This window comes from Pelobates fuscus, chromosome 2 (assembly GCF_036172605.1).
Source record: "Pelobates fuscus isolate aPelFus1 chromosome 2, aPelFus1.pri, whole genome shotgun sequence".
In the NCBI taxonomy this organism is placed as follows: domain Eukaryota; kingdom Metazoa; phylum Chordata; class Amphibia; order Anura; family Pelobatidae; genus Pelobates; species Pelobates fuscus.
Genome location: NC_086318.1, coordinates 225,048,068 through 225,109,015, shown reverse-complemented (window position 1 = coordinate 225,109,015; position 60,948 = coordinate 225,048,068). Strand labels below are relative to the sequence as shown.

Here is a 60,948-nt window from a genome sequence, read left to right as displayed (position 1 = left end):
AGTGAAATGTGTCTTACATGACTGCTTATTTAACTTTTGTTGCTTTGCAAATGGCTTAAAAGAACACCGTGGTAATTTTCCTCTTAAATACCCATAAGAACCTGCAAGCATCCAATTAAATTGAAAAATTTGGAAGAAACATGAAATAAAAAGTACACCCTTAACATGTTTATTCCTCACACTAAAGAGGCATAAAATGAACAAAGTGTTTTGAAGTGACATTATTAAAAATCTTTATTTTGTTTGGTCAGTACAGGCAAGGTAATATTGGAGTCACAGAGTCATATGCATTAAACAAGATACAGCAGTTTTCAAAACTGAGTAACTATTTGCACAAGTCTCAAACATTCAGCCATCTATTGAAGAAAAAATAAGAAGTATGTACAGATGTGTTGTCCAAGAGGGGGAAACTGCAATTAACACTGAAACTACCAAGGGACTTTTCTAAAAGTCCAACATTTTGAGATAAAACTACATTACTGGGTAAACTTTGGCAGCCAAACCTTCACAATACCATGACACGTTGTTGATTAGGTCAAAGGATGATGAAAAAGAGGGTAAGAATGCCCTTACACAGCAAAAAGTTTTATATATTAACAGTTGTACAGACATCATTAATATTAAGAGTTTTAGAAGTTTTGTCTTTCATTAACTTACATAAAAATAACTGAAGTCTAAACAAACGTCAATTTAAATTTCAAATTAACTTTTAAAATGTCCAAATTGGCAGAGGTATTACATTAAGCGACAAGAACAAAAACCCTCAGAAAGGTGAAATTTGTGACAAAATATGCACTATTTCTGGACAGTATGCTCTGAAATTAAACGGTGTATAAAAAAAAAACGTAAAGAAAAATTCTTCAAAATTTAGGGATTATTTTTTTACAAAATAGAACCCTGTACATTTACACTGGAGTCCAAACCATTTTGAATGCGACGTGAGCTCACAGTTCTTTTTCCTTTTCCACTGACTGGTTTCTCTTCCTGAGAGTCATGGTTCGAGTCTGTATCATTTGAATTGTGAGTGAGAGAGTTCTCACTGCCAGTGGGAGAGTCTACACTTTCATACCCAATACTAAGCTGATTCAGGTAGCTGCTCCCGCTCCTACCAGTTCTCTCATCTGAATGATTTGAGAGCTTGCCCTCATTCACAGGAGATGTGGCAAAGTCTTCTTCGGTGCAGCTGCCCTCCCTATAAATCCCTCCAGAGGTGTGAGTTCTTTGATGGGAAGACCCACCATTACTTGGTCCATTTGGCAAGCGGTTGCAATCTTTGCCAGCAGTCTCTCCCTCTTCCTTGGGATCTGATGAAGGCCTATTACCTGTGCTTTGGGACTGTTGCTGCTGAAACTGTGATAACTGCTGCCGGCACTCCTTCAGCTGCTGTTGCAGTACTAAAATAGTGCTCTGCATACCTTCCACTTCCTCATCAAGCTGAATAATAAAGTCATTTAGTTCTGAATGAGAGAAGAAAAAAAAAAAAGAAAGACAAACCATTAAGATCACTATGTGCATAAGAGAAAATGAGTTCCCTTTTAATAAGGAAAAAGGTAAGTGCTCCTAAAGTGACACTTTATGCACACGTAACAAAATAGGGACACTTCATTTTGAATCAATATTTTGGTTTTCTCTTAAAAACATTTTCACCATTGATGGTTGCATTCATACGGTTATATAGAACTAGGGAAGTAAGATAATTAGACAAACTAGGACATAAGAGCTACGGGTCTTTTAATAAGGACACCCCAATCCCCCATACTTGTGGGGACCTAGAATACAGACAATATGCAGTGCATTTCACCATTAACTCAAAGTCTAGAAAGAACAGGGCTCGACAAATCCCAGGTACCAGTTTGCTATGTCGAACAGGAATTTTGTCAAGGAGCCTAGGATTTGTCAGCCCGTTCATCAGTGAGGGAGAATAGAACCGGCCAGCTGAGGAACAGTGGAGGGGGTCACAGAGAGCGGAGATCTTCCAGTTCTTCTCTACTCCCTGATGCACCCTGCTGGGATGGTGGGATATGACATCACTCCAGGAGTGCAGAGCAAGAAGAACTTTAAGATCTTCAGCTGCCACAAAGACAAAATATGCACTATTATCTGTATGTGTGTTTGCGTGTGTGTGTGTCTCTGTTTAGGTGACCAGCTCCCCTCCGATCACAAGGGATAGGTATGCAGACGTGTCTGGTTCCACATCCATGGTTGAGATCATCAATCTTGATCTCAGCCAAGCCAATGATTTCCCACAGAAAAGCATTGGGAGGCCATTACACATGTGCAACAAAATGTTGTTCTGCATCAATCAGCATCTCCTCAGAGATGTATTGAATCAATACATCTCTATAAGGAACATTCAGCGCCTCCATGCAGAACGTGGAGACACTGAACATAGGTGCTGCACTAAGAAGCAACTCTAATAGCCATCTGAGTGACTGTCACTAGAGGTGTTACTAGGCAACAAGGTAAACTCTGCATGTTCTCTGAAAAGGGAGTGTTTACATTGAAAAGCTTGCTGGGACAGTAGACACCATAACCACTACATTAAGTTGTAGTTCTAGTTACTATAGTGCTCCTTTATGAATTTTAATTTTGTCGTTGAAAATAATACTTTGTTTAAAAAAGAAACACAAACAAACCTGGCTCCAAGCAAATTTGTCTGGGGGAAAGGGGGAGAGAGGGGAAAAGAGGGGGGGAGTGAGAGAGAACTACATTTTCTCAACTTGGAGCACTACCAAGTATTTATCAAGGGTTTATTGAACATTCTCAGTATTACCATTGGCTCTACAGCGCTCACTGCAGAAAGATATAAATCCTGGGAAAGTGCAGCAAACATTTTTTTCTTTCCCCCTTTCTTTTACAAAAATTATAGTAAAATACCAATGATTTTTGAAAAAGTAAAGGAAAAAAAATAAATGTCTACTAATATGTTGAGAATACACGTTTAAACTGATTTATGCAAATACATTTCTGGTGACATCATAAAAGATCAAAACTGCATTAAACAGTGTACCAGAGCTAGGGATAGACTGATCTGTTTGGCCTCTATTATCGGCCGATATTCAAGATTTTGGCAAATATCGGTCACCATGGATACCGACATTGAGGACCACTAAGGAGGGAGAACAAGGAGGGAGAGGACCACTAAGAGACAGGGAGAGGAGTGGAGAGGTAGGTACACTAAGTGACACGGATGGGAGGTGAGGGGAAAGGAACACTAAATATTCTTGAAAACAAAAAAATCTGTCATGTATATTTTGTGCATTTACCACTTAAAAAAAAATGAAAAAATAATACATGTTCAGTAAACAGATTTGTGTAGAAATGGTTTCTTTTTTTCAAAACAGTAAATGTACAGAATATCGGTAAGTTATCGGATATCGGCCTAAAAGTTTACATATTATCGGTGTTGACTCTAAAAATCAATATAGGGCGATCCCTAACCAGAACAGTCAAAACATGATTCTGAACAGGTTAACTTGTCAAGTGGCTTTATTATTTTTCCCAACATGGAGATTAGTCGGAGTTGCTCATGTCTAGTGCGCTCATACGTTGTACAGCCTTATGGACAAGATCTTGTATAAGTGGAGCTGCAATGTTTTTAATACTCAGCTTTGTTACTAATAAACAGAATGAAGGTAGATTGTGATTGGAAAGTTCCTTGTATCATAATATAGCAGCAGCATGAATGGTGACTGGAGAAAACAGAAAATAGCCAAAAAGAATACTGTACAAAGTAAACTCTGCATACACATTATTGTGGATAATATGAAATAAAGGGGCAAACAAGGGAATGATAAATAACACTTGAGTCTGCAGGAACAGACCCGTTGTACACAATCTAAGGCCAAATGTAAACTTTATATATTTACAAAATGCACGGCTGTGTTTCCTCCTTCCATAATCTAATTACACCTTAGTAAATGATTAGATATTCTTTGCATCACACAAGTATAACAAAAATATAATTTTATTAAGCTAAAATTAAGACAAAACTGCTCTAACCATTTCAAAAGTAAACAAGAGAACTTCACACTAAAGAGATTTGAGAAAAAAAAAATGCATGACCAAAAACTAAGGAAATGAAAGAAAAATTATCTGTTGCATTTATTAAAAAAAATGTAAGCATGGGAAATCTATATGTATGAAAAGACAGCCCATAACGTATTATGGTGCTTACCATCCTGACTGCTTTTGAGCTCCTCACTGTATTTCTTCTGTAAGGCCAACTCTGCCTCAAGCTGTGCAATGCGACCTTGGGATAGCTGCCTCCCCAGTTCCTGATTCTCCTGGATAAGCATTCGACACTTCGCCATTAACTTTTTGCCTGTTTGGCTGTAAAGGAAAGAGCCGCTGGTCAACAAAATGGAGAATAGATAACCCTGCATTTTCTTTGGCACCATTATAAGAGGCACTTGGCAGGGACTCCAGCATTTGTTAACTTACGATTCATCTTTTCTCATAACAGTCACAGCAGCTTTACTGCCTACAGTTACCAAATATTTTTCCAGAGCCTGATGATCTTCTACTCTGGAAGGACTGACATCATTACATATTACAAGATAAGCTGGAAACCAATCCAATCTGAGTATCCAGCACGCAGAGACAAAGGTCCTACGACCAGCATCTTTGGAATGTGAAGTAGCAAGGTCACTTGTCAAGTGATAAATGCAGGCCCGAGGAAAAAGCACAATAGATGCAAGTAATTTGAGATACACAAATGAAGCCAAATATTTTCAAACCACTTCCTCCCTTAGCTACACTCCCAAAAAAATGGTTTTCACAGTACAACCATAAGACTGACTAGGACTGATTACGGATTTAAAAACAAATGATTAAGACAGACTGCCATTAAACAAACACACCTCACCTTTACACAACTAAAAAAACCATCTTCTGAAGACATCCACCTCCCCCAAAAGCATTAAAATTAATAAATGCAGTAACAGATGTTATCTTGATATAGTATATTTGCTCCAACATCTATGCAAATTTGGCATTATTTAATCAATGAATGAATTCATATATCCGACCTCACATTTGAAAATCTCTCAAAATGTATTGTAATGCCATATATCCGGAAAATACAGATATATAGATTTATATGTAATTTATGCATTTTTTCTTCTTCTACATTTTACCATCTCTCCCCCATTCCTTATTTGATGGGTTACATTTTTGAGCACATACCAAAAATGTGCACTTGCATTATTGGTATGCGAAATTTTGGATTTTACATTTTTTTCCTCCTTTCAATAACATTCCTGTAACACGCGAAACCAGTAGTTATGAGGTACAGCAAGGTGTGCTGCTTATGAAAAACTCCCTCTACCAATTTGCAATGTATAATCCTGTATAATATAATCCTGTTTACCTAATAACTGCCAAAAAAACTTGGGACATCGGATGTCTGCTTACGGCTAATTAAAATACACATTTGTTCAAAGGTCAGTGAATTATTTTGTGTAGGTAATATCTGGAACTCTGCTTCGGTGAGTTTTCACTTAATTTAGCTGATGATTGGAAGCAGAGTTCACAACTGCTGGAGTGCCAAGTGTTAGCCATCACCAATGTAACTTTTTGTGGTGCACATTCCTACGGTAAATAAGGTCTCATTCATAACCAATCCACAATAGAGTATATTCTAGACTTCAAAACAATTATCTAGGGGACAAAACCAAAAAAAATTATATAAAATCTATAAAGTAGCATAGTTTGATAGAAAATCTGGAAACAGAAGAGTAAATTATTAGTAGTTGTAAGGAATCCCAAAACACCCTCAAGTTTTGTGTGTACAAAACAATTTAACTTTGTTTTGAACTTTTGTATTCTACTTTGTTTTCATTGGCTTGGAAATACAGATTTAAGCAGTTTTTCCATTTGTGAGGGAGTGAAACAAAAAGACAGCAGACACTTTTTCCAAGTCAGCATTTACAAGTAGGTTTACAAATTATACATAAACTCAAAGGTCACAAAAATCTTAGGATTAAAAGTTCCCCAAAAGGCCAAGTAGGAGGAATTGCCTGAATGTCAAATGGTTTGACCTCAATCCATGATTGCATGGTAGCAGATACACTGAGAATCATGAGAGTTGTAGTTCAGAAACATCTGGAGGGCCGGAGTTTGGAGAAGCCTGGCCTAAAATGGATATGAAATATATTTCTTGATCACACTATTCTGAATATAGGAAATGGGTATGCAACAGTTCTGCACTTGCACAAATAAAAAATGTGCTTCATGTTCAGTTTGCAATGTAGCATTTCAGAGGAATTTGTGACCCTCCACAATTAAGTCTTATTGGAGAATCTTTGACCACAAGGGGAGAGGGGGTGGAAGCTACTAGGCATCATAAGTTGCTTAAATTATATCACCTTTGGTTGCTTATTTTGTATACCTAGATCAAAATGAAAAAGTGAAGAAAGCACTATAATAAATATATATATATATATATATATATATAGAGAGAGAGAGAGAGAGAGCTCATTTTGACTTCTCTGCATTATCAATAAACTGGTGGTAATTTCTATTCAACACTTCAGTTGCATAGCTGCTAAAATATGTACCACTAATTATCTGAAGGCCATTGTCCCTTTGTGATTGAAGGACATTCAGTCTATATTATGAGGTATAGTTAGTTATAAAACAAATACATACACAAATAAGCAGTAGCTTACATTTTTCTTCTTGATTGAGCTTACACCACACACTTTTTTGACAAAGATGCATTAGAATATTTAATAAAGGAACACTCCAAGCACTATAACCACTACAGAGAGCTACAATGTTTATTGTGTCAGAACCCCCTCTCCTCCCAATGTAAGTGATCAAACTATTTTAAAACAGTTTCTGCCACAACTTCAGAGCTTCTGGCTCTATATAGGAGCTAAACCTCACGGTATGCTGGGCTTAGCTCAGGAGAGCCAATAGAAGCTCCTAGTAGCTTCCAGCTCTCCAAAATGAAGTAATGACGGAGGGTAGCAACGCGTAACAGACCCGATATAAGAAGTTAAATATTCTAAAACTGAGGGGTATGGTCATGGGAAAAAATAGCAATGCTTCCTGACCCAAAGTATTTACACACAGTGCAATGTATTGATAACTTGTTGGGGCCTTCTTATTGCTGTAGTTACTGTGCAGGAGATCAAAGAACCACCTGTAGAAGAGTTCTCTAGGTCTTCCAGTCACACAGTTGTTTTAAGAGAACCAACAGACAAGTGGGTGGCCAGATCTTGAAACTATTTATTCTTTTTTAAATCTATACATTTGATTAGCAATGTATAGATTGTTTATGCTCTTTCACAGAAAAGTAGCCCAGGTACAATTAAAAAATGCACATAGGTAAGCAGACGCACGGTGATAATTCACAACTGTAGTATACAACTTCTACTCATGCCTACTCTCACAAATAGGATGTGACATTGTATTAAGGCCCTTAAAAAAAAAAAAAAAAAAAAAAAAAAGCCACTATAGAGCCTATTACACTAAACAGGACATTTCATAAAAGCAGCTGTACCAGTAATTTTTCACGCCTAGTTCATAAACTCTAATGTAAAAGCTCCAAGCAGATTGAAATGATGAAAGGTTTGCACCCAGAGTGGGCAAATACACAGAGACCCATCTGTTTTAAGGGTCGTGGCAAGATGTTGAGGATATGCAGGAATATGATAATTTATAGACATGTTTACGGTAGTTTAGTGATAATACTCTGGGTTCTAGAACAGTGTAGCTCTGTCATAAGTAAACACTATAGATTCACAGCTTTTATAAAACACAATAATGTAGAAGAAAGATACTAAAGAGGGAAACTTAGGAGGCAACACAGTGGGTTTCCACCACTTACAATCTATGGCACACCAAAAGCACTTTAACCATCAAACATTACAAAAAATTATTGGGTTGAGCAGCTTCCTCTTACTGCACCCCACTGCCATCTAACAACCCCAAAACACTCGACTCACTATAATTTCAAGAAAAATGCATTTGCAAGACCTTTCAAAACACATGGATAATATATTATCACTATTTTATATGTGTTCTCAAAAATACACACATCATAACAGTCATGAGCACAACAATTAGGGTATAGCACATTTTAAATAGAAGCAGAATATAGATGACATTTGACCACGCAATGTTATCTGTATTCTGCTTCCAATTAAAGTCTTCTAAACCCTAACTTTTGAGCTCTGATCTATTGCCTTTTATCTACTTTGACAAGTGTTTGGCCACCCTGAGAATTTCTCCAAAATACATGTGAAAATTATTGAAATTGTAAGTTTTCCAGATAAAATGTACTATTGACATCACATATCATTTACAAAAAAATGCTAGCTTGTAATAACTTAAACACTAGTTTTAGCATGAATAAAAAAAATGTTCAAAATTAAATGGTACTTAGAAAAATTCCTGGACATGAACAGATTTATCTTGAATTAAAATGTGTGCATTTTGCAAGTCCTACAAATAGAACTGGAAACATTTTGTGACCTTTTAGAATGTATACTACAGTAACTGCAAATGCACAAAACATTTAATATGCTTTTAATAATATGCTTTTATAGCTTTCTCCGCACCCTTCTCATTCCATGGCACTAATTGAAAATATCTTCTGTTGCATTTAACAGTTATATGGTGGTAATTTCCCTATACATTAGGGAGGGAAAAAAAAGTTTAAAATATCAACATTTCAAGTAATAACCATTTGCTTTTATATAGATCATATGCAATTTCACAAAAAAAAAAAAGCAATTAATCTAAAATGAGCAAGTTAATCAGTTTACATCCCAATAGATATTCAAACCATATTGAGACCTGTTAAGTTCACAGCATTTATCACTTCACAAATGTTTGCTGAAAAACTACATATTTAAGTGTAGACTCCCCAGACACATGAATGGATTAGATTGGTTTGTAAAGAAAAAATGTATGATTAGCAGACCACTAAAACTGAGATGAAAGTATACACTCAATCTATAATAAATCAATTAAAACACAGAACCTACTTAAATTACTCAAACTATATTCCAACACCCCTGTAACTATTAAGCTGTTTTCAAATTATTAATCCTGGTGCAGTAAACGGGAAGCCTTTAAAAAGGGGCACAAGGGCACCAAAACAACTTAATCTAAATGAAGTTATTATGCCAGGAGGCCCCTGGGCAAACTCTTACCATCAGGAGTTAAACCAAACTCCAAAGTCAGCTGCAGCTTTCAGACAAATCAGAGGCGCACCTGACTGGCGGCACTCTGCACTTCCTAAAATGGTAATTTCAGAAGCTGTATGCTGCCAGGGAGGGAGGGTTTTGAGGATTGGTGCTAGAGGCAACTTTGGGGATAAAAAATGTTTTACACCTGAAGGTAAGATTGCATCTAGGTTTCTCCTGGCACCATAATAACTTCATCTAGATGACGTTGTTATCGTGCCTTATGCTGCATAAAGTGGCCACGAAACGACATGGATAAAAATTTATTGTGGGTCTATGGATAACATTTATATAGGTCATTTTAAAATGAAGAGTTTAGAAACTTACATATAGTCCAGGCATACCGTCATAAACTGAAAACAAAGCAAGCCTCTCATTTTCAGCCACAAATTTATGATCAGAATATATGTAAAGATTTATAAGTAGCTACTGTTTTGCATGTGGTGCAATCAATGGTTTGCTTATTTTATTTGTAAACCGTGTGAATAAGGAAAAAAGGCTGCCAAGTAATGTCGTTATAAAAGTATAATGCTACAAAATGCACATTGTCATAACAATCATGGATAACCATCTTCAAACATGTTAACTATTAAAGAATGTTTTTTTTTCAAAATGTGTTTTTTGTAAAGCTCTGTTCATAATTTGTTATCCAATCTAGATATTGTAGCATTGCTAAATATTAAACTGCTTAATTCAACTGTATTGATTTCCACACCAAGTTTTCTTTCTTTATATTCAAATCATTTTGACCAAGATTGATTAACCAGTACATTTTAAAGTTAGACTATTTTTCTCCTAAGCGAATTTAACTAACTGAATAAAAGACTGTTTTATTGAGCCAGTGTCAACTGGTTTCAGACTTGTGTAAAACGAGGAAAAAACGAGGAAAAAATTATGAAATCTGATGAACTGCAACATACCTTACTACAGTAAAATAAATAAAATGTAAACATAACTACAGGAATATTTCTTTCAAGGAAATGCACTGAACCATCGAATCAACACATGATCAAATATCCAGAAAGGTTACAGGATTTTCCCCTACTAACTTAAGTAAAACAAAACCCTGAAGGATCATTTGACAAACTATATATACCCATTAATCAAGTTATAGCCTTTTGTAGTCATTTTTGGTACAGTGCCAAATTCTTCCCAGTAAATATAATTTATGCAATTGTAGGCCTGTCCATCCATGAAACGTATGTATAACAAGATCAGTTTTAGATAAAACACAAATTTAAACTTGGTACATTGCAGTAATGAAACAACCAGACATACAATATGATATACTTACCAGACGATTGCACCTGTTGTCATCAAGGTGATAAAAGCAGTCAGACTAACCAATCCCTAAAAGATGCTTGCAGCATCATAATACCTGAATGCAATGCACTGCAATTAGCATGAGGTGGCAGCAAAAACAGACACGTACTCACTGTAAATAATGGGGCTGTCCAAGCACCATAACCACTACATGCAAATTTAGTTGTTATGGTGGCATTACGCAGTGGGCACCTGGTTCTTGGTCAAACCTTTTGAGCAGAATGACCAAACGTGTGGGCCCTTAAGGCCCAGACCTTTGCTCAGCTATTGCCAATGTGGATGTTCAACTTCAACATTACCTAGAGAACAACCCTATTTTCAAAGCATACGATGGCTGGGTGTGTGCAGTTAGTTGCTTTGTCAGACTTGAGAACATGGAAGGAATTGATACTGTCAATGCAGAAATTGACCTTCCACATTAGAAATAGTTTAGCAAAGGTCTGGGGTGCTGGTACACCAGATGTTGGACATGACAATGCAGAGATAAAAAGATTCAATATGAAGTGATCACGTGTCAGTTTAGCGTTCTAGTGTTATGTATATAAACATATATACATATACACAAATTTCATGACAAATGAACACTATTAATGAAATAAAGTTGACATATACAAACTATTAAGTACTAGAATGAATACCATGCCCAACATCCAAATAAAATAAAAGTGATGAATATTTAGTTCTATTAGACACCCCTAATCTTCTCAGAAGAAACTTGATAATTGTAAAAATGGGTCTGCACACTCTGGCTTTTCCTTACAAATTGTGGAAATAAATAAATTTAAAATGAATAATGTTCTCCTTTCCATCGCTTCAACAAATACAGATTGATGCTGCAGTTTTACCAAATGCCTTTTCCATATAGTTGTGCTGTGACATAAAACATATTAAATCACATAAAACAAACATTAATAAACCCACTAAAATAAAAGATCTAGGCAGTTGATACCATATCTCCTATTTCCTGATATAAAAACTGGACCATTCACTTGGAAAATGTAGTTATTAAAAGCTAGCCTTGGAATAACAGACTAGTTGCAAAACCTCTTAGTTTCGAAAGATACGAGTGTCACACCTTCAGTGTATTTACACATAATTTTTGATGGAGGTCCATTGTGTTATCAAACATCAGAGAAGTATGCTTCATCACACTAAGTACCAGCAGTATAGTATAAAATAGAAATATAATACCAGCTGGCTGTTCAGAAGCATGCACTACTACTCTGGTGTGATAGCTCACTGTTTCATGCCCATGACTATTGGACAGTAATCATTAAGTAAAAATCACCTTTGCTCGAGTTTGGGCCCAGCAGTTCAGTAAACAATCATGAAGTCCAGAGTCTTAATTGGAAACACGGACTTAGTTTCTATAAGTCACTAGGCTCAATATTAAGAGCAAGGAACATTCCACTTTACATTTTTTATGGGAATATTACATGATCAATTCATGATTTTTGTTTTTAAGCAAAAGAAAAATAAAAATCACTAGGTTCTCTCCTCCATAAATGGGTGCCGACACATTGTGCCAGACTTAAGACTTCTTTTTCTCCCTGTATTTTCTTCAACCAGAACCATTTTTGCAAGTGTCTAAGTGTTCTAGAAATGGGACACTGCCGGATGTGGACACTTCTTCGGAATAGTCCGACGCTCTCAGGCCTTTGAAGCAAATGAGGGGAGGAAAATAAAAAGCTGAAATACAAGGTTCATCTGATAAGATTTACATTAAGCATTATAAGCTGGACAGTAAGAATGTGGCTTTTTTGGCTCACAAGAGTCTGAGTCTTGGTGTGCAAAACGAGTACTTGGCCATCCCACCATAGCATTCTCGCAGTGGGAGTGTCAGGGAAGTCTTGACTGGGGAGTATTTGGTTTGTTTACCTATCAGGCGTAAATTTCCAGGCACTCAGTTCATTTTGGGCTTGTTCCAGTTTGTCTTTAGTCTGTTCCAGTTCGCTTTTCATTTTGAGGAAAAACAAGTTGATAGCTGGGTCAACCATAGTCGTTCTCAGCTGGGCAACGCTTGGCTGCTGTACTTGCTTGAGGTGCTGAATCTGGTTCTGTGTAGATGAACCAAAGGCACAGTTACTAGCATGCCAGAAGAGCAGACAAAATGGCAACTGTCATTTTGCAGAGGCAGATAATTCAATCATATAGTCGTACAAGCATCTGAATGAAAATCTCTGGATAACAGTTAGTTTACAATTGCTTATTTATTTATTTTTTTATCTTTATGAAAATGGAAATCTATATAATTTGAAAATAATTAGCCATGAAACATGAATTGTGCTACAAAGTGCAGATTTCAAAAGTAAGCATTCTAACATGTACACATTTTTATTTTATTAAAACAAAAATTAAAAAAAAAATTCATTCCCTGACCCCTATTTCAACCTGTATAAGTTTTCTCCGTTGCAATATTAAATATACCACATTATACACTTTCTTTTAACATTAATACTTTTAATACAGAGCATTCACAATTTTAGTAAATATCAGTATGCCAAGTACATGTTAACCATTCATTTTGAAATTATCCAAAAGGAGCAAGAGTGAACCTGATGCATACAAATGTTAAAGGAACACTATAAGCACCAGCATAACTCAACCTAATTTGATTTGGCCTCAGACATGCTGTGGTTTTGTCACTGCATCATTCTATTAAAGGGACACTATTGCTTAATGAAGCAGTTTTGGTGCATCGAACATGCCCCTGCAGCCTCACTGCTCAATCCTCTGCCATTGAGGAGTTAAATCCCTTTGTTTATGAACCCTAGTCACACCTCCCTGCATGTGACTCGCACAGCCTTCCATAAACACTTCCTGTAAAGAGAGCCCTGTTCTCTTTAATTAAGATTTTCCTATCCCCGGCTATGTTAATAGCTTGCTAGACCCAGCAAGAGCCTCCTGTATGTGATTAAAGTTCAATTAAGAGATTGACAGACAATTAGTTACGATAAATTACATCTGTTTGAAAGTGAAACCAGTTGTTTTTTTCCATGCAGGCTCTGTCAATCATAGCCAGGGGAGGTGTGGCTAGGGCTGCATAAACAGAAACAAAGTGATTTAACTCCTAAATGACAGTGAATTGAGCAGTGAAATTGCAGGGGAATGATCTATACACTAAAACTGCTTTATTTAGCTAAAGTAATTTAGGTGACTATAGTGTTACTTTAAGCTCTGAAAAAAAGTTTTGCAGCTCAGTGCAGCATAAGTCATGTCCCACCCCATTTTCACACAGTTATTTACCAATGTGTCAGATGACCACTCTCAGCCAATGACTGTCATTCTGTGTAACACAAGTTGCAAAGAACTGACAATAGCCAGCCCGGAACTCCAGTAATACACCTATGAAGCTTCTGGGGATGGAATTACACCACAGGCAGCAGAGGGGTTTATATCTCCACAGTGAAATGCTACTCAAACAGACTCCAGGCACCATGACCACTTCAAATCACTTACCGTATATACTCGAGTATAAGCCGACCCGAATATAAGCCGAGGCCCCTAATTTTACCACAAAAAAACTGGGAAAACTTATTGACTCGAGTATAAGCCTAGGGTGGGAAACGCAGCAGCTACTGGTAAATTTCTAAATAAAATTAGATCGCAATAAAATTACATTAATTGAATATTTATTTACAGTGTGTGTATATAATGAATGCAGAGTGTGTGTGTGTGTGTGTATATATAATGAATGCAGAGTGTGTGTGTGTGTGTATATATATATAATGAATGCAGAGTGTGTGTGTGTATATATATAATGAATGCAGAGTGTGTGTGTGTGTATATATAATGAATGCAGAGTGTGTGTGTGTGTGTGTATATATAATGAATGCAGAGTGTGTGTGTGTGTGTATATAATGAATGCAGAGTGTGTGTGTGTGCGCGCGAATGCAGAGTGTGTGTGTGTGTGTGCGCGCGAATGCAGAGTGTGTGTGTGTGTGTGCGCGCGAATGCAGAGTGTGTGTGTGTGCGCGCGAATGCAGAGTGTGTGTGTGTGTGTGCGCGCGTGTGTGCGTGCGCGTGTGAATGCAGAGTGTGCGTGTGAATGCAGAGAGCGTGTGCGCGCGTGTGAATGCAGAGTGCGTGTGCGTGAAGGCAGAGTGCGTGTGTGCAGAGTGCGTGTTAGTGCGTGTGTGCGCAAAGTGAGCGTGCGTGCGCGCAGAGTGTGTGCGAGTGCGCGCAGAGTGTGTGCGAGTGCGCGCAGAGTGTGTGCGAGTGCGCGCAGAGTGCGTGCGAGTGCGCGCAGAGTGCGTGCGAGTGCGCGCAGAGTGCGTGCGAGTGCGCGCAGAGTGCGTGCGAGTGCGCGCAGAGTGCGTGCGAGTGCGCGCAGAGTGTGTGCGAGTGCGCGCAGAGTGTGTGCGAGTGCGCGCAGAGTGTGTGCGAGTGCGTGTGAGTGTGTGCAGAGTGTGTGTGAGTGCGTGCAGAGTGTGTGAGTGCGTGCAGAGTGTGTGTGAGTGCGTGCAGAGTGTGTGTGAGTGCGTGCAGAGTGTGTGTGAGTGCGTGCAGAGTGTGTGTGAGTGCGTGCAGAGTGTGTGTGAGTGCGTGCAGAGTGTGTGAGTGCGTGCAGAGTGTGTGAGTGCATGTGTGTGAATGCAGAGTGTGTGTGTGTGTGTGTGAGTGAATGCAGAGTGTGCGTGTGAATGCAGAGTGTGTGAAGGGCATTTTTTTTGCCCCCCCTCCCTGCTTGGAGGGGGATATAGCAGTCCCTGGTAGTCCCAGTGGCATGTACTGAGCGGGGGGGGGGGGGGGAGGTGGCAGCAAGCTGTTACTTACTTTTCCAGCAGCTCCCTTCATCTCCCTGAGTAAATCTCGTGGTTTGCGTGCCGCGCGGAGCGTTGCCATGGTAACCCGTGGCAACACTGACGGCCGTGGGACTCGCAAGATTTACACAAGGAGATGAAGGGAGCTGCTGGAAAGGTAAGTAACAGCTTGCTGCCGGTCCCCGCAAAAAATATTAATTTTATTTTATTATTATTTATATTTTGGCAGGGAGGTGGGCTCTCACTTCCTGGTGGTCCAGTGGCATTGGCAGTTCAGTGGAGGGGGGCTGGCAGCCCCCCTCCTACACAGCCACTGGTCTGTATTATGGAAATGTAAGTTGCCATAATACAGACCCTGACTCTAGTATAAGCCGAGGGGGGCTTTTTCAGCATAAAAAAAAAAAAAATATGTGCTGAAAAACTCTGCTTATACTCGAGTATATACGGCAAGTGATAATGGTGCTTGATAGCTAACTTGAGAGAATTTTTATAGTTCTGTTATTTAGGTCTGAATGGGACACTATAGGAACTCAGACCACTTCAGATAATTGAAGTGGTCTGGGTGCAATGTCCCTGTTCCACTTAGTCCTGCAATGTAAAACATTCAGAATCTGAGACAGCCACTAGAGGAGCTTCCAGACGTTTACCAGATTTTAGGTTACCTAAGTGACGCTGGATGTCCAAACACTCTGCATGAGGACATCCAGCATGAGTGAAATCACCCTAGGAAAGCACGGCATCCAATGCTTTCCAATGGGTAGGGCCTAATGCACTCACAGCGCTTGCGCCTTCGGTTCCCCCAACAGGCGACCTCTGGTGAGGAGCAGCATGTGACATCGGCACTGAAAACAGTTGAGTAAATAAAGGGTTATTTAACTCTTCATGTAACAGATGACCAAAGGGCACTATAGTGTTAGGAATACCATTTTGTATTCCTAACTCTCTAGCATCCCTTTAAATTTTAAGATTACTATGAATAACCCAGTCTGTGTTTCTGACTGGCCTCTACTTCTCAGTAGGTAATGAGCCACTGAGGGCAAAGTGAGCTGAGCTGTTGGGAGGCAGAGGCTAAAGACTGGAGAAAGAGGGGAGACAGGAACATATACATTGGTCTCTTTTACCAAGCATGGTTTTACGATTCCTACGACCAAGCTGCAGGGAATACAGGTACCAGTATCTTACAGATCACATCTTCACAAAAGGATTCTGGAAAGACTGTCTATACTCTGCAAGTGTCTGCCAATCCTGGCATTTAGCATTCACTACTTATTCTTTTACTGGTGCGTATAAAAATAAAACCACATTCCAGTCTTACTCTGGGTACCAACATAATTTAAGTGCGTTTGATACATTTTAGCTTCTCATTCTTGTGTTTTTTTCACAATAATTTCTCATTTCCTAAAAGAAAATATTTGGGGGCTAATTTAAAAAGTGCCAATTAAAATCTGCTTTAATAAGGGAGGGTCCCTCTAAGTTATGTTGGTAACCAAAAGTTTATTTAATTCCAGAGCTTTTACCACTATTCCTTGGTCAACCATGTCAATTTGCTGGGGAGAACGTAGTGCTAATAATCTGAATTTTTTTTTGGGAAATGCATTCTACTGGATGCTAAATGTTAAACCAGGGCATTTCTGTTTGCATACTGTGCATTATTGGTTTGCAACATGGCAATAGTAGGCAACCTTCAACACGCCAGATGTTGTAAAAGACATGTCCCTGATGCTTTTACAACATTATGGATGTAAGAGTATTATGGGTGATGTAGTCCAAAACATCTGGAGTGCCGAAGGTTGCCTAACCCTGCCATAGAGAATTATTGCTTCACTGAACGCAAAACTGGTTGACATATGGAAAAATATTATAATAAAAATGACAGATTGGCATCAAAGGTATGCTACTCTCAAAAATATAGGTAAAGTATATGTATGTGTTTAGTACAGAGTTCCTGTAATAATAGGGAACATGATTTTAAATCCAATCTCAATTTGTAGTTCGTGTTTGTGTACAAATGTTTAACCAACTCATACTTGTTTAAAACAAAAAAAAAGTACTGATATTTAAAGGAACACTATAGTGTCAGGAATACAAACCTGTATATAGTTCTAAAATAACAATTTAGGCTCCAGCCCCTGGTCAAAAGGTGATTCTACCCACCTTTTTCCAGCACTGTGCAGGACCTTCATGACTGGCTCCACCCCCTTGGCTGAGATCAAACTTTATTATCTCAGCCAAGCATTGGGAGGCTGCATCTCTGCACCAATCAGCATCTACTCAGAGATGCATTAAATGAATGCATCTATGAGGAACTTTCAGAGCTTCTGCAAATAACGATAGGCTGGCATTATTCTGACCACATAGCTGTTTCTATCAAGCTGCTTTGGAAAGGTTTAACAAAAAAACAACACAAAAACAACAGTGCTATCTAGGGAAACAAAGCCAGGACACACTGCGCCCACTCACACTATTGGCCAATCTTTGCGAGCATCCACGGGCTGCAAGTGCTAAAAACAGCTTAACATAAAAACAGGGGATGGCATCTAAAGAAAAAAAAAACAATGAGTAGCAGTGGTTATATTGCTTAGAAAGCCCCTTAAAACTTAACACTTAATATAGTTGGAAGGGGACAAACTTTCACACGCATACATACTTCCCATCCAAGCTTGCTGATATTCTATATAGGCTTGGACAAACCATATCATTAGGAGCAAAAAGGCAAAAACACCTTTCCAAAGTACCTACACTCCATCTCGAGTTGGTGGAAAGATCTTGTATAATGAATGGATAAAAATTATAGCAAAGTAAATATTTTCAATAATTAAGTAAGCCCACTATAGTCTAACTTTTCATACTTAAGAACATTATATTTACTAGCAGACAGTTATGGAGAATGTGGAAACCTGGAAATTAATAGATTTTTTCCCCCCACAGTCTAGTAGCACTTTAAACACTGCTTACACAGGAGAAAAATGATCAGGGTGTGTGTTCTTTTGTAAATTTGAATAAAGACCCCTAAATTCACCAGGAGTCATAGTGGGCATTCTCCATCAAACACCTAGAGAACACCATTTCATCTTCACTGAACAACTAAAACACTGAAGTGTAAATTGCTATGCTATTAAAAATCCTTTTTCAGGTTGTCTGCTGAGTTTCTATCAGTTTTTATCAGTAATTGTTCCTAATGGTCAAAAAAATTGTGATTCAACCTGAACATGACTTTCTTCACTCTGGAGAGAGCTAAAAATATTGTGAGCGCAACAGCAAGTTTACTTTTGTGGAACCCAACACATGCCTGGAATCAAAACTGCACGAGATGCGTTGCAAGCTGCTCCCCCCCCCCCCCCCCCCTCCCAAAAAAAACAAAACAAACAAAAAACACATACTAACCGTGCACTCCTGCATTTCTTGCTCCTTTGTAGCCAATCTCATTACTAATATGTTCTCCCTTCGAGCAGACTCTTGCTGCTGCTGTTTCAGCTTTTCCTCAGACTCTCGCAGTCCAGTCACATCATTGGCTAAAGAAAAATAATGTTAATTAAGGTGAGTTTTCAATATCGTAAAGCTTTAGTCAGTAATAAATATACATTTAGCAACAAACTCACCTAGTCAAAGGATAGGTACAGAAAATGTATTACATTAATATCCGATAAACTAAGACATTTACTAAACATGGCTACTTCTTTATTGTAAAGCGCTGCGGAATTTGATAGCGCTATATAAATATCATAATAATAAAACCTTTTCCTAAACAGAAACCATCACTAATTATTCTGAAACCATCTATATACTTACAATTCAGGTCACTGTACTTGTTCTCCAAAGCTTGCACATAAGCTTCATACTGCTTCCACCTATAAAGAAGAAAAAAAAAATAAAAAAAATAAACACACCCCAAAAGTTTTTAGTTAATTCTTTAAGAACAAAAGGTTTTTTTTCCAAGATAGGCATTCATGACTAAGGCCTTTCTGGCATTTATCAGGTGTGTTCATTCAACCAGAATGTCCAATTTTCGGTTTAGGTGTATATACATACAATTTTTTTCATAAGTGAATTTTGATAATTCGACCATTTATTATTTTTTGTGTTTTTAAAAATCTTTGTTTTCATTAATAATTTCACAAGCCTCATGTGTCCCACTACAGTAAAGAACCCATATATGAGATACGGATACTACCCTGAGGACATGACACCTCACATGTTAACCATAGCCAGATTTTAGAATTCTAACCCAAATTAAGCCTAAAGCAAATTGAAACTCAAAAGCAGCCCAATGCTAACCAGAAAGATGCAATCAACGGATGTCTCTGTTGACATCAGCATAAGGATTTATTCTGCTTACATAGAATAGAACTCCCTGTACTTTGTGGTCCAAACATACACTTACATTATTTTTTTTAAATATCCCATGCAAATCTTATAATGTCTTAGTCAACAAAATTAAACTTTAATCTGCATTCTGTCATTTTCATAAAAGACAATTGAAAAATAAAATAAAGAAAGGAGAGGGGGGACCCAAGGACAATTTTTTGTGTACAGTCAAGTTGACAAAACTTGACAACGGGCTGAGCTTAAAGCGGCAGAGTTACACCGATCTTACCTTTCTCCTATTGTTTCCTCTCTTAGAATTTGTTTCCTCTCTTAGAATCTGTTCTTTTCGAATCTAGTTTTCTTTAAAACATAAGACAAAGGAGTGTCTATTTTGTCTAATATATATTTTCCTATGTCTGACACAAGGAGGAGTTTAAGTCATTTCCATTTCCTGGGTCAGAGAAAGAACTAAGCCTACACCTTGACACAGGAAATGGAGCCGACTTCAGCTCCTCCTTGTGTCAGAGAATGTTGTAGGAAAAATACGTAAGATAGTGGTGCCTACTTTATCTTATGTTTTTAAGAGAAAAAGATCAGAAAAAAAAAAGAAAGATTCTGAGCGGAAAAGAAGAGGAAACAATAGGATAAAGGTAAGTTCAGCGTGACAGTGCTGCTTCAAGAAAGGTTTACTCACAATCCATAAAAGTCAATCTGGCAGAAGGGTAAAAGTAAAAAGCAGGCATAATGGGCAAAAGAGAACAAAATGAAGCGACATAGCGGAAGATATGAAATAGATAAAAATTACAGTGCCTCTTTAATGTGAAGTCATTGCACAATATTCTCTCTGATAAGCAGACTTCTCTGACAGCTTAGTGACCAATTCTTTAAAATAAATAGACAATGGTCATTAAAGGCACACTATAGGGTCAGGAACACAAACATGTATTTCTGACCCCAGTGTTAAAACCACCATCTAACCCTCCTGGCCTGCCTAAATATAGTAAAATCTTACTTCTATTCAAGTCTGCAGCTGCTGGCTCTGCCCCTGATATGCCTGCTTGGCTGACAAAAATCATAAGTGACTCTCTGAGCCAATCACAATGCTTTCCTGTAGGATTGGCTGAAACTGTCAAGGAGGCAGATCAGAGGCAGAGCCAGCACAAGTCAAACACAGCCCTGACAAATCAGCATCTTCTCATAGAGATATACCGAATCGATGCATCTCTATGAGGAAAGTTCAGTGTGTTCATGCAGAGAGTGCAGCACTGCCCCAGATAGCAACTCTAGCAGACATGTGACAAATGGCCAGTGGAGGTATCACTAGGCTGCAATATAAACACTGCATTTTGTTCTGAAAAGGCAGTGTTTACTGCAAAAAGCCTGAAGGGAATGATTCTACAATAAGCTGTAGTAGTTCTGGTGACTATAGTGTCCCTTTAAAACATATATTGGAAAACACTGTGATTAGATTAGTTTTCACAGTGTCAAGGGGAGTCAAAATCGGTAGCAGTCACTAGGGTCAAAAAAACAACTATTGTAATAGAATACCAACTCCACTAGTGACTCATTTTATATTTATATTGTTTCAATGGATTTTAAGGAGAGACTCTAGTCCCTTAACTATTGCAGTTCACTGTAGTGGTTATAGTGGAAACAATCTATAGGTGCAGTCTCCTTGGTTATCTTGAAACCATTTCAGGAGTTTGAATAACATGGTGACTCTCCCTGTGACTAAAACCTGGCCATTTTGCAGCAGCTGGGTAAGAAATTCTGCATTACCTGTTAAATGTGGAAACTAAATGTACATATTAGTTGACCAGCAGTAGGTGGGTAGTTATTTTAGGTGGTGAGAAAGCCCTGGATTTTAATCAAATCATTCAAATGGCTTAACACTAACTAGGGATATAGCACCTGCAGAGTCTTAGGGGTCTTTACTACAAGATTGATCTCTAGGATAGAGAATAATCTTGTAGTAAAAGATATATGAGAGCCCCTTAGATACAACTGGGAGAAGATTTCCTAAGCATGCTTAAACTAGGGGAAACATTTTTTTAGGTATAGAAATGTGAGGGTAGTGTCAATAAAGATTTATTGTTCTTAGTAGAGTGTATGAAGGTGCAACATGTATTGCTTGATTAGGTTGATATTTGATAATCAGCATTTTGGTCAAAATAATAAGTTTATAGTATGTAATAAGCAGCCATAAAATACAAGGTTCCATGGCAGGTGCCACTTCATCAACTCAATGGCTGTCCTGAAAGCTGTGGCTGGAGTCCAGCGGACCCCCGGTAAGTTGTCAGAACCATGCATAAATCGTTTTACCTGGGAAGCCACCAGGGTACTGTAACCACTACAGCACGTTGTAGTTGTAATAGTGATTGGAGTGTTTGTTTCATTAAATGTACATATCGTGAAAATAATTTTATTTTTATTTTTAAATGAGGTGCTCCTCACAGGAAAGCATTGCTTCAATGCTTTCCTTTGGAAATTTAACCAACGCTGGATGTCCTTATGCAGAGTGTGAGGACGTCACAGTGTTAGTGATGCGGGCAAGTCGCCTAGCCACAAGGAAGTGCCTCTTCTGGCTGTCTGATTGACACTTTAGGCAGTCTTAGTCCTGCAAGGTAATCACTACTAAGGGAACAGGGACACTGCAACCAGACCACTTTAATGAGCTGAAGTGGTCTGAGTGCCTATTGTGCATCCTTTAATTTTAAAGATCCCTTTCATTTATTAGCTATAAATAAATGTTAAATAGGAATAAGTTTGTGTAGGTCTCCCCCCCCACCCCCCTAAAAACCCCAACAAAACACAGGACTTGCACAGCCTTGGTGAATGTGCACTGCAGTGCCTGAAGAACATTGTGTACGATAAGAGGAAAACCTCTGAATACTTCAAGGAACACTATAAAAAAATTACAAACAGGCTCATAAAACAAGCTTATCAAAGTAGATCTATTATACATATGAAAATTATTAATTGTACACTTTCCAAAACATAAAAATATAAAAACAAAAAACAAAAAAAAAAAACAGTATGAAACTTCAAACTTATGAGAAAGTTATATGCTAGTTGAGATGTAAGTCTGAGGTTTGTATAGTTCAAATGATACTTTACTGTACAATCCAGAATGGTTTTCTGTCATAAATATGTATTTAGGGACACTATAGTCACCAGAACAACTACAGCTTATTGAATTTGTTCTGGTGAGTAGAATCATTCCCTTCAGGCTTTTTGCGGTAAACACTGTCTTATCAGAGAAAACGCAGTGTTTACATTACAGCCTAGGGATAACTCCACCGGTCACTCCTCAAGTGGCTGTTAGAGGTGCTTCCTTGGGCAGAGTAAGCATCACTGCCATTCAGGGTCTCCACCCTCTGCATGAAGGTACTGAACTTTCCACATTGCATGCATTGATTAAATTAATCTCTAGGAGAAGATGCTGATTGGCAGGGCTGTGTTTGACTTGTGCTGGCTCTGCCCCTGATCTGCATCCTTGACAGTCTTAGCCAATCCTATGGGAAAGCATTGTGATTGGCTCAGACCACCATGTCTGATGTCAGCAGACACGGCAGACTTGAATACAAGTAAGATTTTCCATATTTAGGGAGGAAAGAGGGGACCAGATGGTGGTTTTAACACAATAGGGTCAGGGATACATGTTTGTATATTAAAGGAGCACTATAGGGTCAGGAACACAGTGTGAGAGACTCTAAAAACTAAGTCTCTCTCAGTGAGCATTGCCAGGATAACTATACTAAACACTTTCTGGTTGGTGCTCCACTTTAAAAAGGGAAATGTCATCAGTACGTAAAACATGGACTATTGTTTATAACTTGTTTATAACAATTGTTCATGTTTGTTTTATTTTAAATGTTTATTAAAGATTTTAAAAAAATGGTGACAATCCAGGTCAGTCCTGGCACAGCTCGTACATACAATGCACACAAGGATAAAAATAATCATTTTCATTCTCTTTAGGTCAACTACCAGAGCTTATAATAAGCATGGGCAGGGAGCAAAGAAAGAGGTGTCAATTTGCACGGTAAAGTTGGATGGGTTAATACATTTAATTTTCTATTTTAGACCTCGCAAATACATACTTAAAATTTAGGCTTGTTTCGGTTACCCTTTAATAAAGCCAAATATAAGTATGACAACCAATAAGAGGGAGGGGGTATAAGGAGTATAAAACTACTTGTTTAGTAAGGACAACCGAATGCTATATGATTTAGGAAATTTATAGGAAATTTGTGCAAGCCAGCCCCTTCCTTACTTTCATTTTTAGTTTGCCGATGTTTTTATCTGAATAGTGTTGGATAAGTCAGAAACAGTTAGTCTGGGAATCATGTTTACAAAATATAAGTGCAATAAACATTAAAGCACTTTTATGCATTAAGCTAAATATCAGACAGTGGAATTTTTCCTTTAATGAAAATGTTTTAAATAAAACCATGTCATTTGGAGTAATCTAACATGCATAACACAAAAAAATTCCGATATCGTGAGCAGCAGAAATACCACTAAAATAATGTTTTCCATTTTACTGTCCAAACCATATAACTAAATGTAAAGACTTATGAACTCGGCAATCAAAGTTCTAAAATCCCTTTAAGAATCTCAAACATCGGTTATCTTAACTGTTGATCACAGGTGACAGTATTCTTTTTGTCATGTCTTTTCCACATGTACACCAAGTATGATCACTGTATGGTGACACATTGAGCTTCTTTCTCGAGGCAAATAGATTTTTGTATCTAGCAAGGTGTCAATGTATATAGATACTTTACCTCAAAAAAAGTTCATCCCTGGTTAAAACTTTAAATTCTGCATCACTGAGCCGGACCTAAATAAAAACAAACCACAATAAGTTTCAGCTTAAATTCCTTCATGACATAGGACATTCCAAGCTCACATCTAAACTGCCCTTAATAATTAAGAGGTGTATCCCAATACTTGTATGTGTGTGTTTTGGTGCTCATAGTGTACCTTCAACTTGGGCACAAATCACAGGCAATTAAATAAAAGCAACCTCTTAAACCATAAACAAAAACGGTTTAAGGAAAAACCCTGCAGTTCTGAAATTCGCTTACAGCAAGGAAATATGGCTGCATGGTAATATCTGTTAAGGGTAAAACAAACAAAATATAAAAATAACACTAAACATTTCAATATACATATGATAAACAGAAAGGACAACAAACCCCCCCCCCCCCCCCCCCCAAAAAAAAAAAAAACAAGGAATATCCAAATGAATAATGATGATGCATTTGAAATAAACTATTACACAAAAAAAAAAAAAAAAAAATACCCGCAAACTATTTTTACTAACCTTCTTCGGAAGAGGTTCCTCATTTGTCATTGTGACCTAAAAGACAATCATCAAGAAGAAAGAGTCAAAGACTTAGATGTGTCATCACTGTTAAGTCTAATAAGACAAACTGAATGCTAACATGTATCACAAATATAGACATGGAACGTTGACAAGGAGGTTGCAAAAAGTTATTCTACATGTCTTTAAGGCAATTTTAAAGCACATTTTGTTTAGAAAAACTGCAGAAAAAAAATAAAAAATAGATTTTTGAATGAGGACATTTAAAATCTGGAGACCCCCCCCCCCGGCGAAAATGGGCCTATCCTGTTTTGTGCTGAAAACGGGTCAAATTAGCCAAAAAAAAAAAAACAAAAAAAAAACAAACAGCTTTTCTTTTTTTGGTAGTGCAAAGTTTAACCCCTTCAGGACGGAGTCAATAGTACACGTTCTGATCAAAACAAAACGTAAACAAAAACTGGAATTTGCGCTATATGTCTGTTCAACCGTAATTCACCTCTTTCATATTAAATGCACCCACACTTATTATATATCATTTTGTTCAGGAGAAACAGGGCTTTCATTCATATCAAATATTTATATATGAAACAATTTATTATGAATAAAATTAAAAAAAATGGGAAATTTTAATTTGTTTTTAAAATTTGTAGTTCCGCCTCACATTTTAGCTGTAAATGTCATAATACTGTTGCAAAAAAACTAATATTTAGCCAGTGTTTGTGACTAAGTGGCTACTAAAAATGACTGGACATACCCCATTTGCAATACCTTGGGTTGTCTACTTTTGCAAATGGTATGCCATCATGGGGGTAATTCTTATTCCTGGGCTACCATACGGTTTCAAAGGCAACATAACTAAACTGGCAAATTTCAATGTCAAAAAAATGAAATGCAAGCCTTATATGCGACTCTCTAACTTTCCAAAACACCATAAAACCTGTACATGGGGGGTACTGTTATTCTCGGGAGACTTCACTAAACACAAATTAGTGTTTTAAAACAGTAAAACATATTACAACAATAATATAGACCATAAAAGTGCTGGCTGTTTGTAAAAAATGCAAAAAACGTCACTTTTACTTAAAATATCATCGTTGTAATACAATTTACCAGTTTTAAACACTAATATTTGAGTTCAGCGAAGTTCAGCGAAGTCTCCCGAGTAAAAAAGTACCCCCTATGTACAGGTTTTATGGTGTCTTGGAGAGTTACAGGGTCAAATATAGTGCTTGCGATTTAAATTCTCTGCACTTTCTCCCTGTGTTGTCAGGCATGTCAATCAAATTTTAATTAATCCAATGACATAATTATGTTAAAAGATTACTTAAATATACACGTAGAATTTTAATATATATGCATTTATAGGTATTTAAATTCTACGTGTATACTAATGTAATCTTTTATGCAATTATATGTATTTATCTATATATTTTTTTTTTATTTGTGGTTATTTGTATTTTATATATAGATATATATAGAATGTCATTCTAAGTGTATTTGTTACACATATATATATATATATATATATATATATATATATATATATATATATATATATATTAATAACAAAATACAGTTAGAATGAAATTACATATGAATATATAATTTATTTAAAATTTTGTTTCAATATTTTAATTATTTTATTTATTATTGTAATTATACATATATAATATATATACATATTATATATATGTAACGTCATTCTAAGTGTATTTTAATACATATATATATATACACACACACACTAATATTAAAATACATTACGTATGACGTTACACACACACACACATACATACATATACACATATATATATATATATATATATATATATAAAATTTAATTTTACACTACCTACCAGCAGGGGGACTGTCTAATATTTTAGACCGTCCCCCTGCTGGCAGATCCACAGCCAGCTATATGGGGCCAGTTTTGCCGGTGGAGGGCTGCCTGGGCTGTCAGGCAGCCCTCCAGAAGAGGATCGCGGTGGAGGTGAGTAGATCTCTCCTCCAGGGGCTGCAAGCCGTTACGGCGTTCTATGCCGCCGCAACGGCTTTAAAGCCGCGACGGCATAGAACGCCGTAACGGCGTTAAGGGGTTAACAGACATGCTATTTTCCTTTATCCATGTGGGATTCTTTGACCAATAGACTGCTGGTACATTAGCTTAGCACTTTGTGTCTGGAGTGCCCTCGCAAAATATTTTTAATGCTTAACAAGAGTCCCAAACAACCCAACGCCTTGGCGCTTCTTGGACTAATGAAAAAGTATTAGCCTAAGCAGGAATGGCAGCAATCATTGGTTGTGTCAGCCAACCACATTCTGCCAATGGAAGTATGAATCGGTTTGGCTATAAGGAAGTGTGTAATCTCTGCCTTAGCCATTCCTCCAATGGTTTTGGGAAGCCAGGGACCATAATTCAGTAATAAAGAAACACTTTAGCGTTAAGAATATAAACATGCGGAGGGGGGCGGAGTTAACAGCCGTGCTGGAAAGGTGCATGGCACATGGGCTCCTGCTGTACCAGCCAAAAACGCATCAAATTTTCCTTGTTTGCCACCTCCAAACCTTACAGCTCACGAGATCGCCAGGCACCTTGCCGTCAAGATGGGGCGTAAAACAAAGAAGCCCAGGCAGGATAAACCGAGACACGGCCCCAACATCGCGGAACTCTTACGACAAACGCAGGGGGCGCCCGGGCCTAAAAATGATCGCCTACCCTGAGACTTTTCTGAACTATCAGATGATTTCTCCTCCGGGGAGGAAGCACCAGACTTACCTCAGATGGAAACGCCGAGGCAGAGTGCCCGGGAAGCGGACACCTCACCGGTGACAACGGCGGTTCTAAAGTCTCTGCTAGCCGACCTCCAACGGACGTTGCGTCCCTCGGGGTCGACATCCACGGCTTAACAGGGAGAATCGGAACCCTGGAGACATCGACCACTGACCACACATCCCAGATAGCTGCATTACAGCGAGAAGTACAAGGCCTCAAAAGCCAAAATGACAGGCATGAGCGCCAGTTCGCAGCAATAGAAGACGCAAGGCGGGCCAAGAACTTAAAAATTCGAGGCATCCCGGAAGATATCCTGGCCGCGGAGCTCCCACACATGCTGAGGCGTCTATTAACGGCACTGCTACCGCCGCGACAAGCCAAGACCGCGCAGCTGGACGGCTTCTTCCGAGCCCCGAAACCAGCGAAGGCAACTGCCGCGCCATCCTGAGACCTCATCATACGATTCCAGCACCACAAAGATAAGATGGCGGTCGTGGCAGCGACCAGGGAGTGCTCCCCTTATAAGTTTGAGACGACGACTCTCTCGTTTTATGATGACTTGACTGGAAGTACACTTGCCTGGCCACTCGGGCCATTTACCATGCTGTTGTAACAGCAAGAAAAACCCTACAAATGGCTGAAGACACGAGCTATATGGCTCCAGAAGGATGAGACCAAATACACAGTAAGCTCCCTCGAAGATGCAGCAGCTTTGCTACACACCCTGGGCCTGCCTAAAGACTCTCTCCAACCCACGGCGAACCAAACCGGGTCTGCTTCGACTCACCAGTGGAATCCTGACCGGGTGCAACCCTTTGTCCCACGCAGAGCAAACCGGGACCAAGCTGAGGCTACAGCAACCTGAAGCAGTCACGTCCCAACAGCCAGGCGTAACACACACGGCGAGACATAGCATGACAGGACCTTCCCGTATAGGGAACCTGCCTCCCGAACACCACATATAACAAGGTACGGCCCGGATAGTTCCACTCACACTACGAGCCGGCCAGGGACCTACCGCCACAGCAAACCACAGACCACATAAAGGCTATACCTGGCCAAGATACCTAACAAGGACGACAAGCCCCCACCACTATACCGGGCACATACCCCTAGCTATAAGGTACCACTTACTAGGATGCGACTAAAATATAAAAAGTGCAAGACTTGATAGGCCACACAAATGCTATTGAATGTTTGTTATATTGGTCTACAGCACAAGCTGTTGTGGCTGTGCAAGAATATGTGTTCTTCTATGCACGGTCAAAATAAAAAAAAATAAAAAATAAAAAAATGAATATAACATGCATTCCTAACACTATATTGCTTGAGTGGCTGCTTAGTTGTCCGGCACCCCTCAGATTGAGAAAATGTAAGTTACCTATCTTTTTACTGCAATCACCGCCTCAGTGGCTGACACTGTCAATCTTAATGATATCAAAACACTGGATTTTGTCTGAAAAGACGGAGTTTACATTGAAAAGCCTGCAGGGAAAGGCAATAGACACAAGAACCACTACATTAAGCTGTAGAAGATCGGGTGACTATAGTGTCCCTTTAAAGGGCTAAGGTCACCCAGACCACTTAATTTAATTTTGGAGAAACTGAAATGTTTACATTGCAGGTTACACACATCTCTAGTGGCTGTCTAGAGATGCTTCCTTTTAATCTATAACAAAAAAATAAGGTCAGATTCAAATAAAAGTAAACCGTGACAAAAAATTAATTTGAAAACAAGACCAGAGAAGTGAGTGTTAAAACAAAACATATACAAGTTTGTAGGTTTATCTAGAGATTACTTTAAAAGAAATACAAATAGAAAATCAGTAATGTCTCAAGGGATAAGCTTGTTTTTCTGAATCAAATTGGTCCTGAGAGGGTTGTGCCTTTGCACACCAGATGCAGGCTCTAATTAAAAACCTACAATCTAAAGTGATTTTTGTTGATTAGATAATCAAGGAGAGCAGGACACCTATGCAATACAGATGAGCTACATTTAAGAATTCTAAGGTTTAATTGCAAAGAGCTGTAATGTTAACTAAAGCTTATTGTCGGATATTTATGACAACCCAAATATGTTTAATAAATGTAATATGCAAAAGATTGTCCTCTTGTTTTCAATAAAAATGCTAACAGTTATTTGCACATGTTAACTAGAACTTAAAGAAACACTAGAGACACAAAGCACTCCAGCTTGCTGAAATGCTGTGGGTGTCTGGAATCTGTCTTTTTTTCAAGTTGATAAAAGTGCCGATTTTAATAGATAGTGACACTTAAAACCATGGGCAGAAATACCTCCTGGATGCTACTCATAGAAATGCTGATACAGGGGATGGCTTGCATAGGCCATCAACTGGTGTAAGGTATTTTTTCACACCACCACAGAGAAAACAGGCAGGGGAAGAAAAAAAAAAAATGCAGATTTTGTGTGGGGTACATCTACTAAACAGTAATAAAACAAACCAATAGAGCATGCCTTTAATAAGGAACAGGCATTTTTAAGTGACAAATGTACAAACCTGTAATTTAAAATGAGTAATGAAAACTTTTCACAACTGCTTAATTAATGTAGCTCAACCGTACACCCTTCCCCAAAAAACAATATTACCCACATATGACAAGAAACAACTGTTTTGTTGACTTTAAGCTGTTCAGCAATTCAAGATATTTTAATAGATTTGCACTTACATTTTCTGTCTTGTGCTGAGGAGGGATTTCATCAGGCCTCCTCTTCCTAAATGGCTGTTCATTTTCCATCTTTTTAACTCTTTGTAACATGTTTTAGAACTAGTACAGAAAACAGGAAATATGAAGGAGGTTAGAGTAGTAGTATTGATAACACAAAATATTCAATTATATTTCAAAAACTGCTGAACAGCTTAAGAGAACTAATGGAATACAGAGAAGCAATGTTTCCATGTAACAGAGTACTTAGTGCTGTGATGGTGAATGTTTGGTACTGAAGGTATCTACCATGAAAATAAATAACTGATAATACAAAACGCAGATACAGAAATACTTTAAAAAGATACAAACAAACAAAAACAAGCAATTCCAGTGATCATAATCAGGGCCAAAATTCTAAAAGTATTTATGTGCGAATAGACGAGGTAGTAAAACTATATTACTTTATGAAAAGTTGAACTGGTGTGCAACAGAATGTATAAAAAGAATATGAAATTATCAAAAAAAAGCATTATTAAAGGAGATGCGTCAATTGAATGAATTTGCTTTTTCACTTTCAATGCAGAACCATTTAAAGATTTGCGATGGTACCACAACCTTACTGGTCAGACACCCCTTTCTCTGAAACATGCAGACCTCCCTGAGCTAGGTCCTGCAGTGCAGATCCAATTCATTAGTGGAGATCATCAGCTAAAGGCTAAACCCTGCAATGCTGGTGGTGATCAGGGCCTGGTAGACCCCAGGTAAGTTGCCAAACCGGTCACAAACTCACTACTTATGGAGACAGGGCTCAAAATGTCCACTCGCAACTACCTAATGGCAAGCATAAATTTAGCCCTGATGAAGAGAAATTTACCACTAGCAAGCATACTATGATTTGCAGTAGGGAGCAACTTTTAACGACTAGCTGTAGCATTGCACTTTTTTCATCTTTGCTGGGAGATCCCCATTGGTTATGGTGCTCTGGTGTTCCTTTACATAAACTCATTTCATATATGACCAAGGATTAAAACTTTGATTAAAGGGTTACTTCAAGCATCATGACCACTTTAGCATTTTGAAGTGGTCATGGTGCTTAGATCCATATGTGCTGTGTTTTCAGTTTGAAACACTGCACATACAGAGGTATTTTTTATTGCTGTCAGAGGTGTAACTTCTCCTATGGCAGTGTTACTGACCATCAATAAAGGGACTCTATAACTACCGTGACTTCTTCACTTCAATGAAGTGGTCTGAGTGCCATGACTGTCTGTTTAACCCTGGAAATGAGAACACTGACATTTTGCAGCTACAGCAATGTTTTAATTAAAGGTTAATATACCTCTAGTGTCAGGAAGACAGTCAGAGGTGCTTCCAAGTTAAACTGTTATAGATCCAATGACTCTCACTTAGAACATTTGATTAGAGCAGCGTTTGGCCGCCCATGCACACTGGCCTCAATGCTTCCCTTTGGGAAAACATTGGATTGGCTGAGATCAACATGATGATGATCAAAGCGATGGAGCAGCAGTGAGGAGAGTTGCATGCAAAGAGATATATGGAAGACTTACCCTTTAAACTCCACCAACAGGGGGGGTGGGAGGGGGAGTGGACACCTAGATGGGTTGGTGAACAATACAACAGGTTTGTATTCCTAATGCTAGTGTTCCTTTAACCAACCCGGAAGAAGAACCACAGGCTCACTAATGTTAATGCTGTGCAAATTCCATGCACAGAAGGTAATTTTTTGGATGAGCGTGATCAGCTGACACCCTCAGCAAATGAATGACAGCCGAGACCGTATCTGACTCCAGCAGCTCTGCAGAAATCGGATGCATGTCACCTGGCTCAGAGGAGGCTCTGCACTTGTGAAGGGTTTGAAGTGGTTTGGGTGCACTGTTCTTATCGCTCTGAGTCCTGTAACGTAAAACATTGCAATTTTTGAGAAACTGTTAACATTGCAATACTAAGATAGCCACTAGAGGCATTTCTGGGAGTTTACCAGACTCTAGGTACCATAAATCAGTGGTCTCCAACCCAGTTCTCATGGACCACCAACAGTCCAGGATTTATGTATTACCCTGTTTTATTCAAATGGATATACTGAAAAAAAACTGCAGTGTTGGTGGTCCATGAGGACTGGGTTGGAGAACACTGCCCTAAAAGACGCTGGACATCCTCAAGCTCTGCCTGAGGATATCCAGCGTCCGTGAAATCCCCATAAGAAAACATTGAGGTAATGCTTTCCTATGGGGTAGGCCTAATGAGCATGTGGTGCTTGCCATGCAAGTGCAATAGTTCCCCCCATCTGATGACGGAAGAGGCGGAGCACCGATGTACATGAGCACTGAAATCAGGTAAGAAAATAAATGTTTTTTGTTTTGTTTTTTTAAACCTTTATGTGTGGGTGTACAGGGGGGAACAGATGGCACTGTGTCAGAAATAGTTTTGCTTTAACATGCTTTTCTCCAGGCAAAACCAGTGTCTAGACGCAGCAAGCATAGCGGAGCTTACTGAGCTGCAGATTGAGGCACTTCCACAAGCGCATTATAGAGCCAAGTTTACCAACAGTGAACCAGGCTATGCGTATGATAAAAGCCGCAGTATGGTGGCTATAAAGGCAAAGAGGAATTCCACTCATCTTAATTGAGTGGAACTACTCTTTGGGGATAAAACTACTAATCAAAGTTAAAAACCAAGTAACTTACAATTGATAATAACACTAGAAGCAAAAGCACTGCAATGAATATCTTGGGTTTTTAAATCCAATTATACATTTGCAAATATATTTTGCTCTCAAAGGAACTCGTATGCAACAAATTGCATACTGTTGTGATCTTCAAATAAGCCAATTATGATCATAAATTAGTTATGCTCTAGAATAGCTTAAAAATAACATTTAAAAAAAAAAATCAAAAAAAATCACCAAGTAAACCTTACCATGCCTGCTACATCCAACTGTTCCCAATTATATTCATTACCACACAGAAACAAAATCTAAATATATTATATTTACCAAGTTAATTTGAGTAGAAGCATTGGCAAAAGGAATGGGAGTACATTCACTGCAGTAATAAACTGGAAGTGAAAGCTGTAAGCATTCACTGCAATTCGCAATTTCTTTAGGCACCGTAAAAATAAATAAAACCACTACAGTAATGTTACGGTGTTCAGAGTTTTCCACTGCTATTTTGGTCTAAAAATTCTAATTTCTTAACAACTGAAAGCCGGTGAAAAGCCCTGCAAGATAACACTGATGATCACCAAGCAGTTCTACTACTACTGACAAATATAAAGAGCCCTAACAATGCAACAGGTATTTTAAAAGGGACACTATAGTCACCTGAACAACTTCAGCTTAATGAGGTTGTTCAGGGGAGAACTATAGCTCCCTGCAGCCTCTCTCATGTAAACACTGTATTTTCTGAGAAAATACAGTGCTTACATTGAAAGCTAGGAACACCTCCAGTTGCAGTCACTCAGAGTGAACCAGAGGGACTTCGGAGTTGATGGAGGCATAATATGCCTCCATCCACTCAGATCTGCTGTCATCAGAGAACAGGGCAGCACTGTGTCTCCTCCCTCTGCATGCAGACACTGAACTTTCCTCATAGAGATTCATTGATTCAATCCATCTCTATGAGGAGATGCTGATTGTCCAGGGCTGTGTTTGAATCATGCTGGCTCTGCCCAGGATATGCCTCTTTGTCAGTCTCAGCCAATCCTATGGGGAAGCACTGTGATTGGATCAGGTTACCACATGTCAGCAGACTGCTTGTTTTTCTGAGTCTAACAGCATGCAGATTTACAGCTTCAGGCTTGAATACAGTAAGATTTTTACTATATTTATGGAGGCATGAGGGGCCCAGGGGGGCTAGATGGTGGTGTTAACACTATAGGGTCAGGAATACATGTTTGTGTTCCTGACCCTATAGTGATCCTTTAAGCATTACCAAAAACCACCATGACTTGTGGCAAAAGGAACTGAAGGAAAGACAGGATACCAGATGCCAATTTTGCACAGAATTTATATTAGCCTGCCTGGAACTCACATTAATTTCTGTACTTGCAGAGTCTAATAGCTTCTCACTGAGAAACACTGGGCTGACATTCCACAGCAATAGATGTGTGTCCTCAATGCTTCTCAGTAAAGCATCTGACTGAACAAAAAATTACCAGCACTGATGACTTCAACAGATGAGAATAAGGCTGTAGTGAGATGGCGGTTGCAGCATTGGAATAAAAAAAAAATACGTTTTACTCTGTAATGTTAAAAGAAAACAAACAGAGGTTGGCCCAGAATGTAAAATAAATACAGGATCATATTAAATTTTAAAAGGTATATTTTAGTGTTCTTTTTATTAAATAGGTCAGAAAAAAAAATTGATGTGTTGACTGATGTCCAAAAAGCATGTCACTCTTGAAAAGTCACAGAATTAATTTTATATATTTGGATTTGTACAGAAGATGTTTGCTTATTTTCCTTTCTTTGAGCCTATTTCATGCACAATTAAAAATTACAAGCTAGAATCATTAACCCAGAGAAACAGTGACACCACTTTTTCCCATGGGGTAGCAGATATACTGTACTTGTGTGTGGTTGTGCCATGAGCAATATTGATTTAGGACTGCAAAGAATGTAAATTTTAGGTCAAAACAGACAAAATTTAAACATAACTACCTAGCAGTTTTGATTCCATTTCGACTTTTAAGGCCTAAAATGTGAAATTCATTTTTAATTCCAGTCAATTTACACTTAAGTGATTGACCCTTTAGGAGCTGGCATTAGATTCAGGAGAAAACGAGGAGGGCTATTACATAAATGTTCTTCGGACTTCATGAAAATCAGAACAGATTGGCGTCTTTGATAATTATAAAAATAAATAACATATATACACATACATATGTTGCTGATGTAAACATATTAAGAACCTTTTTTTGTTCAAATGTCCACATAGGGAAGAAAACAGAAATCCTCAAAGTTCTATCAGAGAAGCCTTGAGGCTGTCATTACCAGTCCTTAATACTACCCACAAATTGTGCAAACTATTTTAATATAAAAACACATAGGCAAAAAAAAAAAAAAAAAACCACCTCTTCAGATTCAACCTGGCAAAACACGGAAAAGGCAGCCTTTGCCGGGCAATCCCAGCACTTGGCAGGAATATCCTCTCTCAAGAAGGCTGCTACCATTCAGAGAGCAATGGAGAGGACGCACATGTATCAGGCGGATCCATACAATCTCCAGGAGAAAGCCAGGTCACTTCCCCAAAAGTAATAAAGATAACATTCCCTATCAAACAAGCGTAAGAGAAGGCCTCGGATGCTCAGCTTTTCCTGTCACATACAAGATCCCTTCCAACCAGGCACAGCGACAGATCCCCTTTCACCCATCCGGCCCGCGGTTACCGCAGAGATATTTATTATAGAATGAGACCGTGTGAAAACAATGGTCAGTGTGGGCCCCCTCTGCACCCCGGGAGGGGGCTCGGCCCTCGGTGTGTTCTCAGCCTGAGGTCAGCGGCGGCGGAGAGAGGCCGGAGAGCCCCCAGCACCGCCATTTTTACACTGTGGACACGACAAACCCCGCTGGTGGCATCACCCCGGGCCCCAGACACTCCGCTTAGACCCCGGGCACCGCCTCACACACCGCCAGTAACACAGCCAGCCAGCTCGGCTCTGCGCGGCCTCGCTCTCACCTCTATCGGGAGCAGCACACGGGCGGCTCCTGGCGCTCAAAACGCCCGCTCCGGGCTGCACTGGGGATAAAGCGGGGTTTGCCCTGGCCGGGTCTGTGAAGGTCGCCCTGGCTATGCGGCAAGCTGTCTTCTTGTTTCTCCGTGTTCCCACTCTCCTGAATGGCTTTCCTTTTCCCTCCTCTGCCTTCTTTCTCTCAAGATGCCTCCGACACAAAATGGCGGCGCAGGAGGAAATGAGCCAGGCCCGGCCTCCATGTTACACACAGACACACCCACTGCCATACAGCGCTCCCTGCCTGCCACACAGCGCTGCCTGACGGAGAGAGAGCAGCTACTGTGCGGGGGAGAAGGGGACCGTGATGTGTTACTCGGCACACCAAGAATAATGATTGTATATTATCAGTATTATTATTTATAAAGCGCCAATAGATAAAGTAGCGCTGTACAATATATACATATTTATTAAACTTGTTGAGGGATCAAAAACCCCAAATAGAAATAAGTTTCTTTTGTTTTACACATGTATACAGTGGTGTATCCTGGTTTTGTGCTGCCCTAGGCAGGACAAAACTCAGGCGCCCCCCCCCCCCCCCCCCTGTGCCACCCCCACCCAACCTTTCCCCCTGCCCCGCATTCTAAATACACACACACACACACACACATTCACTGACAGATACGCATACACTAGCTAACAGAAACACACACAAACTAACAGACACACTCACTCAGTAACAGACAAACACACTCACTAACAGACACACACTCACTCACTAGCAGACACACACACTCACAGGCAAACACACACACTAACAGACACACACAGTCAGACACACACAGGGCCGGACTGGCCCACCGGGATACCGGGAAATTTCCCGTTGGGCCGCGGCACCTGGGGGCTGCTCTGGCAATATATGTGCCACCGGGTGGCCAGTCCGGTGGCACACACTTTGAGGGGGCCGGCCGGCAGGCGGCCGCATTGCACGCTGCAGCCTCACCGGTCCGGCGGCACACCTAATGCTGAGGGCTGAGGGAGGAGCATGTCTCTCTACCATGCTCCCTCGCGGTTCCCACAATCCCCAGCAGCATCCGTGCTGGGGATTGTGGGAACCGCGAGGGAGCATGGTAGAGAGACATGCTCCTCCCTCCCCCTCCAGTCCTCAGCATTAACAGTGCTGCCGGACCGGCGAGGCTGCAGCGTGCAATGCGGCCGCCCCCCTGACTCCTCTCAGGTGGGTGGGGGGTGAAGAGAGAGAGAGAGAGACAGAGGTGGGGGGGGAATGAAGAGAGAGACAGAGGTGGGGGGGGATGAAGAGAGAGACAGAGGTAGGGGGGGATGAAGAGAGAGACAGAGGGGGGGATGACGAGAGAGACAGGGGGGGTGAAGAGAGAGACAGAGGGGGGATGAAGAGAGACGGGGGGATGAAGAGAGAGACAGAGGGGGGATGAAGAGAGAGACAGAGGGGGGATGAAGAGAGAGACAGAGGGGGGGTGAAGAGAGAGAGAGGGGGGGTGAAGAGAGAGACAGAGGGGGGGATGAAGAGAGAGACAGAGGTGGGGGGGATGAAGAGAGAGACGGGGGGGATGAAGAGAGAGACAGGGGGGGTGAAGAGAGAGACAGAGGGGGGGATGAAGAGAGAGACAGGGGGGGATGAAGAGAGAGACAGAGGGGGGGATGAAGAGAGAGACAGAGGTGGGGATGAAGAGAGAGACAGGGGGGTGAAGAGAGAGACAGAGGGGGGTGAAGAGAGACAGAAGGGGGTGAAGAGAGAGACAGAGGGGGGATGAAGAGAGAGACAGAGGGGGTGAAGAGAGAGACAGAGGGGGGGTGAAGAGAGAGAAAGGGGGTGAAGAGAGAGACAGAGGGGGGATGAAGAGAGAGACAGGAGGGTGAAGAGAGAGACAGAGGGGGGTGAAGAGAGACAGAAGGGGGTGAAGAGAGAGACAGAGGGGGGATGAAGAGAGAGACAGAGGGGGTGAAGAGAGAGACAGAGGGGGGGTGAAGAGAGAGAAAGGGGGTGAAGAGAGAGACAGAGGGGGATGAAGAGAGAGACAGGAGGGTGAAGAGAGAGACAGAGGGGGGTGAAGAGAGAGAGGGGGGTGAAGAGAGAGACAGAGGGGGGGATGAAGAGAGAGAGGGGGGTGAAGAGAGACAGAGGTGGGGGGGATGAAGAGAGAGACAGGGGGGGATGAAAAGAGAGACAGGGGGGGTGAAGAGAGAGACAGAGGGGGGATGAAGAGAGAGACAGAGGGGGGGATAAAGAGAGAGACAGAGGGGGGATGAAGAGAGAGACAGGGGGGTGAAGAGAGAGACAGAGGGGGGGTGAAGAGAGATACAGAGGGGGGGTGAAGAGAGAGAGAGGGGGGTGAAGAGAGAGACAGAGGGGGGATGAAGAGAGAGACAGAGGGGGGGTGAAGAGAGAGACAGAGGGGGGTGAAGAGAGAGAGGGGGGTGAAGAGAGAGACAGAGGTGGGGGGATGAAGAGAGAGACGGGGGGATGAAGAGAGAGACGGGGGTGAAGAGAGAGACAGAGGGGGGGATGAAGAGTGAGACAGAGGGGGGGGATGAAGAGAGAGACAGAGGTGGGGGGATGAAGAGAGAGACGGGGGGATGAAGAGAGAGACGGGGGTGAAGAGAGAGACAGAGGGGGGGATGAAGAGTGAGACAGAGGGGGGATGAAGAGAGAGACAGAGGGGGGGATGAAGAGAGAGACAGGGGGGGTGAAGAGAGAGACAGAGGGGGGATGAAGAGAGAGACAGAGGGGGGATAAAGAGAGAGACAGAGGGGGGGATGAAGAGAGAGACAGGGGGGTGAAGAGAGAGACAGATGGGGGTGAAGAGAGATACAGAGGGGGGGTGAAGAGAGAGAGAGGGGGGTGAAGAGAGAGACAGAGGGGGGATGAAGAGAGAGACAGAGGGGGGGTGAAGAGAGAGACAGAGGGGGGTGAAGAGAGAGAGGGGGGGTGAAGAGAGAGACAGAGGTGGGGGGATGAAGAGAGAGATGGGGGATGAAGAGAGAGACGGGGGTGAAGAGAGAGACAGAGGGGGGGATGAAGAGAGAGACAGAGGGGGGGGATGAAGAGAGAGACAGAGGGGGGGATGAAGAGAGAGACAGGGGAGGTGAAGAGAGAGACAGAGGGGGGTGAAGAGAGAGACAGAGGGGGGGGGTGAAGAGAGAGAGAGGGGGGGTGAAGAGAGAGACGGGGGGATGAAGAGAGAGACAGAGGGGGGGTGAAGAGAGAGACAGGGGGGTGAAGAGAGAGACAGGGGGGGGATGAAGAGAGAGACAGAGGGGGGGGGAGAGTGCCACAGGGAAAGGAGGGAGAAAGAGACAGAGGGGGGAGAGTGAGACACAAGGGGAGAAAGAGGGGTGAATAGAGAGAGACAGTGCCACAGGGAAAGGGGGGAGAAAGAGACAGAGGGGGGAGAGTGAGACACAAGGGGAGAAAGAGGGGTGAATAGAGAGAGACAGAGGGGGAGGGAGAGTGCCACAGGGAAACTCTAGCCCTGGAGCTACGGGCTAGAGTTCACTCTCACCACTGCGACCACCAGGGATTCCTGGTGGTCCAAGTGGTGAGAGTGAACTCTAGCCCCATACAAACCCTGCCCACACACACCATACACATTCACACACTGCCCCCCCATACATACACACAGACCCCCATACACACATTCCCCTACACACACAGCCACCCATACACACATTGCCCCACGCACCCTACACACTGAACCTTTCACACACATTGCACCCCTCACACATTGCACCACTGCTCCTATACCCTACTACAGCCCCATATCCCAGCAGACCCCAGGTAAGTTGTCAAACTGTACTTAAACGGTTTGACTACTTACTCTGGGAGCGGGTCCCGGCACTCCTGGCACCATACCCACTACACAGAGCAGTAGTGGTTATTGTGCATGGATTATTTCTTTAAATAATCTATAGGTGCCCCTCCTGAGATCAGGCTCTGGATCCGTCACTGATTTATATTATATATATATACATACATATATATATATATATATATATATATAATTATGCCTATTATATTTACACATATATTAATGTACATTTATATATGCATAATACACTAAGAAATGTCATTGATATGTACAATATGTAATAAGCAGATATTGGCCCAGTCTTGTTGCTAGGTGCATAATCCAGCACAATAACATATTTAAAGTGAAGAGTGCACCCACAGGACCTCAAAATAAACAAGATAAGGTCATTTTTTACAGTTGTGCCCTACATACATTCACCATTTCAGTCCCATTACCAAGCTTTCCTTAATATGTCATGGTAGTTGGACTGAAACATTGGTTATATGCAAAGGCACGTCTGCTTAAAATAAATCTGCACTCTTTTTTTTTAAGCCTATATGTGCTTTTTTTCACGTAATAATTTTAAGTTATCTTTTCTAACTCTGTATCTGCACACTATGCTGGCGCGACGCATTATGGGGCTGGTAAATAATTTTTTTCCAGGGCTGCTTTTAATTCCCAGTCCGGCCCTGGACACACACCCTAACAGACACACACAGTCAGACACACACACTAACAGACACACACAGTCAGACACACACACACTCACTAACAGACACACACACTCACAGGCAAACACACTAACAGACACACACACTAACAGACACACACTAACAGACACATACACTAACACACACACACACACTCACCCACATTAACACGTTTTTTAAAATTTATTTAAACACCCCCCCAGCCTCCTTACCTTTGGGAATGCTGGGGGGGGGGGGGTGTCTCTTCATCCCTGGTGGTCCAGTGGCTGCTGGGCGAGCGGCACTGGCTGGCGGGCGAGCGGCACTGGCGGGCGGCTGGCGAGGGAGCACATCCTCTGAGCTGTCTGCTCAGCTCCCTCGCGCGCCTCAGAGTGAGGCTGGGAACCGGAATATGACAGATATTCCGGCTCCCAGCCTCACTCTGCGGTGCGCAAGGGAGCTGAGCAGACAGCTCAGAGGAAGTGCTCCCTCGCTGACCGCCCGGCAGCCCAGCATGTCTGTTAGCCGCAAGGCTAACAAGACATTTGCCTTGGGCATTTGGGGGCGGCTTTTTTTGCCGCCCCCTGGAAAATGCCGCCCAAGGCAAATGCCTTGTTTGCCTCGCGGCTAATACGCCCCTGCATGTATAGGGTATTCATTAAACGTTGAACTGCAACAAAATTCAATTAGCACCCAGACCACTTCAGCTCCTTTTGCACTTAGTGCTGCAATTTTAAGCATTGCAGTTCCAGAGAAACTGCATTGTTGACATTGCAGCTCTAAGTCTGCCCACCGTGGCTGTCTACCATACAGCCACTACAGGGCTTCCTGAATCGAAACGGACCTTTGGTTCGGTATCTGATGCTGGACGTCCTCTCGCTCTGCATGAGTATATCCAGCATCAAATTTTTCTTCATAGGAAAACATTGATTCAATGCTTTCCTAGAGGGAGGTCTAATGAGTGCGGCATTTGGTGCGCATAAGCATTACCACCCACTTACATAGTTACATAGCTGAAAAGAGACTTGCGTCCATCAAGTCCAGCCTTCCTCACATTTGTCGCGGGATGTCGCCAAAGGACATCGGCGCTGGGAAAACTAAAGTAAATAAAGGGTTTTTAACCCTTTATTTACCTGGGCGGTGGGCCTCCAGGGAGAGGGTATGCAGAGGGAACTATAGTGCCAGGGATACAGCTTTGTATTCTTGACACTTATAGTATCCATTTAACTTGTTTCAAACCCAGTGTCAGGACGTACAGGACATAATTGCCTTATATCTCTAATTTACAACTTTGTATTCCTTACAGTATAGAATGCCTTTAAAGAGGCACTGTAGTCAGCAAAACAACTTTCACTTAATGAAGCAGTTTTGGTGTATCATGCCTCTGAAGTTTCAATGCCCGGTTCTCTGTCATCTGGGAGTTAAATCACGTTTGTTTCTGTTTATGCAGCCCTAGCCACACCTCACCTGCCTGCTGCAAGAACACACACTGGTTTAATTTTCAATCAGATGTTACTTTTTATCTCCTGCTCTGTAAATTTAATTTTAATTACATTTAGGAGGCTCCTGCAGGGTCTGGCAAGCTGTTAGCAGAGCATGAGATACAAAATTCTAAATTAAACATAAGATGACTCTTACAGGAAGTGTTTAAGAAGGCTGTGTAAGCAGGCCCGGACTAGCCACTGGGCAAATGCGGGATCTCCCCGGCCCGTCAATGCAGAGCCGGCGCTATCTGAGTGCCGGCCCCGCTGTGTTCCATGACGGGCCGCCGACCATGGCAATGGTCCGGGTCTCACGAGAGTGAACTCTAGCACCACAGGTTAGAGTTCACTCACCACTAGGACCACCAGGGATGGATGGCAGCAGACCGATCCCCCTGCCTACGCTAGAGGTAAGAAGGGAGGGGGGTATAATGCCTGCTTTAAATTTTTTTTATTTATTTATTATTATTATTTTATATATATATATATATATATATATATATATATATATATAAAAATATGAGGGAAGGCTGCTCTCCGGACTTTTAAAACATCAAACTTTTATTGAGAAATAGTTAAAAAACGACCAACGTTTCGGTCCCCGCTCGGGACCTTCCTCAGGGTCAAATAGAACAGCAAAACAATACAGTACAGTGTAACAGTGACGAATATATACACCAATAGTCAATTAGTTACTCACTCAGGTGTGTTCCCGTGCGTTCCCGCCATCACCCTGTGTCCTTCCGGGTGTGCGCGCGCATACATGTGCGTAACGTCCTTTCGATTACGTGTCTACGTGTTGGTTCACCCGTCACCCTGGAAACCATATCAACAAAACGGCCTGCTAGTGCAAACCGGACCGTGGTCCACAGAATGAAGGATTCTACAAATATGCTGACAAAAAAGTGCATCTAAGTGCTTATGATTAAAACGATGTATTGCCAGTGAAAGTAGATGTGCAAATCAATATCCATATAATTAATATTAATGACCAAAACTATGTGCATTGGCCCCAAATGGGGTATGTAGGTAATTATGTATATACGGAGTGCATCATATCTAAAGTAGTGAAAACCGCTACTTTCCTCATTAAAAGTGCTGGTGACAAATATAAAGTGCTGTGGCTTTACGTAAAACTGTGCAAATAGTGCAAACAAGGTGCAATGCTCATACATAAAGTAGCTTAAAGTGTAAAATACCTGTGTGTAACAGTGTATTGCAATAACTCCGAAATAAAACTACAACTAATAAAAAATACCCAATGCTTTCTATCACTAATTAAAAACATTTAGTGATAGAAAGCATTGGGTATTTTTTATTAGTTGTAGTTTTATTTCGGAGTTATTGCAATACACTGTTACACACAGGTATTTTACACTTTAAGCTACTTTATGTATGAGCATTGCACCTTGTTTGCACTATTTGCACAGTTTTACGTAAAGCCACAGCACTTTATATTTGTCACCAGCACTTTTAATGAGGAAAGTAGCGGTTTTCACTACTTTAGATATGATGCACTCCGTATATACATAATTACCTACATACCCCATTTGGGGCCAATGCACATAGTTTTGGTCATTAATATTAATTATATGGATATTGATTTGCACATCCAATTTCACTGGCAATACATTGTTTTAATCATAAGCACTTAGATGCACTTTTTTGTCAGCATATTTGTAGAATCCTTCATTCTGTGGACCACGGTCCGGTTTGCACTAGCAGGCCGTTTTGTTGATATGGTTTCCAGGGTGACGGGTGAACCAACACGTAGACACGTAATCGAAAGGACGTTACGCACATGTATGCGCGCGCACACCCGGAAGGACACAGGGTGATGGCGGGAACGCACGGGAACACACCTGAGTGAGTAACTAATTGACTATTGGTGTATATATTCGTCACTGTTACACTGTACTGTATTGTTTTGCTGTTCTATTTGACACTGAGGAAGGTCCCGAGCGGGGACCGAAACGTTGGTCGTTTTTTAACTATTTCTCAATAAAAGTTTGATGTTTTAAAAGTCCGGAGAGCAGCCTTCCCTCATATTTTTCTACATTATTTGGAGCTCTGGTGGTGCGCCCGGCATTGGACTGTCTTTAAGCGTGAGTGCAGGGGATATTTGTACTTTTATATATATATATATATATATATATATATATATATATATATATATATATATATAAAATACATACATCTTGGCATTTACCTGCTTCCCCCAACACACAATCCTTACAAACACACACATCACCCTTACACACACACATCATCCTCACACAGCACCCTAACACACACACACACATCACCCTAACACAGCACCTTAAAACACACAGCACCCTAACACACACACACATCACCCTCACCTAACACACACACACACACACATCACCCTTACACAGCACCTTAACACACACAGCACCCTCACACAGCACCCTCACTCACACACACACAGCACCCTAACACACACACACAGCACCCTAACACACAAAGCACTCTAACACACACACAGCGCCCTCACACACACATCACCCTCACACAGCATCCTAACACACACAGCACCCCCCACACAAACACAGCACCCTCACACACACAGTATACTTCTCACAAATGCACACTAGACCCCTCACACATACCCACTACACCCTTCACACCTCACACATACACACAGCAGCCCCCAAACACGCTGCACCACTCACATACACACACACACACACAATACTTCCAAACATATATGTATATATACTACAGAACCCCTCACACACATACTGCACCCTAAACACATTATATTCCAGACAAACACTAGATTCCTTACCCAACTCTGGATCATCTACAGATATACACACACTAGATCTCTATATACACTCTGAATGCTATCTACACACACACACACACTCACTAGATCTCCTATACACACTCTGGGTCCTTCAAACACACACTAGATCCCCTACACACAGACGCTGCACCACCTACACACACACTGCATTTCTGACATACACACTCTGGATCCCCTATGCACTCACTAGATTCCATGTAAGCAAACACATAGTGTCTCCATAAATGGGATACAGTGAGTATCCCAATTATGGAAACCCTTGAGACAAGTTTAAATTTGCTTGCGCTGTGCAGAACAAATACAGGGCCCTTTTCTCATGCCCTTTGAGGTGGGGCATGCTTGTCATTGGGGATGACAAAACACACCCTATCTGGCCCCGACCCCTTTTCAGTGGGCCGCTGTGAATAAAAACTGCCCAGGCCGAATTTCTTTCCCAGTCCGGCCCTGTGTGGGAGGTGTGACTAGGGTTGCATAAAAAAAAGTGATTTAACTCTTAAGTGACAGAGAATTGAGCAGTGAAACTGCATGATCTATATACCAAAACTACTTAATTATGTTAACGTGTGTCCCTTTAAGCTTAACTTATTTTGGTAACTATAGTTTATCTTTAACCCCTTAAGGACTGAGCCAAATGTACACGTTGTGAACAGAACAAAACGTAAACAAAACCTGGCATTTGCGCTATATGTCTGTCCAACCGTAATTCACCTCTTTCATATTAAATGCACCCCCCCTTAATGTATATCATTTCATTCAGGGGAAACAAGGCTTTCATTTAATATCAAATTTTTAGCTATGAAACATAATTTAATATGAAAAACATGGGAGAAAATAAGACATTTTGTTATTTTTTTAGTTCTACATGACATTTTAACTGTCAATGTCATAATACTGTTTGCTTTTACTGCAATAAAATACACATATTTGTATTTAGCAAAGTCTCACGTGTAAAACAGTACCTCCTACGTACAGGTTTCATGGTGTTTTGGGAAGTTACAGGGTCAAATATAGCACGTTACATTTGAAATTGAAATTCGCCAGATTGGTTATGTTGCCTTTGAGACTGTATAGTAGCCCAGTAATTAAATTTACACCCATAATGGCATACCATTTGCAATAATAGACAACCCAAGGTATTGCAAATGGGGTATGTCCAGTCTTTTTTTGTAGCCATTTGGTCACAAACACTGGCCAAAGTTAGCGTTAGTATATATGAAAAAATGCAAAAAACGCCAATTTTGGCCCGTGTTTGTGACTAAGTGGCTACTAAAAAAGACTGGACATACCCCATTTAGAATACCTTGGGTTGTCTACTATTGCAAATGGTATGCCATCATAGGGGTAATTTTCATTCTTGGGCTACCATCGGGTCACAAAGGCAACGTAAGCAATCTGGCAAATTTTAATGTGAAAAAACATTAAACACAAGCCTTATATTTGACGCTGTAACTTTTGAATTTTTCACGCACAAACAGCACTTACATGGACGATATTATTGCTGTAATACATTTTACTGTTTTGAAACACTAATATTTGTGTTCAGCGAAGTCTACCGAGTAAAACAGTACCCCCCATGTACAGGTTTTATGGTGTCTTGGAAAGTTATAGGGTTAAATATAGTGCTAGCAAATTAAATTCCCTATACTTTCGGCATGGGTTGTCAGGCAGGTCCCGCTAATTGTAATTAATTAAGATACCTAATTATGTAAAAATATTACATAAATATATGTGTAGAATTAATATATGTATATATATATATATACGTATGTGTATATATATGTATATATAAATTTTTTAAATATTTTTATTTATATATAGGTATATATATAGTGATATATACGTATATATCTATGTATATAGATGTATATATTATTTCGTTCTACGTGTATTTTGATATAAATATATATATATTAATATCACAATACAGTTAGAACGAAATAACACACATCTATATATTTTTTAATTATTTATTTTTAATTATTTTTTTAATTTTATTTTTTAACGTATTTACATATTTTTTTATATTATATATAAATATATATATAACAATAATTATATATATATATATATATATATTTAATCAGTATCAGCCTACGTGTAATTTGATATAAATATATAAATATATATATAATTATATAAATATATTAATAGTAAAATACACCTAGACAGTGTATGTGTGTGTATGTATATGTGTATATATATACTTAGATCATATATATATAATATATATATATATATATATATAGGATCTAAGTATATATTTTTTTTTTTTACACTTATTTTAATTTTATTTTATTTGAATTCAGCCAGCAGGGGGACTAACTGTCATTACAGGCAGTCCCCCTGCTGGCAATGCCTGAGCCAGCTAACCCGGCCATGTGATTGTGAGGTGCTCGCAAGGACCTCACTCTCACATGGCCGGGGGGCTCCCAGGAGGAAGGACGTGCCGCGGGGGGCTCCCTTCGAGTCCCCCCAACCGCGATCGCCGGCGTGGGATCGCCGGCGACCGGGTAAGTAAGAAAAAACCGGAGGGCGTACTTGTGACGGAACGCTGGCACTCCGACTGAGTACCTCCGCCAATCGATGCTCCTAGTGCACGCTGAGGACTCCAAGCACTCCAACCGACACCATCAGCACTGCAGACCCCACTTCCAGCGATACAGCTGCGCCAGGGTCTCGCCGTCTCCACCCACCCTGGATCCACGACCAGGATCCAGCTCTCAGTACGTGACCCTCTCCTAAATTCAGAGAGCGTAGCAGGAACAAATCAAGCTCTTGCAAGAGCTGACTCTGGGGAGTATGTGATTATAGCAATCCCCAGAGTGTAGTTATCCCATCCCCCAAGCATGAGCCAAGGCTTCAAGAAAGGTTCAAGATGATCTGGTTTTAATGACCACACACTGGCTTTTATGCAAGTCCCCATGCAAGGGGACATCCCACAGGGTGGGACACATTACAACCAATCACAGACAATACAAACAAAACACTCCCACAGTGACATCACAATCCCTCCTCTCTATCCTGGAGATAATTGGGAAGTAATCAAATTATCTCCCAGGACAGAGGCAAGACTCCATTAACCCCTTAACGCCGTTACGGCGTTCTATGCCGTCGCGGCTTTAAAGGGCTTTAAAGCCGTTGCGGCGGCTTAGAACGCCGTAACGGCTTGCAGCCCCTGGAGGAGAGATGTACTCACCTCTGCCGCGATCCTCTTCTGGGGGGCTGCCTGAGAGCCCAGGCAGCCCCTCTCCGGCAAATGAGGCCCCCGGGGGCCATGTGATCGCTCTCAAAGAGCGATCACATGGCCCCCTATAGCTGGCTATGGATCTGCCAGCAGGGGGACTGTCTAAAATATTAGACAGTCCCCCTGCTGGTAGGAAAGTATAAAAAAAAAAAATACACATGGTAAAATAAAATAAAAGTATTTATATATATATATATATATACATATATATAATATATGTATATATATTATATATATAATATATATACATATTATATATATGTAACGTCATACGTAATGTATTTTAATATTAATATTAGTATATATATTAGTATTAAAATACACTTAGACTGACGTTACATATATATAATATGTATATATATTATATATATAATAGATCTACATATATATATTATATATATACGTATAATTACAATAATAAATAAAATAAATAAATAAAATATTGAAACAAAATTTAAAATAAATTATATATTCATATGTAATTTCATTCTAACTGTATTTTGTTATTAATATATATATATTGGAAACAGAATACAGAATGACATTCTATATATATCTATCTATATATAAAATACAAATAACCGCAAATATATATATATATATATATATAGATAAATACATATAATTACATAAAAGATTACATTAGTATACACGTAGAATTTAAATACCTATAAATGCATATATATTAAAATTCTACGTGTATATTTAAGTAATTTTTTAACATAAATATGTCATTTGATTAATTAAAATTTGATTGACGGAGGGCGTGGCCGGACCGTGCATGAGAGCAGACGTGTAGTCTCAGAGCTCCGTGCCCTCGGCCTATACTAACAGCTAACAAAGCCTGCAAAAGAGCCCTCAATGGTCCGAACAAAGAGGCACCTGCTCCTGGGTACCCCTCACACCGGTTCCCCGAGGAACAGTAGAGGTACCTTAGACGATTTCGTCTCCACTCCGTCGGACTCTCGCTCCGCCGGGCCTACTGCAAAGATGGCGTCGGCCTCCCCTGATGCAGAAAGCGCGGGAGCCCCCTCCGAAGACGGAGACCAGACAGATGCGCTGACAATGATCCGGCAGGAACTCTCCCGGATCTCGTCCAGCATGCTCACGAAGGCGGACTCCACTGGGATGCTGAAAGAGTTCCGAGCAGCTATGCGAGAAGAGATCGCCTCCATGCGCACCGAGCTGACGGCAGTGGAGGTAAGGGTAGAGGCCCTGGAGGCAGAAGCGGAGGCGAGCCGGTCCCAACACAGGTCTGCTGAGGTTGCCACCACAAGACAGGGGAACCTCTTACTTACACTGAGACGGCAGGTTGAGGACTTAGAGAACCGGAGCCGCCGCCAGAACATTCGCATCCGCGGCCTACCTGAGCCGGACTCAACCCCGCTGTCTGAGAAGGTACAGGCCTTGTTCAGGCAGATCCTAGGCCGCAACTGCCCAGAGACTATCCAATTCAACCGGATCCACAGAGCCCTGGGCCCCCCGAGGCAAGATGGGAAACCCAGGGATGTGCTATGCTGCCTACACGCCTATAGCCTGAAGGACGCACTAATGGCGGCCACCAGGGTCTCAGACAACATATTGTTCCAGGGCGCAAATGTGGCGCTGTTCCAGGACCTCTCCGGCCTGACCTTAGACGCTAGGAGAGCACTACGGCCCATAACGGCTATACTACGGGAGAAAAATGTGCCCTACCGCTGGGGCTTCCCGTTCAGCCTGCAGATTCGACAGGGCAATACCTGGCTGCACATCCGATGGCCGGACGATGTGGCCCCCACACTACGAGCGCTACACATCCCCTTCGTACGCACCCGTAACTGGCTTCTGGAGACACCACTGGCTCCCAACCGGAGACGAGATACGGGCAGCCCACCGCCGGACACGCGGAGAGTGAGAGACTCCCCAGCTCGGATGCTTGGAGGCCCGGCGGGATCTGAGGAGTGACTTCCTACTGGAGCACAGAAGCGGACTACTACTGAGGTACCTGGGGTGGGCATCGCGGTTGACCATAGTGGGCAATAGTCAGTAGGTTGGGAGGTGGGGCTGAACCTCGGACACTGGCCAAAGGTGACTCTGCTGCTGCTCCCCCCCCCCCCCCGGTGCTGATCTGCATTACCATGGACTTGGGACGCTTTCCAGTAACTAAGCTCACTCCCCCCCCCCCTCCCCATTGATCCCTTTGGGTTAGCGTATTTATCAAGCGTTAGCCCCCTCCCTGGGATTTGGGTGGGGGACTGGTATCCAGAAAACACCATCCGGATGGGACTCGGGGGAACTGGCTAAACGACCTAACTTGGATGTTGCTTCTGGGGTGGCATGGGCTGGGGAAGTGAATGAGAGTAAGGGGTAGCAATGGGGTCAGTCACATAAGGTGTGCTTCGAAGCCCGGGGGGTTGGGCGATGAGGATTGGTCAGTTAGCCGTGAGTTAGGCCCCCTACCTTGTAAAATGTCAACCGAACCCAGATTTGTACCTAGACCTTAGTTTTAGTTTTGCTCATATTAGAACGGCTGAGGGCTGGACGTTGTAGTTTACGACACACTAATTTTTTCTTCACATTGTACCACATTTACACTGAGTGTACTGAATATACCTGTACGGATTCCGTGTACGACCCCGAGGACAGACTGCGGGTTACGGACGGGAGGACCGCGGGCGACTGAGTTACTTAAAGGGATTGGGGACTCAGACCTGTCGGACGCCTCCCACACAGTCAAGTCCAATCACCTTGGGTAGCGGTTAATCCGCTATTTCCTGACCTCCCTCCCCTCCTCACGGACCCCCCCTTCTTCCCCCCCCCCGACAGTTTTCCCCCTCTTCCCCCCCCCCTCCCCTGACTACCTTCCTCCCTCCCTCCCTACTTTCAGAACCTATCCCCCTCCCTCCCCTGTCGGCTATGGCGGGGAGCCTGGGCGGGGGTTTCGGCCCGGCCCCCCTGCGCCTCTGGACCAACAATGTGAGGGGTCTGAACACCCCGGAAAGGAGGTCTCATCTGCTCCGGTCCCTGTGGACGGCCCGGGCCTCTATAGCGTTCCTCCAGGAGACCCACTTTAAGGGTGCTGCTCCCCCCCCCCTGGGGGACTCGAGGTTCCCAACTGGGTATTTCGCAAACCACCAGTCAGCGAAGAGAGCAGGAGTGGCAATTCTTTTCGCCCGACACATCCCGTTCTGTTGCCTGGATACGAAAGTCGATCCAAACGGGCGCTACTTATTTCTAAAGGGTACGATTGCCGATAAGAAATATACGCTGGCTACAATCTACGCTCCGAACTCGGGACAGCACCGATTTCTCTCAAAGACCCTCCAACTCCTAGACCAGTTCCGAGATGGACTACTCATTGTAGCTGGGGACACTAATGTTCCGTTAGACCCACGTCTCGACACCTCTAGAGGTTGCAGCTCACACTCCGGTCTTTGTATCCGGACAGTCGGGAAGGCCCTGCGAGATTCGGGCTTGGCCGACGCCTGGAGAGTACTCCATCCTGAAGACAGAGACTACTCGTTTTACTCACAGGTCCACCACGGACACAGCCGCCTGGACTATATCCTGATTGCTCAGGAATACCTACACCTCCTTCTGACCTGCGACATCCAGACGACAATCTGGTCAGACCATGCCCCGGTTCTAGCCACGCTGCGCTCCCCCTTGTTTAAACCAAGTGACAGACAATGGAGACTGAATGAACAGGTGCTTGGGGACCCAGTGGTATGCACAGACGCGAAAGAGGTCATTCGGCGCTACTTCCTAGAGAACCCAGCTACGGACACCTCTCCACAAGTTCGATGGGAAGCTCACAAATGTGTCCTCCGCGGCCACTTTATTAAGACCTGCACAAGACGCAAACGGGAACAAAATCTCGCACTGAAGGACCTACACAAACTTACAGCGCAGCTGGAAATAGTACACAGAGCCGAACCGACTGAAGACAATCTCCGCCCCCTGCTAGAGGCGAGGAGGAACCTACGTGCCCTCTTGTCCCGGAACCTGACGCACACACTCCGCAAGTCCCGGAGATTCTTCTATGAGAACTCAAACAAATGCGGTCGCCTGTTGGCCCGCATGCTTCGCAAGAAACGGAGGCAGTCCCGCATTACTCTCCTGCAAAAGACTAATTCGCCCCCCGAGCGGAGGCCAGAAGCCATTATGAAAGAATTTGGGGAGTTCTATGCAAAACTGTACAACCTACCGAAAGGGGTAGGAGCGGAGGCAAAACAACAGAGACGTGCCGACATTCAAGAATACCTGGAACAACATCTCACCCAGAAACTCACGCAGACCCAAGCCGAGGACCTAGACGCCCCCATCACCCTAGAGGAGCTCAAAGGAGCCCTTAAGGCTGCAAAAGCAAACAAGGCCCCGGGCCCCGACGGCTTCCCGGTGGGATACCTGCGGACATTTGAGGAGCTGCTCCTGCCCGAACTACTGACGAGCCTTAATTCGGTGCTGGATGGTGGGAGGTTCCCGGAGGACACCCTGATGGCTTCGGTAGCGGTGGTCCCGAAAGAGGGTAAGGACCCCACGTCCTGCGCCAGTTATCGGCCTATTTCCCTCCTTAATGCGGACCTTAAGCTTTTCACAAAGATCCTGGCCCGCCGTGTAGGGGAGGTTGCACCGGATCTGGTGCACCCGGACCAAACAGGTTTCATCCCAGGACGTGAGGCGAAAGATAATACGACCCGAGCCCTCAATATCATCCATTCCGCTAAAACCACCTCCCGAGGGGGCCTCCTGCTCTCCACAGACGCCGAGAAGGCTTTTGACAGAGTCGACTGGCAGTTCATGGAAGAAACCCTCCGGGCTATGGGTTTCGGCCCAAACATCCGATCATGGATAGCAGCCCTATATACGTCCCCGAAGGCCCGCCTGAGGATAAACGGAGCACTATCCCCTGCCTTCCCCATCAGCAATGGCACGCGGCAGGGGTGCCCCCTGTCCCCCCTCCTGTTTGCCCTCACGCTAGAGCCCTTTCTGGTGGCGGTCAGACAGGATGGGGGTATTACGGGAATAAAGGTAGCCAAAACGGAACACAAAGTGGCCGCTTATGCGGATGACTTGCTCTTCTTTATCGGTAATCCGATAGTCACGCTTCCCAACCTGCTGCGGTCTTTTCAAACGTATGGAGTACTCTCCAACCTGCGCCTGAATACAGAGAAATCCGAGGCACTGCCTAACAACCCACTTGAAAGCTAACTTCCCTTTTCGTTGGTGCACGCAACGCATTAAATACCTCGGCATCTGGCTGACGAGTGATCTGGCAAAGATGTACACAGAAAACTTCCTTCCCCTCCTACGGACTCTGGCCGCGGACATGAAAAGATGGGGGGGATCCTGTATATCATGGTTCGGGAGGATAAACGCGGTGAAGATGAACCTCCTACCGCGCCTCCTATACTTATTTCAGACGATCCCCATTAAAATCCCCAAAACCTTCTTCAACGAGATGTCCACGGCCATCAACCGCTTCGTATGGGCATCGGGAGTAGCCAGACTCCGATATGCGCACCTGATCAGACCAAAACGCCAGGGAGGGGTGGCACTTCCCTCGATTCAAACATACTACCAGGCAGCTCATCTCCTTAGGGTGATAGAATGGCACGTGCCAGACACTGATAAACAATGGGTTAGTCTAGAGCGAGCTGCTTCCAAGGAGCGCTTACCCTGGATTACCTGGTTACCGAAGCCCGCACAGACGAAAGAAATCCGGTCTCACCCACTCATTGGAGCTACCCTACAGATCTGGGCGACTCTACGGTACAAACTCGACCTCACCACCAACCCTAACCCGCTGACTCCAGTGATCTATAATCCAGAGATTGCAGGCGGTTTGGCCCCCAGGGACATCATCGGCTTGGGTAACCCGAACGCTCCATGTCTTGGCGACTGGTGTGCGGACACACGTCTGAAACCTTTCGAGACACTAACCTCCTTAGCACCTCCAACGGGGCTAGCCCGTTTCCGATACCAACAGATCCGACACTACCACAGCTCCCTCCCGGGAAAGCAACTACTACTCAGGAAAAAGACGGGCTTTGAGACCCTCTGTACGGAGGGACGACATCTACCACGGGGTATCTCCACGCTGTACTCCATGATAATACAGGCTACCAGACTCCCCCCTGCGAGATACCAATCTAAATGGGAACAAGTCACGGGGACAACCCTCTCTGAAACGGAATGGGAGAAAATACACGTCCTCGCACATCAAGGTACGACCAGTGCGAAGCTTCAAGAAACTAATTACAAGCTCATGACGAACTGGTATCGGACCCCACATAGGCTTTTCCAGATGGGGTTGCTGCCATCGCCTAGGTGCTGGAGATGTGGAGCGGACGAAGGCACGGACCTACACATCTGGTGGTCTTGCCCCCCCATCGAGTCATTCTGGCGACAAGTACACGAGAAACTACGCGAGATACTTGACTCCGACATACCACTGCAACCCCTGCCGATGCTACTCCACGATGCCCCTTGGAGCCTACAAGAGATCACTTACGCGACACTTCCTAAACGCAGCCAAGAGCCTAATCCCCACTCGCTGGAAAACCACAACAGCCCCAACCATAGCTAACTGGATGGAAGCAGTAGAAGAGATATACAGTATGGAGAGCCTCACAGCTGACCTACAGGGGACGGCGGAAAAGTGCACCCGGCTTTGGGCCCCCTGGATCGAATACATGGCTCGTGTACCGGCGGGTTCCCGGAGACGTGAGACCGAATAGACGGGAGTCTAGGTGGACACTAATTGTTGGGCTATGGGCCGGGGTGTCGCTGGCGGACCCTCCCCCTGGCCTCCTCCCTGCTGCTGCCGACCCTCTCTCTCCCCCCCCTGTAGTCCCTCCCCATCTGCCCTATACTACCTTGCCCATGCAACAGTCCCCCCGCTGTATGGCCCACAGACCGAGCTACGGTTATGGACGTAACATACTTGGTTTAGACAACGAATTTACCCGCCCTCACTTGAGTTGTATGGATCGAGGTGCCTACCCACACCGCCGGGCACCTAATTGACGTGGACAAGTCCTGACTAGGGACCCTTGACCACTCAGACTCACTCCCGACCTGTTTCTCTCCCCCCCCCCCCCTCCTCATAGGGGGACAGACAGAGACCGGCTAGGGACAATATAGTTGCGCAGTTGCGCCTGTTCAGTTTATCTCCAATAAGGGTTTCAGTAGGGTGACAGTCCCAACATTGACCTAAGCGATTAGACAACCAAGTTAACATACACCTGGGCTTAAGTTAGAATTTATGTAATAAAGCCGAGTTTGGTGGCCTATAGGACCTATCAGGCATTCTCCGTGGTCTAAGCACGACCCCCTAAGCTGAAAAGGGTCCTATACATCCCACCTGGTTCTTGGAGTCTAAGCTGAGCCTCCCCTTTATATGACGGGGCTGAAATTCCCTGGTTGAGACTCCTGCTCCCTCGATGTTGAGGAGAACACTCAACACGCTTTTTTCACCTATGTCCTTGTACTACTCCCCCTCTGTATGTTTACTCATTATCCCTTATAACTGCTTACATGTTTGTTATGATATAATGTCTTGATATAATCTAAATAAACACACAGATTGTAAAAAAAAAAAAAATTGATTGACATGCCTGACAACACAGGGAGAAAGTGCAGAGAATTTAATTCGCAAGCACTATATTTGACCCTGTAACTCTCCAAGACACAATAAAACCTGTATATAGGGGGTACTGTTTTACTCTGGAGACTTCGCTGAACTCAAATATTAGTGTTTAAAACTGGTAAATTGTATTACAACGATGATATTTTAAGTAAAAGTGATGTTTTTTGCATTTTTTACAAACAAACGGCACTTTTATGGACTATATTATTGGTGTAATATGTTTTACTGTTTTAAAACACTAATATTTGTGTTTAGTGAAATCTCCCGAGAATAACAGTACCCCTCATGTACAGGTTTTATGGTGTTTTGGAAAGTTAGAGAGTCACATATAAGGCTTGCATTTCATTTTTTTGACATTGAAATTTGCCAGTTTAGTTATGTTGCCTTTGAGACCGTATGGTAGCCCAGGAATAAGAATTACCCCCATGATGGCATACCATTTGCAAAAGTAGACAACCCAAGGTATTGCAAATGGGGTATGTCCAGTCATTTTTAGTAGCCACTTAGTCACAAACACTGGCCAAATATTAGTTTTTTGCTTTTTTCACACAAAAACAAATATGAACGCTAACTTTGGCCAGTGTTTGTGACTAAGTGGCTACTAAAAAAGACTAAACATACCCCACGTTCAATACCTTGGGTTGTCTACTTTTTCAAATGGTATGCCATTATGGGGGTAATTCTCATTCCTGAGCTACCACACCGTCTCAAAGGTAACATTACTAATCTGGCAAATTTCAATTTGAAAATGGAACGTTCTATATTTGACCCTGTAACTTTCCAAAACACCATAAAACCTGTTAATGGGGGTACTGTTGTACTCGTGAGACATCGCTGATTACAAATATGTGCATTTTGTTGCAGTAAAACCTAACAGTATTATGACATTTACAGCTAAAATGTGAGGCAGAACTACAAATTCAAAAAATATATTTTTTTTAATTTTATTCATAATAAATTGTTTCATATATAAATATTTTATATGAAATGAAAGCCCTGTTTCTCCTGAACAAAATGATATATAATAAGTGTGGGTGCATTTAATATGAAAGAGGTGAATTACGGTTGAACAGACATATAGCGCAAATTCCAGTTTTTGTTTACGTTTTGTTTTGATCAGAACGTGTACTATTGACTCCGTCCTGAAGGGGTTAACCACATGGTTACAAAAAGACATAATATTACACAATGTTACAATGACTACATAAAACATATACATGCAACATATCCCCAGATAGCTTAGATCTGAGTGCACATTATTATTGAATGGCGCTCAGATCACATACATACAATTCAATCGCCATGGAGCCAAAGTCTTTTCCATAGTCTTTCGTTACATGAATAGGCTCCATGGCATAGCTATCTGGGGTAGCACTACTCACATACTGAAAGTCCCAAACACCCCGGCAGAAATACCCAAATAAACCTTATTGCAGGGTAAACCTTATTGCACAGGGCCCATAGTCGGAAGGCAGGAGGCTAGCAATTAGTCCTCTCCAGGCACAAGTGGCGAAGGGCACTTTGTCACAGTACTATTACGCCCGGCGGCGTTTAGAGCCGCTTAAAATAGGGCATAATAGTACGCCCTCCGGTCTCAAAGGGTTGTCATGGTTTGTTTTAAAGGATCACTATAGTGTCAGGAAAACAAACTTGTTTTCCTGACACTATATAACCCTTATGCCCCCCCCCCCACCCTCAGGGTCCACCTCCCGCTGGGCTGAAGGGGTTAAAACCCCTTCAGCCACTTACCTTTATCCAGGCTGAGCTCCCTCAGCGCTGGTGACCTCTCCTCCCCCGCCGACGTCAGCTCCCGAGTGGAGCGGAATGTGCATGCGTGGCAAGAGCCTTTCCTATGGACGTTCTGCATGCTGAATGCGATTTTCGCATCCAGCGTCGCAGAAGCGCCTCTAGCAGCTGTCAGGAAGACAGCCACTAGAGGCTGGATTAACCCTGCAATGTAAACATAGCAGTTTCTCTGAAACTGCTATGTTTACATCAGAATGGTTAAAACCTGGGGGACCTGGCACCCAGACCACTTCATTGAGCTGAAGTGGTCTGGGTAACTATAGTGTCCCTTTAAGTTCCAGTTCCAGAATATTTTGGAAAATATAAATGTCCCTGTCCTTCTGTAAATTAAAATTTGATATTCTGTATCATGTGTAAGAGTTCAAAAGAGACAAAGCCCCATGTTTTCCAGCAGGGAAAAGGAATAGGGAAACGTCAAGGGAGAATGGAGTAAGTACATCTCAACTTTTTTTAGGCAAAATATTTGTTTCCCCCTTTAAAAAAATATGTTCTGCTTCATGAATTTAGGCTAAGAAATTCAGAAATATTTAATATATAATAGTATTATTATTCTAAGAAATGTTTTTGAGACAATACAAATGCTAGCCTTCTTTTAGAGCCTAAGATAACTATTGAGATGGTTTGAAACTAGAAGAATCCCTTTAAATATATATATTTTTAAATAAATATTATTTTTGTCTCTTTAGTTTCCCTTATGTATATCTAGCTTTGACAAAACCCTGAACAAGCGTTCTAATTGCAAAGCGTGTTGTGATTATTCTTTCTATTAGACTGCTAGAGGAGGAGCTCAGCCAGCCTGGCCCGGAACTAGATCTGAACTTGGAGGAGGAGAGAGGACAAGGACACTCGCGTTTACTCCGAACACCGTGTTTGTGACAGGCAGTATAGGGCTCTCCTCTACCTTGACAGGTGTTCCGGTAGCTACATTGCTTTGCTGCAGACATGCTTTGTAGAGTCAGCCTGTGCGGCAGGTGAGTCGGGATCAGTTTATAAACACACGAACTTTACACCAGACATTGCAAACTATATTGCCGTATAAACACTACGTGACACAAAATGCTTTACTATCCATGTTCTGCCAACAGAATCATTTAAGAGTGTATTAGAATGTCGTATATTGTGTATATTTTCTTTTGATTATTATTTTTTTTTTTTGAGATTAGCTGTTTTACCAAAGAGGGCAGATACACGTGAAACTGTTATCTACACGCCCTTCTGTTTTTAGTTTTTAGGTCAATATCTTCTCTTTGAAAAAAGAAGCATATTATTAATTTCCATTATAAATCAATAATTAACAGGAACAATCTTCTAGTAGATGCATTCTATTTTTTTTTTTTTAATGATTTTTGAAGCTGTTGTATTCAAGAATTGCAGAATAAAGTTAAATGAACATTCCAAGCACCATAACTGTTACAGTGCTTTAAACTGTCTTCTGCATTTATGAAAAGTCATCAGTTATGTAATGAACACACAGGCTATGGGTACAAATCCTGTCTTATGTTTTAGTGTACGTAATTTGCACTCACACAACAAATCAAGCACTAGTGGAACAGTATTAACATATTATCATGGAGAATTTTTCAGTGCTTTAGATATGTTGTCTTGCTAAAATAACGTGTTTTCCCCTTACTTACAATGGGACCTTATATAATTTAGAAAGTAAACATTTATTATTTAGTCTTCTGTCACTAGTGTCTGCGTTTAAAATTATTTCTATTCCATTAACATTTTAAACAGAGCATTCCATCCCCCTGCTTCATTGCTTATCACTTGGCTTGTTTATACAGGGGCGTTTTAGCCGCAAGGCAAACAAGGCATTTGCCTTGGGCGGCATTTTCCAGGGGGCGGCAAAAAACGCCGCCCCCAAATGCCCAGGGCAAATGCCTTGTTAGCCTTGCGGCTAACTGGGCTGCCGGTCGGGCTGATGGGCTGGGCGGGCGGGCGGCTGGCGAGGGAGCTCTTCCTCTGAGCGCTCTGCTCAGCTCCCTCGCACGTCGCAGAGTGAGGCTGGGAGCCGGAATATGACGTAATCTTCCGGCTCCCAGCCTCACTCTGCGGCGCGCAAGGGAGCTGAGCAGAGCGCTCAGAGGAAGAGCTCCCTCGCCAGCCGCCTACCCGCCAGCGCACAGCAGCCTGCACGCCCGGCAGCCACTGGACCACCAGGGAGAAAGAGACCTCCCGCCAGCATTCCCAAAGGTAAGGAGGCTGGGGGGTAGGTTAAATTAATTATATATTTTATATTATTATTATTATATTATATTATATATATTATTATATTATATATATATTATTATATTATATATATATTATTATATTATATAGTATATATTATATATATGAGTGTCTGTGTCTGACAGAGAGTGTGTGTGTCTGACTGTTTGTGTGTGTGTGTGTTAGCTAGTGTATGCGTATCTGTCAGTGAATTTGTGTGTGTGTGTATTTAGAAGGCGGGACGGGGGAGGGGGTGGAAGGGTTGGGTGGGGGTGTCGTGGGGGTGGGGGTGTCGTGGGGGGGGGGGGAGAGGGGCGCCTGAGTTTTGTCCTGCCTAGGGCAGCACAAAACCAAGATACACCACTGTGTTTATATAATGCATTCCTTAGCTCAGGCTAGTGGTTAGTTACAGAATGCAAGAAAAAATTTGATGGATCTTTGTTAGCCTGAAATCCAAAATGGAGTCCACTCTGTTCTGAGTGACTCAGGCAATATACACTTTTAATTTCTATCATAGCACAAAATGTCTGCCGATATAAATATCCTGACAATCTGCAAGGGGAGAATTGCACCTGCCACGTGTCACATAGTAAAAACTGATCGCAGTGACAGCCTGTCACTTTAGACCGCGGTCACTGGGCACAGGGGGGCTGCCTGGGGGGCCAGGCATGCCCCCCCGACCACGATCTGCAGCGGGTTAATGGCGCCGGCCACGTGGGTGGCAAGAACGCCCACCGTAATAATGGGTTAAAAAACAATTTTAGCCAACATGCAAACTCCACTCACATTGCCACTGCCAGTATACGACTTCGGAGTCCATCCTCTGGTATGCACCCAATGAGCCGTACGCACCCTATACCAAAGTGGATCCTCCCGTTACTCCTTGAAACCCGGTGAAGGTGGAGCATGTTGACGTCACGACTGAATGTGACGTGGCATTGCGTGCCTCTGTGCACCTCCAAGTCCTCCACTATCCAGCCGCGGCCATTGCATTACTAACACACACTCACTGACAAAATAAACCAAGAACCCTGCACACTGATGCCGTGTAAATGCTCCGACCATCCACAGTGGAGGTGGATCCACCAGTAAAGTCTTCAAAAAAGAAGCGGGCTGGTGTGGGGCCTCTCCCTGGGGTCTCCCTTCCTGCTCCTCACACGTGAAGTTTAGTGA

At 42.1% G+C, this 60,948-nt stretch overlaps 2 protein-coding genes across 4 annotated transcripts in view; one reads left to right on the top strand and one right to left on the bottom strand.

Moving 5' to 3' along the window:
• Positions 1-208: 208 nt before the first annotated feature.
• On the bottom strand, positions 209-36,313 carry WTAP (WT1 associated protein). 3 transcript variants are annotated; one of them, XM_063443216.1, is made up of 9 exons: positions 36,060-36,303; positions 30,385-30,483; positions 24,924-24,959; positions 24,382-24,437; positions 19,076-19,134; positions 18,671-18,798; positions 12,402-12,580; positions 4,178-4,332; positions 209-1,457 (listed from the first exon to the last, which is right to left on the bottom strand). In XM_063443216.1, the coding sequence occupies exons 2-9, from the start codon at positions 30,472-30,474 to the stop codon at positions 883-885; spliced, it is 1,278 nt and encodes a 425-aa protein (XP_063299286.1). In that variant the 5' UTR covers positions 30,475-30,483; positions 36,060-36,303; the 3' UTR covers positions 209-882. The 3 variants fall into 3 exon arrangements, 2 of the variants coding, with proteins under 2 accessions (XP_063299286.1, XP_063299287.1); XM_063443217.1 differs by lacking the exon at positions 30,385-30,483 and having other exon boundaries at positions 36,060-36,304; XR_010086614.1 differs by lacking the exon at positions 209-1,457 and having other exon boundaries at positions 4,243-4,332; positions 11,812-12,580; positions 36,060-36,313.
• Positions 36,314-58,359: 22,046 nt separating this feature from the next.
• SOD2 (superoxide dismutase 2) overlaps positions 58,360-60,948 on the top strand; it is a 16,409-nt gene continuing 13,820 nt past the window's right edge. Inside the window, exon 1 of the mRNA XM_063443218.1 lies at positions 58,360-58,535. Within this exon, the coding sequence (XP_063299288.1) occupies positions 58,507-58,535 (29 nt within the window). The 5' untranslated portion in view covers positions 58,360-58,506. The remainder of the gene's footprint in view (positions 58,536-60,948) is intronic.

Bases quoted from the DNA above. Each gene is read 5' to 3' on its own strand.
- WTAP (XM_063443216.1), bottom strand. From the start codon at position 30,474: ATGTTACAAAGAGTTAAAAAGATGGAAAATGAACAGCCATTTAGGAAG. The intron at 24,438-24,923 runs GTTAGTAAAAAT...GTTTTTATTTAG, and splicing joins AGGAACCTCTTCCGAAGAAG to GTCCGGCTCAGTGATGCAGA. The intron at 19,135-24,381 runs GTAAAGTATCTA...TCTTCTTTATAG, and splicing joins AGGGATGAACTTTTTTTGAG to GTGGAAGCAGTATGAAGCTT.